This window comes from Trachypithecus francoisi, unplaced genomic scaffold, assembly GCF_009764315.1.
Source record: "Trachypithecus francoisi isolate TF-2019V2 unplaced genomic scaffold, Tfra_2.0 Lachesis_group3, whole genome shotgun sequence".
NCBI classification, from domain to species: domain Eukaryota; kingdom Metazoa; phylum Chordata; class Mammalia; order Primates; family Cercopithecidae; genus Trachypithecus; species Trachypithecus francoisi.
In genome coordinates, this window is record NW_022681468.1 from 138,052,775 (window position 1) to 138,123,545 (window position 70,771).

A 70,771-nucleotide genomic window follows, 5' to 3' on the forward strand; every position below is an offset into this window, starting at 1 on the left:
TTTTATTATGTGCCTTAAACAACTGTTTTTCCATCCCCTTCTCTCACTCCTTTCCCTTTATCTTCTTAATCTATTTTTTCTGTCTTTGCTTTCCTTCCTTATACTTCTCATTTTCAGTTTCTTTGATATCTTTTCTGCATATCATTTTTCTTATTCAGCTTCCTCCACTAACACCCACAGTACCCTCCGTACCTCGTCCTCCTTTCTTTGTTCCTTCTGATTCTTTCCTCCAGTAGTTGTTCCTGCTCTGGTGTTGAGTACGCTGACCTCATCCTGCCTGCTGCAAAGGTCTTTTCAGGACATAGCTCTCTGGTAACCCTCAAGCTTCAGGAAGGAGCCTCAAGTCTACCTATTCCAGGAAGCGGGTTCCTAAAACCAACCCTATATTTAAAAGGTTCCAAAAGGACAAACTTTGCTTCTGTCCTAAGAAAGAATTTCTGACTAATTACCTTTATTCTGTTCTTTCTTTCTCCACATAAGTCTGACTTTTCATAGGAAGCATACTGGAACCCTTTCCAAGCTTATATTTGCATGTCCAAACTCTCATTTCCATAGGGAGTAATTTACATACTAGTGCTTTGGAGATGACACTTGAATCTTAGAAAAGCAAGTTAGATTAATGGTGGTGGAGGAAAGAGGTTCGGGAAAGGGGTTTGCTGTCGTTTTAGAAAACAGCTTACATTGAATAATGGGAAGTATGTTTTCGGCCTTTTCCGGATACCCTGCAAATGCTTCCATGAGGTAATCAGCTCTAAATTCAAATAACTTTTTTGGCTGGGTGCAGTGGCTCATGCCTATAATCCCAACACTCTGGGAAGCTGAGGCGGGAGGATCACCTGAGATTAGGAGTTCAAGGCTAACCTGGCCAACATAGTGAAACCCCATCTCTACTAAAAAATATAAAAATTAGTTGGACATGGTGGTGTGTGCCTGTAATCCCAGGTACTTGGGAGGCTGAGGCAGGAGAGTCCCTTGAACCCAGGAGGTGGAGGTTGCAGTGAGCCAAGATCATGCCACTGCATTCCAGACTGGGCAACAGAGAGAGACTCTGTCTAAAAAAAATAGCTTTTGTAATTCCAACTGGGTAAATAGCTCCAAACACACAAAAAATACTTGAGGCAACTAATGTGATTCCCAGTTTATGATGTATTATGCATCCTAGATACCAAACTAATAGGAAAATTGTAGTTGAACAAAGGATATGCTACCTAAACAAAGGTTTTTTTTCCTGCTTATTCTAAAACAAATACATGTTCATTGTGGAAACTCTAGAAAATATTAAAATGAATAAAAAAATAAAATCTCGGCATCCAGAGTTAACTAAACACTACTGCCATTTCAGTATTCACATTTTCTTTCTTTTTTTTTTTAAGACGGAGTTTCATTCTTGTTGCCCAGGCTGGAGTGCAATGGAGAGGTCTTGGCTCACCGCAACATCTGCCTCCCAGGTTCAAGCGATTCTCCTGACTCAGCCTCCCAAGTAGCTGGGGTTACAGGTGCTTGCCACCACACCTGGCTAATTTTTGTATTTTTAGTAGAGATGGGGTTTCACTATGTTGGCCAGGTTAGCCTTGAACTCCTGACCTCAGGTGATCCACCCACCTCAGCCTCCCAAAGTGCTGGGATTACAGGTGTGAGCCACTGTACCCGGCCCTTCTACTTCTAATTTTAATTTTGAATATGCTCGTTTAGTACAAAATTAAAAAGGTACAGAGTGAAAAGTGATGTTTCTCTCCTTCCTCTCTCCTCCAGTTCCCTAGCTCCTTCTCTTGGAGGCTAGCGCTGGGTCTAGCTTCTGATGCAGTCTTCCAGAGATAGTCTCTTTGTTTACATGCTACACACACACACATATTCACATTGTTTTACTTTTTATTTTTTTGGAGACAGGGTCTCACTTTGTCACCCAGGCTGGAGCGCAGTGGTGCAATCTCTGCCTCACTACATTCTTGACCTCCTGGGCTCAAGTGATTCTCCTATCTCAGTCTCCCAAGTAGCTGGGACTACAGGCACACGTCACCACACCCAGTTAATTTTAGTATTTTTTGTAGTGATGGGGTTTTGCCCTGTTTCCCAAGTCGTTCTTAAACTCCTAAGCTCAAGTAATCCGCCCACCTTGGCCTCCCAAAGTGCTAGAATTACAGGCATGAGCCATCATGCCCAGCCTATATTTAAATTTTAATGGTAACTTTATATAAATATTATTCAGAATTTTTTTTCTCCTCCTTACCATGTGTCTTGGAAATAAAATATTCTTTACTAAAATCATTAGTGTGTGGTGTTACGTTTTAAAAGTCAAATAATCCTACTAAACTGAAAATATGTTTATGTCATTACGTCTGAGCAAGTCTTCTTAGCTGTGTAGCTTAGGGCAAAGCCTCTTAGCTTCTCTGTTCCTCCTTCTCTCCTCTTTTCTTTTCTTTCCTTCCTTCCTTCCTTCCTTCCTCCTTTCTTTCTTTCCTTCCTTCCTTCTTTCTTTCTTTTCTTCTCCTTCCTTCTTTCCTTTCTTCCTTCCTTCCTCTTTCTTCCTCCCTCCCTCCCTCCTTCCTTCCTTCTTTTTGTTTTCTTCCTTTTTCTTTCTTTCTTCTCCCTCCCTCCCTCCCTCCCTCCCTCCTCCTTCCTTCCTTCCTTCCTTCCTTCCTTCCTTCCTTCCTTCCTTCCCTCCCTCCCTCCCTTTCTTTCTCTCTCTCTCTCCCCTTTTTTTTGTTTTCAAGGTCTCACTCTGTCACCGAGGCTGGGGTGCAGTGGCATAATCATGGCTCACTGCAGCCTTGACTTCCCTCATGCTTCAGCCTCCCAAGTAGCTGGGACTACAGGGGTAAGCCACTATGCCTGGCTAATTTTTTTGTTTTTTTAGAGACCAGGTCTCACTATGATGCCCAGGCTGGTCTCGAACTCCTGGACTCAAACGATATGCCCACCTTTGCCTCCCAAAGTGTTGGGATTATGGGTGTGAGCCACCGTGGCTGACTCCTTCAAATTCTTGACATGTAAAATGGGAGGAATGTAATATAATCTATGTTATAGGGTTGTTGTGAAAATGGAATAAGTTAGTTCTAGTCCACAATCCCTTTTTCAAAATTCTGAAATCCAAAAAATCTCTGAAATTGTTTTCTTTAAAATTTTTTTTTCTTGTTTTCTTTTAATGGTGTTTTAAGGTATCCCCCCCAAAAAAATATCTGAAATTGAGCGTTCTTTCATAACTCATTTTGATGGCAAATGCTGACCCAAACTGATCTAAACCTATTTAAAGTTTGTTTAACACTCTTAGTTTGAATTGTCATACGTTTTACTACAGAAATCTCATTTTGATTATAGGATGCTGGTCAGCCCCTGCTGGGTGTGGTAATAGAGTTTAGATACTGTATTACTTTTTGAAATCTGAAAAAAAAATCTGAATTTTAAAATGCGTATTGCTCCAGGGGTTTTGGGTAAAGGGCTATGGACGTGTACATAAAAAACCTCCTAGGTTCAAGCCATTCTCCTGCCTTAGCCTCCCAAGTAGCTGGGACTACAGGCAAGTGCCACCATGCCTGGCTAATTTTTTTTGTTTGTTTAGTAAAGACAGGGTTTCGCCATGTTGGCCAGGCTAGTCTTGAACTCTTGACCTCAAGTGGTCTGCTTGCCTCGGCCTCTCAAAGACGGGAGACCCCGTCTCTACAAAAAATTAAAAAGTAAATTTGCCAGGAGTGATGATGCACGCCTACAGTTCCAGCTACTCGGGAAAGAAACCTTTGCTGACTAACCTCCATCTACATTGATCATTTTCTGGCTTTCAATTTTTAGCACCTCTTCATAGTTTATAATTAACTTCTAAAACTGAAATTGTTTAGATGTTTTAGAATATTTGTTTCATTTCCCCCAAACTCTTTTTTTATTATTATTATACTTTAAGTTCTAGGGTACATGTACACAATGTGCAGGTTTGTTATGTATGTATACATGTGCCATATTGGTGTGCTGCACCCGTTAACTCATCATTTACATTAGGTATATCTCCTAATGCTATCCCTCCCCCCGCCACCCCATAACAGGCCCCAATGTGTGATGTTCCCCACCCTGTGTCCAAGTGCTCTCATTGTTCAATTTCCACCTTTGAGTGAGAACATACAGTGTTTGGTTTTCTGTCCTTGCGATAGTTTGCTCTGAATGATGGTTTCAGCATCATTCATGTCCCTACAAAGGACATGAACTCATCCTTTTTTATGGCTGCATAGTATTCCGTGGTGTATATGTGCCACATTTTCTTAATCCAGTCTATCATTGATGGACCTTTGGGTTGGTTCCAATTCTTTGCTATTGTGAATAGTGCCACAATAAACATACATGTGCATGTGTCTTTATAATAGCATGATTTATAATCCTTTGGATATATACCCAGTAATGGGATGGCTGGGTCAAATGGTATTTCTAGTTCTTGATCCTTGAGGAATTGCCACACTGACTTCCACAATGGTTGAACTAGTTTACAGTCCCACCAACAGTGTAAAAATGTTCCCATTTCTCCATATCCTCTCCAGCATCTGTTGTTTCCTGACTTTTTAATGATCACCATTCTAACTGGTATGAGATGATATATCATTGTGGTTTTGATTTGCATGTCTCTGATGGCCAGTGATGATGAGCATTTTTTCATGTATCTGTTGGCTGCATCAATGTCTTCTTTTGAGAAGTGTCTGTTCATATCCTTCGCCCACTTTTTGATGCAGTTGTTTGTTTTTTTTCTTGTAAATTTGTTTAAGTTCTTTGTAGATTCTGGATATTAGCCCTTTGTCAGATGGGTAGATTGTACAAATTTTCTCCCATTCTGTAGGTTGCCTGTTCACTCTGCTGATAGTTTTGCTGGGCAGAAGCTCTTTAGTTTAATTAGATCCCATTTGTCTATTTTGGCATTTGTTGCCATTGCTTTTGGTGTTCCAGCCCATGCCTATGTCCTGAATGGTATTGCCTAGGTTTTCTTCTAGAGTTTTTATGGTTTTAGGTCTAACATTTAAGTCTTTAATCCATCTTGAATTAATTTTTGTATAAGGTATAAGAAAGGGATCCAGTTTCAGTTTTCTACACATGGCTAGCCAGTTTTCCCAGAACCATTTATTAAATAGGGAATCGTTTCCCAATTCTTGTTTTTGTGAGGTTTGTCAAAGATCAGATGGTTTTAGATGTGTGGAATTATTTCTGAGGGCTCTATTCTGTTCCATTGGTCTATATCTCTGTTTTGGTACCAGTACCATGCTGTTTTGGTTACTGTAGCCTTGTAGTATAGTTTGAAGTCAGGTAGCATGATGCCTCCAGCTTTGTTCTTTTGGTTTAGGATTGTCTTAGTGATGTAGGCTCTTTTTTGGTTCCATATGAACTTTAAAGTAGTTTTTTCCAATTCTGTGAAGAAAGTCATTGGTAGCTTGATGGGGATGGCATTGAATCTATAAATTACCTTGTCCCCCAAACTCTTTTATATGAAAATAGTGCCTGGGCCAGGTGCAGTGGCTCATGCCTATGATCCAGGCACCCTGGAAGGCCAAGGTGGGAGGATAACTTGAGCCCAGGAGTTTGAGACCAGCCTGGGCAACATAGAGAAATCTCATCTCTACAAATAATTTTTAAAAATGTGTTGGGCATGGTGACTCACGCCTGTAATCCCAGCACTTTGGGAGGCCGAGGTGGGCAGATCACCTGAGGTCAGGAGTTCGAGACCAGACTAACCAACATGGAGAAACCCATTCTCTACTAAAAAAAAAAAAAAACAAAATTAGCTGGGCGTGGTGGAACATGCCTGTAATCCCAGCTACTCGGGAGGCTGAAGCAGGAGAATTGCTTGAACCTGGGAGGCAGAGGTTGTGGTGAGCCAAGATCATGCCACTGCACTCCAGCCTGGACAATAAGAGTGAAACTCTGTCTGAAAAAAAAAAAATGGCCACGCGTGGTGGCATGCATCTGCGGTCCCAGCTACGTGGGCAGCTGAGGCAGGAGGGTTGCCTGAGCCTGAGATGTCAAGACTGCAGTGAGCTGTGATTGTGCACTCAAGCCTAGACAACAAAGTGAGACCCTGACTCAAAAAACAGCAACAACAACAACAACAACAATCTCACTGTGTCACCCAGGGTGGAGTGCAGTGGCATGATCTCGGCTCACTGCCACCACGCCAGGCTAATTTTTTGTATTTTTAGTAGAGATGTGGTTTCACCATGTTAGCCAGGATGGTCTCGATCTCCTGACCTCGTGATCTGCCTGCCTCAGCCTCCCAAAGTGCTGGGATTACAGGCGTGAGCCACCACGCCCAGCCTATAATTAACTTCTAAAACTGAAATTCTTCAGATGTTTTAGAATATTTGTTTCATTTCCCCCAAACTCTTTTTTTTTTTTTTGAGACAGAGTTTTCCTCTTGTTGCCCAGGCTGGAATGCAATGGCGTGATCTCAACTCAATCCAAAATCTGCCTCCCAGGTTCAAGCAATTCTCCTGCCTCAGTCTCCTGAGTAGCTGGGATTACAGGCATGTGCCACCACGCCTGGCTAATTTTGTACTTCTAGCAGAGACAAGGTTTCTCCATGTTGGTCAGGTTAGTCTCAAACTCCCGACCTCAGGTGATCCGCCCTCCTCAGCCTTCCAAAGTGCTGCGATTACAGGCGTTAACCACCGCGCCCAGCCCCCCCAAACTCTTTTAAATGAAGAAATATGTTTGTTATTATTTTTATATCCGTATAGCACCAATTGTGGGAACCTAATTCAGTAATTCAGTAAGAAATCCAGTAACGGCAGCCTGTTAGTGAATATCCTGTGTCTTCCAAGAAATGAGCTGAGTATTCACTTACTGCTATAGAGAGAAACTACAAGGTTCCTCTCTTGCTCTCTTTAATTCAGATCAGCCTGTTCCCTTCTAAAGGCCAACTCCTTCCACAAAGTACTCAGAAAAGCCACATGATCCTCCTGTGGAGTGGCAGTTTACCATAAATGGAGTGAATTTTCAGTGAATATATTCTGTTTAATCAATCTGTTGTTTTTCCTCTAAGTCTTTAAGGTGTTATACAAATTTAAAAACATATATTCCTTTTTGTGTGATTTGGTGTAAGTATATATTTTATACATCTTTTTTTTTTTTTTGACGGAGTCTTGCTCTGTCTCCAGTCTTGAGTGCAGCGACGCGATCTTGGCTCACTGCAACCTCCGCCTTCCGGGTTCAAATGAGTCTCCTGCCTCAGCCTCCTGAGTAGCTGGGATTACAGGCGCGTGCCACCACCCCCAGCTAATTTTTTCATTTTTACTAGAAACAGGGTTTCTCCATGTTGGTCAAGGTGGTCTCGAACTCCCAACTTCAGGTGATCTGCCTGCCTCGGCCTCCCAAAGTGCTGGGATTACAGGCGTGAGCCACCGCGCCTGGCCTCACCCAGACCTCTTTTAAAAATTAAAATATAATTGTGTTTTCCTTAAGGCACCTTCTTCTTTAACCTGTGCAAATCATTTCATTTTTTTGAGCCCCTTTAAAGCTTACCTAGCATTGACCATTTATGAAAACTCTATTACCATCTGACTTTATAATGTACAACTAACTGTAACAACATTTCCTAGCAAAATCAAGTTTTTTCTTGCAAAACCAGCCAATGGAACCCTCTGAATAATATTTTTCTAGCTGCAGGTTGCAATCCATTTGTAAGTAATGAAATCAAATTTAGTGAGTTGCACTGCCTGACAGCACTACAAAAAACTGAAATAGAATTAAATCGAATAGAAAATCTCAGAATGCATATTAGTAGAAAGGGAAATGATGCTTTGTGGAATACTTGCTTAAATTTTATATATAACGTATGTAAACATGAAGTGTTCATTAAGTGTGTTAGAATGTACCTTTTCTGCTGCTCTAACAGAATACCACAGACTGGGTAATTTATAAACAGTATGTTTATTTGGTTCATGGTTTTGGATACTGCAAAGTCCAAGAGCATGGCACTGGCATTTGGCAAGGGTCAGTCACTCCATAGCAGGAGACAGAAGTGAGATGAGAAAATGGGGACCAAACTTATTCTTTTATTAGGAGACCACTCCTGCAATAACTAACTCACTCCCGTGATAATGGCATTAATCCACACGGGAGGGCAGACCACTCACGACCTAATCACCTCTTTAAAGTCCCACCTCTTAACACCTTCACAATGGGAATTAAATTTCAACATGAGTTTTGGAGAGAACATTCAAACCAAACTAGGACGGAAAATCTGTGATGTTTGAGAATCACTGCTCCAAAGCTGTGGTTGGAGACGCTTTCAGGGGATCTCAGACAGCCCTGAGAGAGCCTCCCTTTTCCAATTACAAATGTATTTATGCAAGACCAGATTTTCTTCAGGTGCTTCAACTACATTTCTCAACAGATTGTAGAAACAGGTATGACAAATAAGACGTCTTCCTTAAAGCTAGGCATTAAAGATATTTTCAAAACTAAAACAATTCCACTCTTCTAAAATTTTTTTTTTTTTTTTTTTTTTAGATGGCGTTTCACTGTCTCTAGGCTGGAGTGCAATGGCACCATCTCAGCTCACTGCAACCTCCACCTCCCAGGTTTCAAGTGATTCTCCTGCCTCAGCCTCCCAAGTAGCTGGGATTACAGGCATGTGCCACTACGCCTGGCTAAATTTTGTATTTTTAGTAGAGACAGGGTTTCATCATGTTGGCCAGGCTGGTCTCGAACTCCTGACCTCAGACGATCTGCCCGCCTTGGTCTCCTAAAGAGCTGGGATTACAGGCGTGAGCCACCGCGCCTGGCTTAAATATTTTTTAGAAAATAATGGTCTTTTCATTTATTTATTTTATTTTTTGAGATGGAGTTTCGCTCAGTCGCCCAGGCTGGAGTGCAGTGGCACGATCTCGGCTCACAGCAACCTCCACCGTCCGGGTTCAAGCGATTCTCCTGCCTCAGCCTCCCAAGTAGCTGGGAGTACAGGCGCCCGCCACCACACCCGGCTAATTTTTTGTATTTTGGTAGAGACGGGGTTTCACCATGTTGCCCAGGCTGGTCGCAAACTCAGGAGCTCAGGCAATCCGCCCGCCTTGGCCTCCCAAAGTGCTGGGATTACAGGCGTGAGCCACCGCGCCCGGCCAAAATAATAGTCATTTAAAGCTTAAAAAAGCTATTTGTTAACATGGATATTATTTTTAAATGAATTAACTTAAAATTTTATTACCGTATTAGTAAGAATACAGTAAATATCAATAGCTGTACCCCACGTAAACAAAAGCTCTTTGGCGTCTTCAACAATTTTTAAGAGGGTAAAGGGGTTTGGGATGAAACAACTGGAGTATAGCTGCTCAGTAAGAAACAAACGGCTTCAGGCCTGACTCGCGCAGCCAGAGGCCCTTCCCCAGGGAGCCCCAGTCACCGCCCAACCCATCCGCACCAGCACCCACACCCGAACGCAGGACGCCCGCCCCCCGGTAAGAATCCTGGCAAATAACAGATATTGACGAAATGGCCTGGCTTGCATACCATGCACACCCGGGAGACGCTAGGTTCACTGGGCAAGCGAAAACTAGGTCACAGAAGGAAAAGAGTGTCTTCAGCGAATCTTTGCGACACTGTCGTGTTTCGGTGGTTCCGTGCCGTAAAGAGAGGCCGGGAGCTGCCCCTAGCCGAGGCAGCAGCGGACGTGAGCGACAATGGCGGATATGGAGGATCTCTTCGGGAGCGACGCCGACAGCGAAGCTGAGCGTAAAGGTGGGTTCACTGGGCTTCGGAGGATGGGTAGGTGGCAGGCCTTCCGCTGTAGGAGCCGGACAACCTTGGAGGCTCCGGCGCCGCGGGCAAGAGGTGGCGGTTCCTTCACTCCTGCCTCAGCGCCCCCTGCACTCCCGGAGGTGCCATCCTCCTCCGGCGGGCGGGATGGAGAGTCAGACACAGTCAGCGCCTCGAGGCTCTGGGTGTCGGTGGAGTTGATGGTGCCTGGGAGCTTGTAGAGCGAAGTGGGCGCAGGGCAGTGGTGGAGGTGCAGGCGAGCCTGCGCAGAGCGGGTAGGAACGTTGGAGTCCTGTTCCGCCTTGCCTTGCACAGGCCAGCGCAGAGTAAGGACTGTTTGTGAATGAATGGAAATGAATGCAGGAATATGGGATGGGGTAGGCGAATTTACAGAGGGCCTCAGAATGCCCTCTTGAATGAAACCAGAGCATGGTGTGATAGGGTGCTTGAGATGTCTGGATGAGGGGTCTGGGACGGATAATGGGATGGGGTTACAGATAGATGTTTCACATTGGAGAGTATATGTTCTCTAAGAGCTTGTACAGAAACTACAGAATTTCCGGAGTCTGTGATGTTAGATTGGGGAGTGCATGGGGTCTGTGTGCGGAGAGGAGGAATGAAGGATTTGTTGATGAAATGAATGAATTAGTGTATGTGCATGGTGCATGGAAGTATTTCTGGCACAGGATTGTGGGTGTTTTTTTTAAAGTTTACTTTTTTAGACAGGATCTCACTTTGTTGTTCAGGTTGGCCTTGAACTTCTGGGCTCAGGCCATCCTTCTGCCTCAGCCTTCAAGTAATTGAGACTACGGGCACTTGAAATATGAATAGGAGCTATTTGAAGTGAGAAAGAACCCAAGACCAAGTTCAGAATTCTTGCAACCCTCTAGGCTCCAAGTAGTGTATCTGTGTACCTTTTTTCCTTAGTAAAATGCATTGTTCGGTGGTTCTTTTTTTTCCTCCTCTGTTTTCTCCAACTCCAATTTATTCATCATTTCTAGAGTATAGTGAAGGCAGCACTAGGTGGAGGTACAGAGAACTAAATTCTAGTGTGAAGGCTTTACAGGGATGGGTATCCAGGAGATGCTAGTCAGAATAAATATGGAAATATAGAGCTCCGTATACTAACTCTTGTTCCACTACCTTTGCTCATGTTTTCATTTTTTCCTCATTTTTACTTGTGTATATCCCATTCACCCTTCAAGGTACAGTTCTATGTGAACTCTCCCATGGCTAATTTCCATGAAGTTATGAATTAATTTGATAAGTATTGATCCCCTATTGTGTTCCAGCTGTTTTGCTAGATTTTGAGGGCACAATGAAAAGATGATCCCCTTACCTCCCAGCTTACATCAGTGCTTAATACGTAATTGATTAACTGGATGAGTAGAAACAATAGTTTCATAAGGTGTACCCTGCAGTGCTGTCGCATTGCAAACTCGGTGTTTAGGGAGGTGAGGAGTGGAGCTGGTTACGTCTCTGGGCTTCATGTTTTACCTTCTTGTAAGTCCATTGAGACTTTCTTCCAGAATTTACTTCCAAATCTGGTATGCTATCCTTGAAGATTGCTGTTGGTCCTGAAGAATGTATGGATATGATTCCTTTTATGCCTAGCATATTTCATTATCTCCCTGGTCTGTGGGAGTTGTGGAAAATAACTACATCCGATAACTCTTGTTTTTTTAGATGTCGCCCAGACTGGGGTGCAGTGACCCGATCTTGGCTCACTGCAAGCTCCACTTCCTGGGTTCATGCCATTCTCCTGCCTCAGCCTCCTGAGTAGCTGGGACTACAGGCGCTGGCCACCACGCCTGGCTAATTTTTTTTTTTTTTTTTTGTATTTTTAGTAGACACAGGGTTTCACCATGGTAGCCAGGATGGTCTCGATCTGACCTTGTGATCCGCCTGCCTCGGCCTCCCAGAGTGCTGGGATTACAGGCGTGAGCCACTGTGCCCAGACTACGTCCGATAACTCTTATTTTAACAATGAGTAGAACTTCTACCTAGGCCTAGCATGCTGCTTCCATGTATAAATATGCCAGTTCTTAATTTCTTTCAACAATGTTTTATAGTTTTCATTGTGTAAGTCCTGCACTTCTTAGGTTAAATTTATTACTAAGTATTTTATTCTACTGGATACTATTGGAAGTGGAATGGTTTTCTTTTTCTTTTATTTTTTGAGGAGTTTCGCTTGTTGCCCAGGCTGGAGTGCAATGGTGCGATCTCGGCTTACTGCAACCTCTGCCTCCCAGGTTCAAGCAGTTCTCCTGCCTCAGCCTTCCGAGTAGCTGGGATTACAGGCACCCACTACCACGCTCAGCTAATTTTTGTATTTTTAGTAGAGACGGAGTTTCTCCATGTTGGCCAGGCTGGTCTCAAACTCTTGACCGCAGGTGATCAGCCTGCCTCAGCCTCCCAGAGTGCTGGGATTACAGGCGTGAGCCACCGCGCCCGGCTGCAAGTGGAATGGTTTTCTTAATTTCATTTTGAATTATTTAATGCTAGTGTATGGAAATACAACTGATTTTTGTATGTTGATCTTATATTCTGCAACCTTGCTGAATGTATGAGCTGTAATCTTCTTTTTTGTGTGTGTGCGTGTATTCTTTAGGATTTTCTATATATAAGATCATGTTGGCTGGGTGCAATGGCTCACACCTGTAATCCCAGCACTTTGGGAGGCCAGGACAGGAAGACCATTTGAACCAGGAGTTCAAGGCTGCAGTGAGCTATGATTGTACCAGTACATTCCTGCCTGAGCAACAGAGCAAGACCCTGTCTCTTAAAAAAAATCTTGGGAGGTGGAGGCGGGTGGATCACTTGAGGTCAGGAGTTTGAGACCATCCTGGCCAACATGGCAAAATCCCGTCTCTAATAAAAAGACAAAAGTTAGCAAGGTGTGGTGGCACACGCCTGTCATCCCAGCTACTTGGGAGGTTGAGGTACAAGAATCACTTTAACCGGGGAGGCAGAGGTTGCAGTGAGCTGAGATCACACGACTACACTCCAGTCTGGGTGACAGAGGAAGACCCTGTCTCAAAAAAAAAAAAAAACGTATCTATGAAAGAGACAGTTTTACTTCCTTTCCAATTGGTATGCTTTTAATTTCTTTTTCTTGCCTAATTGCCACAGCTAGAACTTTGTGTAAAATGTTGAATAGGAGTGGTGACAGTAGACATCATTGTGTGGTCTCTGATCTTAGGAAGAAACCATCTAGGGTTTCACCGTTACATATGATGTTATCTGTGGGATTTTTGTTGTAGATGCTTTTGATCAGGTTGAGGAAGTTCACTCCTGTTCCTAGTTTGTTGAATGGCATCAAGAGAAGGTGTTGGATATCAGATGCTTTTTCTGTGTTGATGATCACATGATTTTTTCTTTGTTCTTTATATGGTGTTTCGCTTTGATTCATGTTTAGATGTTGAACTACCCTTGTAATACTAGGATAAATCCCACTTGGTCATGATGTATATTCTGTTTTTTTTTTTTTGTCTCTTTTTTTTGAGACAGGCTCTTGCTCTGTTGCCCAGGCTGGAGTGCAGTGGTGCAACCTCAGCTCACTGCACCCTCTACCTCCAAGACTCAAGCCATCCTCACACCTCAGCCTCCTGAGTAACTGGGACTACAGGCACATGCCACCACACCTGGCTAATTTTTGTAATTTTAGTGGAGGTGGGATGTTGCTATTTTGGCCACACTGGTCTTGAACTTCTGGGCTCAAGTGGTCTGCCCACCTCAGCCTCCCAAAGTGCTGGGATTACAGGTGTGAGCCACTGTGCCTGGCCTCAGCTATTATTTATTTAACAATTTTTTTCTGCCCATTTCTCTTCTTCTGAGACTCCATTATGCATACAATGGTATAACTTAAGGTGTCCCATAAGGTTTTTTTAGGTTCTGTTCATTTCTCTTTATTCTTTTTTCTTTCTGTTTCTCAGACTGGACAGTCAAATTGACGTATCTTCAACTTTACCGATTCTTTCTTTTTCCTGCTCAAATCTTTGGTTGAGCCCCTCTAGTGACTCTTTGATTTTAGTTATTGTATTTTTCCTTTCCTTTTCTTTTTTTTTTTTTGAGACAGAGTCTCATTCTGTTGCCCAGGCTGTAGTACAGTGGCACGATCTCCACTCACTGCATCTTCCGCCTCCAGGTTTCAAGTGATTCTCCTGTCTCAGCCTCCCGAGTAGTTGGGATTACAGGCGTGCACAACCACGCCCGGCTAATTTTTGTATTTTTAGTAGAGATGAGGTTTTGCCATGTTTGTCAGGCTGGTCTCGAACTCCTGACCTCAGGTGATCTGCCCACCTCGGCCTCCCAAAGTGCTGCAATTACAGGCGTGAGCCACTGCACCCAGCCTTAGAGAATGTTAGTTCTAACAGTGTTTTGCCAGTTTCTTTATTGCTTTTATGTTGGGATGGACCTTGGGACTGCCTTACTCTGCCTTTTTTTGCTGATGTTATCCTATGTTTATATGATCCCATAGATTCTGATTCTGGATCTGACTCAGATTCTGATCAAGAGAATGCTGCCTCTGGCAGTAATGCCTCTGGAAGTGAAAGTGACCAGGATGAAAGAGGTGATTCAGGACAACCAAGTAATAAGGAACTGTTTGGAGATGACAGTGAGGACGAGGGAGCTTCACATCATAGTGGTAGTGATAATCACTCTGAAAGATCAGACAATAGATCAGAAGCGTCTGAGCGTTCCGACCACGAGGACAATGACCCCTCAGATGTAGATCAGCACAGTGGATCAGAAGCCCCTAATGATGATGAAGACGAAGGACACAGATCTGATGGAGGGAGCCATCACTCAGAAGCAGAAGGCTCTGAAAAAGCACATTCAGATGATGAAAAATGGGGCAGAGAAGATAAAAGTGACCAGTCAGATGATGAAAAGATACAAAATTCTGATGATGAGGAGAGGGCACAAGGATCTGATGAAGATAAGCTGCAGAATTCTGACGATGATGAGAAAATGCACAACACAGATGATGAGGAGAGGCCTCAGCTTTCCGATGATGACAGACAGCAGCTATCTGAGGAGGAAAAGGCTAATTCTGATGATGAACGGCCGGTCACTTCTGATAATGATGATGAGAAACAGAATTCTGATGATGAAGAACAACCACAGCTGTCTGATGAGGAGAAAATGCAAAATTCTGATGATGAAAGGCCACAGGCCTCAGATGAAGAACACAGGCATTCAGATGATGAAGAGGAACAGGACCATAAATCAGGTAATACATTTATGAGAACCAGAATGGCTCAGAAAGCAGCATTCAGCTACAGCAGGGACCCGTTTAGTCTTCTTTCATTCCCATCTTTGTTACCCTGTTTTTTCTCTTCTGTCCCTCCCTTTCAAACTTCTAACTCTAGAATACATTTTGCTTCTTTTAAATCTTTCTAATCTACTTATTCTTTCTTACTGCTTTCCCTTCCATTTGTTCATTGATGGGTCTGGGGAAAAACAATTTAAAGAGGACTTAAAATTGAGTCTTAGAGAGCGGGATATGGTGTAAGAAGAGCTACATAATGGGTTAAGTTGGTTCCATTTCTGTGGATAACTGAAGAGCATGCCTCATGTGAGAGAACAGATTAGCCTGGGGAAGAAACAATCCCATTGAAATGTCCCCACAGAGCAGCTGTACTGAGATGTGGGCACCATTGCTGCCGTTCAGCTTTTTGAGATCCAAAATTTGATCATCCAGAGATGGTCAAGCTGTAAGGAGTTTACTCAAACTAGTCAAATTTACAAGATATTAATATATAAAATCGAATTGCAAAATTGTTTCAAGAGGCTCAGTTATTTCTCCCTTATCATTATATGTTTCCCCAGGGGCAAATCTACAGTGGATACCACATTATAATAATCAGGAGGTTGCCTGGGGAGTATAATATGTAGAAAGTGCAAACATGGCTGGGTGATCTTAGTGGACAGTGTCACTGAGCCAGGACAGATTGACGTGCGTATCCTCACCCTGCAGAGACGAGCTAGGATTAGAGCACTCATTCCCTAAAGACTACAGGGGGCATACACCTGAACTTTGGTTCCTGGACCCTGCTTTTATCATTGCCATTTAGACTATTCTGCTCAAGTTAGCACATTCTTCATATAGAATGTATAAAAAATTAGAGATCATATTTCTTTGTATTATATAAAAGTTACCTTGAGTTGAAGTCTTCCTGAAGTGATACCTGGATTGCTTCATTTCCATAGGTGATTGATTATATTAATTATAATTTGGTCCTATCTTCTTAGCTTAAATAGCATCTAACACACACCTCACAGGACAGCATTCGGAAACCACATCTTGGTGTTATTAGAAGAGGAGGGCAGCATATTTCCAGAGATGAATATAGATCTGTGTAGACTATGGTACTGCAGTAAGTTTTGAATAACTAATTCAGAGTAGAGGCTTTTTTTTTTTTTTAAATTAAGTTCTAGGGTACATGTGCACAACGTGCAGGTTTGTTACATATGTATACATGTGCCATGTTGGTGTGCTGCACCCATTAACTCGTCATTTACATTAGGTACATCTCCTAATGCTATCCCTCCCCCAGCCCCCAACCCCCCGACAGGCCCTGGTGTGTGATGTTCCCCACCATGTGTCCAAGTGTTCTCATTGTTCAATTCCCACCTATGAGTGAGAACATATGGTGTTTAGTTTTCTGTCCTTGTGATAGTTTGCTCAGAATGATGGTTTCCAGCTTCATCCATGTCCCTCATGTCCCTGCAAAGGACATGAACTCATCCTTTTTTTTTTCCTTTGAGACGGAGTCTTGCTCTGTCGCCCAGCCTAGCCTGGAGTGCAGTGGCGCGATCTCGGCTCACTGCAAGCTCCGCCTCCCAGGTTCATGCCATTCTTCTGCCTCAGCCTCCAGAGTAGCTAGGACTACAGGCACCCACCACCATGCCCGGCTAATTTTTTGTGTTTTTAGTAGAGATGGGGTTTCACCATGTTAGCCGGGATGGTCTCGATCTCCTGACCTCATGGTCCACCTGCCTCGGCCTCTCACAGTGCTGGGATTACAGGCGTGAGCCACCACGCCCGGTCACTCATCCTTTTTTTTTTGAGACGGAGTCTCTGTCACCCAGGCTAGAGTGCAGTGGCACAATCTTAGCTCACTGCAACCTCCACCTCCTGGGTTCAAGCAATTCTTCTGCCTCAGCCTCCTGAGTAGCTGGGATTACAAGCATGTACCACCACACCCAGCTAATTTTTGTATTTGTAGTAGAGAGGAGGTTTCACCTCCTGATATTTTGATTCATCCAGTTGGTTACATGTATCAGTAGTTCATGTTGGTCTGGTTGGTCTCAAACTCCTGACCTCAGGTGATCTGCCCACCTTGGCCTCCCAAAGTGCTGGGATTACAGGCAAGAGCCACCATGCCCGGCCAAAAGTAGGGTGGTTTTTACTGTTATCAGAAAGAATCTTTAAGGCTCATGTATTACATCCCAAATACTAGCAGACTAAGTCAAGGGCAGGGTCATAGTAGAGAACCTTGTAGCTGGTCATCCTGCTTATCTCTTACTAGTTCAACAGTGGTTCCATTGATTTTTGTGAAGTTTTTACGTAAACAATTGGACTTTCTAGAAATAATGATATATATGTCAGTTACTTTCTAATATTTTTACCTTTTTTTCTCTGAAATTTGTCTTATGTAAATTTGATAATAAGTTTTAGTGCTACTTTTCTCATTTCTACCAAGTTTTTCTATTTGCAGAAGCCAGTATTTATTTATTTATTTATTTGAGACAGTCTCACTCTGTCGCACAGGCTGGAGTGCAGTGGTGAGATGTTGGCTCACTGCAACGTCCGTCTCCCACGTTCAAGCGATTCTCCTGCCTCAGCCTCCTGAGTAGCTGGGACTACAGATGCACGCCACCACACCCGGCTAATTTTTGTATTTGTAGTAGAGATGGGTTTCACCATGTTGGCCAGGCTGGTCTTGAATTCCTGACCTCAAGTGATCCACCCACCTCGGCTTCCCAAATTGTTGGGATTACAGGAGTGAGCCACCACGCCTGGCGCCAGTATTTATTTTAAGAATTCTATTTTTTAAATTAACACACACTAGAGTTGATTTTTTTTTTTGGCGGGGGGTTCTGCATGTACTGCTCTATTCATGTTAACATATCTATAGATTTGTATAACCACCATCACAATTAGGATACAGAATAGATATTACCCTGAAAAACTCCCTTATGCTATCTGTTTTGAGTCACATCTCTCTGCTATCCCTAAACCCTGGCACCTACTGGTGTCTTTGCTGTCACTATACTTTTGGCTTTTTGAAAATGTCATATAAATAGAGTCATACAGTAAATATGGAGTCTTTCAGATTGGCTTCTTTAACTTGGCATATAGCATTTTTGATTCATCCAGTTGGTTACATGTATCAGTAGTTCATTCCTGTTAATTGCTGAGTAGTAGTCCATTGTATGGGTGTATCACAATTTGTTTATCTCCAATATTGCTTTTAAAACACAAAATTCAACTAAGGCGACTGATTATGCAGAACTTCTAATTCTACCTTTAATAGAATCTGCAAGAGGCAGTGATAGTGAAGATGAAGTTTTACGAATGAAACGCAAGAATGCAATTGCATCTGATTCAGAAGCGGATAGCGACACTGAGGTGCCAAAAGGTACCCCTATTATTATTATTTTATATATATATATATGTATATTTCCATACCTTTCTGCATTTAACTGTAGTGCATTTTTTTTTTTTTTTTTTTTTTTTTTTTTGGAGACGGAGTCTCGCTCTGTCGCCCAGGCTGGAGTGCAGTGGCTGGATCTCAGCTCACTGCAAGCTCCACCTCCCGGGTTTACGCCATTCTCCTGCCTCAGTCTCCCGAGTAGCTGGGACTATAGGCGCCCGCCACATTGCCCGGCTAGTTTTTTGTATTTTTAGTAGAGATGGGGTTTCACCGTGTTAGCCAGGATGGTCTCGATCTCCTGACCTCGTGATCCGCCCGTCTCGGCCTCCCAAAGTGCTGGGATTACAGGCTTGAGCCACCGCGCCCGGCCACTGTAGTGCATTTCTAACCCTGAGTGTATTTATCCCAGATCGCAAGACCCACAGAAAAGAGTGTGGATACACTCAGTGTACTCAGAGAAGTTATATAGCTATGAGAAGCTGCTCATGCTTAATTAGTTGAATAAGAACCTGCTTCTTTGTAGTTTTGTTGTTTTTTTTTTTTTTCCGAGACAGGGTCTCGCTCTGTCACCCAAGCTGGAGTGCAGTGGCGCAAGCTCAGCTTATTGTAACTGCTGCCTCCTGGGTTCATGCAATTCTTCTCCCTCAGCCTCCTGAGTAGCTGGAATTACAGGAATGTACCACCATGCCTGGCTAAATTTTTTGTATTTTTAGTAGAGATGGGGTTTCACTATGTTGGCCAGGTTGGTCTCGAACTCCTGATCTCAAGTGTTCCGCCCACCTCAGCCTCCCAAAGTGCTGGGATTACAGGTGTGAATCACTGCGCCCAGTCCGTTTATAGTTAGAGTGAATTCATTATTAGGGGGCTGGCCTTCTTATTGGGGTGGAGGTTACAATGTCCATTCTTAAGTTTGAATAATGACAGTCTCAGTGTTTTGTTCCTAAGTTCTTAACAGATGAAGAAACTGATTCTTTGAGCTGTGAGTTAGATGAAGAGCTCATAAAAACCCAGTGTTGGCCAGGTACGGTGGCTCACGCCTATAATCCCAGCACTTTGGGAGGCCAAGGTGGGTGGATCACTTGAGGCCAGGAGTTCAAGACCAGCCTGGCCAAGATGGTGAAACCCTGTCTGTACTAAAAATACAGAACATTAGCGGGGCAAGGTGGTATGCATCTGTAGTCCCAGCTACTCGGGAGGCTGAGGCACGAGAATCGCTTGTACTTGAGAGGCGGAGGTTGCAGTGAGCCGAGGTCACACCACTATACTCCAGCCTGAGCAACAAGAGTGAGACTCTTGTCTCAAAACAACAGCAACAGCACCACCTACCACCACCACTACCACCACCACCACCTGGTATTATAAGTTGGAAGGATGAAAGTAGTTCTACCAGCCAGGTGTGGCAGCTTCCTTTTTCCTGCTTCAGCCTCCCAAGTAGCTGGGATTACAGGCACCCATCACCATGCCCAGCTAATTTTTGTATTTTTAGTAGAGACAGGGTTTCTTTTTTTTTTTTTTTTTTGAGACGGAGTCTCGCTCTGTCGCCCAGGCTGGAGTGCAGTGGCGCGATCTCGGCTCACTGCAAGCTCCGCCTCCCAGGTTCCCGCCATTCTCCCGCTTCAGCCTCCGAGTAGCTGGGACTACAGGCACCCGCCACCGCGCCCGGCTAGTTTTTTGTATTTTTAGTAGAGACGGGGTTTCACCGTGTTAGCCAGGAGGGTCTCAATCTCCTGACCTCGTGATCCGCCCGCCTCGGCCTCCCAAAGTGCTGGGATTACAGGCTTGAGCCACCGCGCCCGGCCTGAGACGGGGTTTCACCGTGTTGGTCAGGCTAGTCTCAAACTCCTGACCTCAAGTGATCCACCCGCCTTGGCCTCCCAAAGTGCTAGGATTACAGGTGTGAACCACTGTGCCTGGACTGTAATTTTGAATCTGGGATAGACGTATGGAAAATAGGTGTCTGTGGAGTGCTTCAGCCCCAACTTTGAGCATCTAGACTGTAGGAAACATTTGGGCTCCTGGGGAATAAAGGAAGGTGGGAGAACAAGGATGGTGAAAATGAAAGGAGAAATAAGTGCCTCCTGTGCAGCTTGCCTTTCACTAGATTTGCCCCCTTCCCTTTCCCCACACTGTCTGGTTGGGTCTTTTGAGAGCCAGGCTCAGCATTATGTTTTGGGTGGTTTTCTGATGGTGGTCCAGAAACCTTGGGAATGTGCTGAAATGATGAGCTGTGAAGAACCTTAGTTACAGAGAGTAACACTAATGCCTTTTTCCTTCTGCATTGAAGATAATGGTGGAACCATGGATCTATTTGGAGGTGCAGATGATATCTCTTCAGGGAGTGATGGAGAAGACAAACCACCTACTCCAGGACAGCCTATTGTAAGTCAATTACTAACATGAACTTATTCAAGGCCAAGTATAAAGTTTCAAAGGTGAAGAGTCTCCTTTATTCTAAGAAAGGAAGTTGATAACTGAATTCTAGTACAAAAATACAATGAACAGATGACTTTCTTCATTATGTAGGGAACTCCTGGTTATAAGGGGAATGGACATAATTGCCAAACGTGAGGTTGGTGTCATGCCTTAGGGGACTGAACTGTGAGGACTTCTGATTTGAGAACCATTGACTTGAATGTTTTTCTTGCTCATGCCAAGAAGTGTCTGCTGTGTTGATAATCTTCTCTGGTTTTAATTGATAGAGTGACTTCATATTAAAGTGTTAATTTCACACTTTTGTTGATGAGTATTTGGAAGATAGATTTATCATAAAGGAGATAGTTTCTTGAACTGAGGTATCCAAATTGATCTTGTTTCCCATTTTGTGTGTGGGTGGGTTCGGATGGGGACTGGGGGCTTCTTTAGTCCTAAAGTGATATCTAATTGTGTTTCTTGCACCCCAGAGTAATTAAAGTGTGGAGGTTGAAGGAAGCCATTTCTAAGGTCCCATCAAGCTCTAAACTTCTGATTCTTTCACTAGGATGAAAATGGATTGCCTCAGGATCAACAGGAAGAGGAGCCAATTCCTGAGACCAGAATAGAAGTAGAAATACCCAAAGTAAACACTGATTTAGGAAATGACTTATATTTTGTTAAATTGCCCAACTTTCTCAGTGTAGAGCCCAGGTAAGGAAATCAATTAAAATTTTTTCAGGATGTTGAATAGAAATACATAGAATGTTTATTTTTCTTATTTCGCATTGAGTTTACAAATCACAAAAATGGAAAATTGATCATGTATCTCTGAAAAAATTAGTCAAGCACATCCTGAGATAGAAAAAATATGTATTGGTAGGGGAGGCTTTTAATGCTATAACTGTTTTGAGCAGTTTGATACTTTCTTATGAATTAACAGACACCACAGGTCTTCAAGATATTTTTTTAAGTAGTACAACCTTGAAAAGGCTGAAATTGAAAGTGATGAAATTTGCTAGAGAAATGCCAGTGTTCATTGTAGCAACTAATGTTAGTCTAGAAAAGGTGATGATTTTGGACAATTAGACAGTGTTTGATGGGTATTATTTACTAAGTTTATTCAAACTCTTGTGCTTTAAAAATTTTTTTTTCCACAGGCACGATGATGTGGAAAACTAGAGCATATGTTGCCTATTCTTTGGCAGAATTACATAAGAAGAAGAAAGGATATTTTGAATATTTACCCTTACTTGTACTTTATTTCAAGCAATATGTATTAACAACAAGTTTTAAGAAGTAAAATTATTGGCTGGGCATGGTGATTCACGCCTGTAATCCCAGCACTTTGGGAGGCCAAGGTGGGTGGATCACCTGAGGTCGGGAGTTTGAGACCAGCCTGACCAACATGGAGAAACACCCTGTCTCTACTAAAAGTACAAAATTAGCCAGGCATGGTGGCACATTCCTGTAATCCCAGCTACTCGGGAGGCTGAGGCAGGAGAATCGCTTGAACCCGGGAGGTGGAGGTTGCAGTGAGCCGAGATCGTGCCATTGCACTCCAGCCTGGGCAACAAGAGCAAAACTCATCTCCAAAAAAAGAAAAAAGTAAAATTACTACTTCCTTGAAGTTAAGCATGAAGATATTGATCATTATGATTTTTTAAATTATATTATGATTTTTTGATATAATGGTGTTTATTAATAGAGATGTTATTACATAACAGTAATATTCTTTATAAAATATGATTAATAGTTTATTTGGAAAACAATTTGTAGACCTTTTGATCCTCAGTATTATGAAGATGAATTTGAAGATGAAGAAATGCTGGATGAAGAAGGTAGAACCAGGTTAAAATTAAAGGTACCATTTCATGCTTTTTCCTTTTATAAAGTAAAACCTGGAGAACTAACTTGAAACTTGAGCTTTTGAAAGTGATTTTTTTAGGCCGGGCACGGTGGCTCAAGCTTGTAATCCCAGCACTTTGGAAGGCCGAGGTGGGCGGATTACAAGGTCAGGAGATTGAGACCATCCTGGCTAACACGATGAAACCCCGTCTCTACTAAAAATCCAAAAGATTAGCCGGGCATGGTGGCGGGTGCCTGTGCTACTCGGGAGGCTGAGGCAGGAGAATGGTGTGAACCTGGGAGGCGGAGCTTCCAGTGAGCCGAAATCCAGCCACTGCATTCCACCCTGGGAGATAGCGAGACTCCGTCTCAAAAAAAAAAAAAAGAAAGTGATTTTTTCACCTAACACTTCACTATATGGCTGTGTTCTTTTGATTGCTTTTGTTGACTATTAGGAGAAAATTTTATTGTACTAAATTCCCATTAATGCTTCTCTTTGATACCTCATACCATCTGGTCACACTATCCAAGGAGGGCCTCTAATCTTTTAAGTAAGGAGGCTGTAGGTTGAGTAGAAGTTTCATCTTTTTATTTTGAGATACGGTCTTGCTCTGTCATTCAGGCTGGATTACAGCGGTACAAACACAGCCCTTGGCAGCCTCAGTGTCCTGGGTTCAAGTGATCTTCCCATCTCAGCCTCCTGAGTAGCTGGGACTACAGAAAACATGCCACCATGCCCAGCTTTTTTTTTTTTTTTTTTTCCCGTAGAGATGAGGTCTTAGCTGTGTTGCCCAGGTTTATCTTGAACTTCTGAGCTCAAGTGATCCTCCCGCCTTGACCTCCCAAATTGTTGGGATTACAGGTGTGATCGCTACTGCACTTGGCCAAGTAGACATTTTAGAATTGAGTTGTACAAGGGAACAAGGGGTGGTTGAATGCATGATACTGAAACCGGAATTATGCATTTTCAGTTCTTAAATCTGAAGGATTTTCCATAAATTTCTTATTTTCCAGTGGGTATATATATATTTTTTGAGATGGAGTCTCGCTCTGTCACCCAGGCTAGAGTGCAATGGCACAATCTCGGCTCACTGCAACCTCTGCCTCCTGGGTTCAAGTGATTCTCCTGCCTCAGCCTCCCAAGTAGCTGAGATTACAGGTGCGCACCACCATGCCCAGCTAATTTTTGTATTTTTAGTAGAGATGGGGTTTCACGATGTTGGCCAGGTTGGTCTTGAACTCCTGACCTCAGGTGATCCACCCACCTCGGCCTCCCAAAGTGCTGGGATTACAGGTGTGAGCCACCACACCTGGCCTTGGCACCTTAAATAGTATTAAATTGTTAGAAAGGGATAGTCTGGCATTTTTTAGGCGCTGAATTTTTATATTTTTAATAGTACCATCTCTTCAATGTGGTGGATTAACAACTACCTAAACAACCTTGGTATAAGATGGTTTCTATCCAAAAACTTTTCAGTAGACTTCACTACTCCTCTTAATAGAAATGCAAATCAAATAAAATTGAGATAAACAGATGCCAATAATTTGTTCAAGTTCACACAGTCAACAGATATAGTGCTTACACTGTTTTTTTGTTTTTCCTGTCCTCCCTCCACCACCCATCTACTCATCTCTGTTTATTAGCCCATCCGTTTATATGATTTCCTTGAGACATGTGGATGTATTGATTTAGGCTTGTATCAATATATCTATTATATTTTTAGACCATGTGATACCAGATGCTAGTATGGGTATCAAACTTCGTAAATAAGGTTGGACATGATGCCTCATACCTGTAATCCCAGTACCTTGGGAGGCCGAGGTGAGAAGACTGGCCCAGGAGTTTGAGACCAGCCTGAGCAACAGAGAAAGACCTTGTTTTTATTAAAAATTTAAAAAATTAGCCGGCAGAGATGGTGCGTGCCTGTAGTCACAGCTACTCCAGGAGGCTGAGGTGGGAGGATTGCTAGAGCCCAGGAGTTTGAGGCTGCAGTGAGCTGTGATTGTGCCATTGCACTCCAGCCTGTGTGGCACAGCAAGACCCTGTCTCCCAAAAAAAAAAAATTTATAAATATGTATTTCACCCTAAAATTTCAGTGCATCAGACTATAAAATGTTGATGTTTAACATAAACTATTGTCTTAAAACCTTGGTGTATGACAGAAAATAACCCTGGACCCTTATTTTCTTGAGTGATGTTTAAGACTAGGCTGACCAGTCTTAAAGCATGTTGTAGTTAATTCTTTAAGAACAAGGAACCATGGAACCAGATACAGCTTATGTACCTCTCTGAGGTTCCCCTGTCTTCAGAAATACTATTATGTGTCCTTCATCCCGATAGATTAGGACCTAGCAATGTGTCCTATTATAGAATAATTACTATTTGAATCACTTTATGTAGGAAGCATTTTTTTAGAATGGCTTCTCAATTAATAATGGCCTATTCGTTTTTTTGTTTTTGTTTTTGTTTTTGAGATGGAGTCTTGCTCTGTCGTTGCCCAGGCTGGAGTGCCGTGGCGCAATCTTGGCTCACTGCAACCTCCGCCCCCTGGGTTCAAGCGATTCTCCAGCCTCAGCCTCCCAAGTAGCTGGAATTACAGGCACGTGCCACCACACCCGGGTAATTTTTGTGTATTTTTAGCAGAGATGGGGTTTCACCATGTTGGCCAGGCAGGTCTTGAACTCCTGACTTCAGGTGAGCTGCCTGCCTCGGCCTCCCAAAGTGTTGGGATTACAGGTGTGAGCCCCCCGCCTGGCGTATTTGTGTATTTATATGTGGCCAACCTATTGTATGAGAGGGAAGACAGGAATAGTGACAGATTGTTTTGTTTACACTCCTTACTAAGGAGAATTTCAAACATACGCCAAGATATTAAGAACAGTATAATGAACCCTCTCATGTGCCCGAGACCCACTTCAACAGTCGCCAAGTTAACAATCTTTTGTCATCTCCATATTCCCCACCCCAGCTTCCCCAGACTATTCTGAAACAAATTTCAGGTATGACGTCATATGTAATTCATGAATATTACGGAGTTATTCAGTCAGCATACTTTATAGCTATTTGTGAGGAATAAATAGGGAAAGAAGAAAAACCGGAAGGGGGAATCATTAGGACCCAGTTGCACAGACATTTGCAACTAAGGGAGTGGAGATGCAGACGATCTCCTTGGGACTGGGAGCAGCTGTGTTTAGGATTGACACTGGGGGAACAGGCAGAGGGAAGCATGGTCTTGGCATTGGCAGTTTTCACACTGTTGGCATCTGTCTGTCTGTTGCCAGCTTCATTCTCATTCTTTCTATCTTGTCTGTCCTGTTTTTACTCTTCATCGTCATTTTAGTGGGTTTCCAGGAGGCAGCAGTGATAAACTGCATGCGTTTAGCATGTTGTGTTTTCCTGGAGGTCCCACTGACTTTAATTTCAGTAACAGTGGTTTTCACTTACCAGCTCTGTCTGGTGTTTCTCCACCATGCAGGTAAGATAGGCTCTAAAACTATTGAAATCTGGGGTTTTAATTTTCACAGGGCACTTATTTATCCTTGCTCATATATGGGAAGTTTTTCTCTTTGTGCCAATCGGCAGAGTTTTTGGTCTCATTTTTCTAGAGTTTTTAGCTCTGTGAGAGAACCTGCCTCATATAGGGGTTTCAGTTCAAAATTTCTGCCTCACATGGACTCAAGTTTTATCGCCTGTCCCTTGTAATTCTTACTGTGTCTTAACGTATCTCGGGGTTACTGTACATTTAGTATCTGCCATCTGCTCAAATGCTCTAAGCTTTCTGTGATTCTGATACTGGGAGTTCAGAAATTCACTTAAGCGTATTTTTGCCCAGTTTTAATTTATCCAGCATCTCTAGGTGATTAAGAGGGTTTCGGTGTTGTTCATTTTCCTGCCACACATACATCTGTCACCTCTGTATGCTTATTCTGTGATGATGTGCCTCTTGAGGAAAAAAAAGATGCATAGAATCATTTAAACTGTAATTTTCTAAAGTACTTGTGTTGTGAAACAGGTAGAAAATACTATAAGATGGAGGATACGCCGGGATGAAGAAGGAAATGAAATTAAAGAAAGCAATGCTCGGATAGTCAAGTGGTCAGATGGAAGGTGAGTACAAAATGCCTGAAGGGTATTGACATACCCAGAATGGGTCAGAGGGATCAAGTTTTGAAATACTTTTTATTTTTAAATTTATTATTATTAGTTTTAGAAATGGGGTCTCACTCTGTTGCCCATGTTGGAGTGCAGTGACATGGTAATAGCTCAGTAGAGCCTCAAACTCCTAGTCCTAAGTGATCTTTCCACCTCCCAAGTACCTGGGACTACCTGGTGTGTACCACCCTGCATGGATTATGGAAAAAAAAAAAAAAAAAGCCTGCGCACGGTGGCTCACGCCTGTAATCCCAGCACTTTGGGAGGCCCAGGCGGGTGGATCACGAGGTCAGGAGTTGAAGACCAGCCTGGTCAAGATGGTGAAACCCCGTCTCTACTAAAAATTAGCTGGGTTGGTGGCAGATGCCTATAATCCCAGGTACTCTCAGGAGGCTGAGGCAGAGAATTCCTTGAACCCAGGAGGCGGAGGTTGCAGTGAGCTGAGATCGCACCACTGCATTCCAGCCTGGGCAGTAGAGCAAGATGCCGTCTCACACACACACACACACAAAACCACTTCGTAGACACAGTTCTCCATAAGTTGCTTAGGCTGGTCTTGAACTCCTGGGCTCAAGTGATCCTCCACCTCCCAAAGTGCTGGGATTAAAGGCGTCAACCACCGTGCCTGGCCACAAATTGACATTTTAGAAAAATTGCCCTTCACTGGGACTGTAGTAGAGCCTGGTAAATGTCCCAGCATGTGTTACTTCTTTGTAGTCAGTCAGTTTTTCTCATTATGACTTATTTTCTTTCCTTCTGAATTCTATTTAAAGAGAGAGAGCAGCAGTTGAATCACCTGTTTTGTTTTGTTTTTTTTTCCCTTGAGATGGAGTTTTGTCTTATTGCCCAGGCTGGAGTGCAGTGGCACGATCTTGGCTTACTGCAACTCCACTTCCTGGGTTCAAGCAGTTCTCCTGCCTCAGCCTCCTGAGAGCTGAGACTACAAGTGTGTGCCACTACGCCCAGCTGATTTTTGTATTTTTAGTAGAGATGGGGTTTCACTATGTTGGCCAGCCTGGTCTCAAACTCTTGACCTTTTGATCACACCTGCCTCAGTCTCCGAAAGTGCTGGGATTACATGTTTGGGCCACCGTGCCCAGCCTGAATCACCTTTAAGTGAAGTAAGATGGTAGAGTGAAAGCTTTACGACTTTAGTATATGAAATGTTTCTTCTTTCCAGCATGTCCCTGCATTTAGGCAATGAAGTGTTTGATGTGTACAAAGCCCCACTGCAGGGCGACCACAATCATCTTTTTATAAGACAAGGTACTGGTCTACAGGGACAAGCAGTCTTTAAAACGAAACTCACCTTCAGGTAACTGTTATTATTATTATGTATTATTTTTTATGGTAAAAGCAGTGAAACATAGATGTTTCTGTAATGCGTGCCACCTGATTGATGTAACCCCACGGTATGATTCAGCAAGAACCAAGATCTTGTGCATAGTTCTGATGGTTCAAAAGTTATTTTGTCAAATACACTGGAAGTTGCTATTTCTTAGGGAACCAGGTCATGCTAACCAGACTTACAAGAGAATGTCAATGTATTTAATTCCAGTGACTGTTATAACTGCCTTGGGTAATGCTTATCTTTAGAGGGGGCACAATAATGTTGGTTATGATTTAGCTTTTTGAAATTGTAAAGGTAAACGTACAGGCTTTGGAATCAGTTAGGCTCATATTTGAATTCCGTTTCCACTTGTGTGACCTTGTGCCACTTTCTCAATCTCTTTTTGCCTCAGTTTCCTAAATCTATAAAATAGGATAGTTATATTAACAATATTAATATATTAATACTAATTAAAAGTAATGGCAAAAGCCATAATTACTTTTGCACCAACCTGTAGTATCTAATTAATGTTGCTTGAGCTTATCCATTTATTGCTAGAAGGTGATCATGCCATACAGTCTTTTTTACTCCAACCTTCTGTTTTTCATTTGTGGAATAAGAATGTCTCAGTGAGCCTAGAATGAAGAAAACTCACAATCTTCCACCTGGTATATTCAGTCGAGTGTCCCTGCCTGTTTTTTCAGGTGACTAGGAAATGGTCACTGGGCTCTTCTGTGACGTGGGTATCACTGGCCCACAAATATATTTGGTAAACAGTCAGACGCTCTTCGTTTATTTCCTGGCAGACCTCACTCTACGGACAGTGCCACACATAGAAAGATGACTCTGTCGCTTGCAGATAGGTGTTCAAAGACACAGAAGATTAGAATCTTGCCAATGGCTGGTCGTGATCCTGAATGCCAACGCACAGAAATGATTAAGGTATGTTTGCTAAGCCTTATCCTGGGATTCTTTGTTAATTAGGAAAGTATTTCCCAAAATGCTTGTTCTTCATCTCTTATTGGCCCACCTTTTCCTCTTCCAACCGACATGAATAGGGAGCTGGCTTCATTTCCTCAGCATTCGCCAAACAATGCGTGATGCGGCGATGATAGTAAAACAGACACAGGGCTCAAGTTCTCTCTTCACCAGGCCCTGAGAGTTCAGCAACAAACCAGTGATTGAAATATCTGAATTTTCATGTATAAGTTCAAAGATCATTAAGTCTTCCATGTGTGGTTTAGAATCCATGTCAGAAGTCAGTGGAGATAATAGAGAGTAGTATAAAATAGAGACTAGACCAGGAGTTTGAATGAGAGAGTGCCTAAAGGAGACTCTGGTAAAGAATAAGACGAGCTTATGAGTTTTTAAGGTCAGTCTGTAACATTCTACCTGGTATATTTTCAAATGTGACCCAACTGTTAATTAGGCACAAGTTTAATTTGGGGCGTTGTACCTAATCGATAGAGCATGCCCTCATATTGGCCATTGGCCTTTCCTGCAGCACTGGATTTGAGAAGCCAGATGCAATGGTACAGACTCATCATTTCTCCTCTCCATCTTCTCTAATCCCTGCTAGATTTTGGCCTTTGCCCAACCTGCCTTTGTGATTATGTTGTTTAGTGAAGCAGGGCATGGTGAGGCTAAGACAGGCAAGTTGCCTCAGGGCCTTTCTTACTAATCTTATGGTCAGGCTCTGCTGAAGGTTTGGCTCTGAGCCCTTACTCTTTCCTCCATCCTGTATTTGTTCATCGAGACAGATTAAACCAGATCTAATAGCAGTACCTAACCCAGTGGTATATAGGGGCATTTGCTTTGGAGCTGGGCTTATTCCATTTCCCCACCTTTTCTGTACAGGCTAAGGGAGCTGGAGGAACCTGCAGATTCCAGCCTCAGCATTACTGGAGGAGCTCTTGAACCACTTTAAGCATCCCCCTACACCCTCCTCCATGTCCCCAGCTCCTGTGAAAATGTAGACAAGGAGTCAGCTAGTTTGTTCTTAGTCCCTGTACTACTGACAGTGATTTTTACTCTAACCTCAGTACAGCCACATATTACTTAAAACAATCTGTTTCATAGAATTTCTAGCAATAGATGTGGAGTTGTGTATGATAATACAGAGCAATTGGATGAGGAAGACTTTCAAAGAAATCCCAGAATATCCCTGAAACCTACCCTACCCCCAGCCTGGTTTCACATCAAGATGCAGAATGCCAGGCAGTGCAAAAGAAATGAAAGCTGTACCTTGTGGCTTTAGGACGCTCCCCAGCCTGTCATCAGGAGCCGTGAGGAGCTGTCTGGGTTGAGGGGCTGAGGGGCTGGGACCAGAATATCTGGAACTATGGGGGTTTGGTAGAGCTGAGGCAGATCAGGTGTCTGTGGTTCAGGTATGAACAGAAATAGCCACTGCTGCTCCAGGGAGTCAGTTTAAGTGTCTGCTGGGCATGGATGGGGTTTCTCAGGCGGGTCGCTTCTCTCTGGGTTAAGTGGCAGCACAGGACACCAGCACGGCTCCCAAGGACACACCTATGCCAATGCCAGTTGGGCCAGTTAGTGTCAGGGCTCCCTTCTGCTGCTTTACCCTTGTGTTGCCTTCGCTCCTGCAAACCAAACCAGAGGGTCCATGTGGAGCCACCGAGGTGTGATGGGGAACACACACGGGACAGCTGTTATCTTGACCAGACATTACATGCTAGTTGTGATAAAAGTGGGTTCAAGTGGGCACGAAAGTAGCTCCTTTTTAGGTTAAAGAGGTTATTTGCTTCTTTACAGAAAGAAGAAGAACGTTTGAGGGCTTCCATACGTAGGGAATCTCAGCAGCGCCGAATGAGAGAGAAACAGCACCAGCGGGGGCTGAGCGCCAGTTACCTGGAACCTGATCGATATGATGAGGAGGAGGAAGGCGAGGAGTCCATCAGCTTGGCTGCCATTAAAAACCGATATAAAGGGGGCATTCGAGGTGAGTCATGTGTGGAAATTACATTTCATCATTTCGGGATTCTGGACTTCATCCTGGCATTGGATGTAATCTGACTGCCAAGTCAATGGACCTTTTTTTTTTTTTTTGAGACAGAGTCTCGCTCTGTCATTCAGGCTGTAGTGCGGTGGCGTGATCTCAGCTCACTACATCCTCTGCCTTCCGGGTTCAAGTGATTTTTCTGCCTCAGCCTCCCGAGTAGCTGGGATTACAGGTGTGCACCACCACACCCGGCCAAGTTTTGTATTTTCAGTAGAGACGGGGTTTCACCATTGGCCAGGCTGGTCTCAAACTCCTGACCTCAAATGATCTGCCCGCCTTGGCCTCCCAAAGTGCTGGGATTACAGGCGTGAGCCACTGTGCCTGGCCAGGACATTTTTAAAGAACTGGTTGTCATGAGTGATCTTAGTTCATTCAGGTGAGCATGAAAGGTAGAAACTGCTGGTGTTCCCACTTTGGGTTTTATCCCTTGAGCTTCTGCTTTCTGACTTGAGAATCTATCAATTATATTGGAATTTCTGTCAACTTTTTTTTATTACCTAATTGGGAATCAAGAAATTAAAGTATTCTGAAATTATGTGATATTTTCTTTCATTCTTCTTCTACATTTCTCTTAGATTTTCTTTTGTATATTTCCTCCTTTTGCAAGTATCAGTGATTTCCGATGGTTACCGTTTTTTCCACACATACTGAATTTTAGGCAGATGCTCAACACTTGACATGCATCCTATTTGATCCTCATAACAACATTATGATCTAGTTGCTCTTATTTTCTTGTTCTTATTGCAGAAACTGAGACTTTGAGAGGCTGAATAACTTGCCCAAAGGCACGCAGTTGCTAAGTGGTCAGTTCTTAAACGAAGGTCATCTGACTTTGAGACATCTGTCCCACCTGGTTCTTACCCAGGGGTTCCCCCAAGCCAGTAGCAAGAAGACGTGCTGAAAAGCGAACTAAGAAGACCTGGCTGGCCTCCTGACCCTGCCCACTCTCATCTCAGTCTTGCCACTTTTTAGTTGTATAACTTCTGAAGAGTTACATAGTCTCCCTTAACTTCTGTTGCCTCATCATGACAAAAACAACCTATTAATAATGGTAGTTAGAACATAAGGTTATTTTGAGGATTACATGATATAATACATTTAAAGTACTTAGCCCAGAGCCTGGCATATAACAAGTAAATTTTTAAAACACCCAAATTTATTTTTCTCTGACTCTCCCATGAAACTCATTTCTCCTTTTCTTGTAGTGACTGCATTTGGTCTGGTGACCAAATTATTACCTACCTATTATTTATTTGGGGGCCACAGTACAGAGACCCTTTCTTTTTTGTCAATGCTGATTTCCTATAGAAAAAGATTCAATTGTGTGGAAATAAACCACACAAAAATTAAATAAAAATTTTAAAAATCCAAGGATGCTTTAAGGGAGAGAAGTATGTAACATTCAGGTCACCAGAGATTAAAAATCTAGCACATGAGTCTAGTAGTGCTCAGATCCATATAGTAATCAGATAGACAAGGAGTGGGGACAAAGGCAAGGCTTTGGGTTTTGAGGAGAGGGGCTTGGTCTAAAGTCCTCAGCTCTTATTCCACCCAGAGGTTCACCTGGGCTTGGGCGGTGGAGCAGATGGGTGCCCCTCTGCATCTCTCTTTGAAAGGTCTGCCTGGCAACAAACGGTCTTTACAGGAAACACTTTCTTACCAGGAAAACACTTTCTTGCTTTACCTTCAAAGCTCATTTTGGAATTAACTGTTACCGGTGGAAGAATGTCTCAGGCTTTAATAGTTGACTTCGGAAGAGTAGGGTATCTGCCTCTTTAGACACCTTGCACACAAGCCTTTTTGATCTTTAAAAGTGGTCAGGTTTTTGTATTTTGAGAGGGTAAGTCTGCTTCATTTCAACATATCTAAAATTTATATCTATCTTTAAATCAAAAACTTTAAAATTATTTGGTTCCCCTGGGAGGAAATATACAGAGAGAACTAAAGATATTTATGAGAAGAAAACATTTAAGAATGAATAGGTCACTGTCTTTGAAAGTCACACACAGTTGGGCACAGTGGCTCATGCCTATAATCCTAGCACTTTAGGAGGCTGAAGAAGGAGGATTGCTTGATTCTAAGAGTTCAAGACCAGCCTGTACAACATGGCAAGACCTCATCTCCACTAAAAGGAAAAAAATATTAGCTGGGCATGGGTAGGTAGTGCACACCTGTGGTCCCACCTACTTGGGAGGCTGAGGCAGGAGGATCACCTGAGCCCAGGAGGTCAAGGCTGCATTGAGCCATGATTGTGCCACTTCTCTCCAGCCTGGGCCTCAAAGCAAGACCCTGTCTCAGGGAAAAAGAAAAAAGAAAGGTCACTCACAATCTATACTTTTGCTTTCAGAGGAACGAGCCAGAATCTATTCATCAGACAGTGATGAGGGATCAGAAGAAGATAAGGCTCAAAGATTACTCAAAGCAAAGAAACTTACCAGTGATGAGGTAAGACCAAATTTATTCAATTCTAGGGGTTTATCCTATACTCAGGAGCCAACTGATTTGAATGAAGAGCTTACAGATCAGGCAGGCACAAATTAGTTGTCTACACACTTCACTGAAATCCAGCGAGATAAATGCAGTAACAAGACAGAGTGCTCCAGAGGAGGGTCTGATACCAGTATTTAGAGAGGTCTTAGAAGGCTGCATGGAGGATGAGACTTCTTGCTGGGTGTTGAAGAGTGATCAGAAACTTGCTGGGCAAACTGTCCTATCTCTGGTAGGTCACTCTGGATAGATGGAAAGGCCTGGAAGAAAAGGTGCAGGTCCCTGACATACCAAGGCTCATCCAAGAGAAAGTGATGGATCATTCAGTGTAGTAGACCAGAGGGTGTATGTCCTTTTTGTAAAAATTCTCAGTATTTTTTTTTATTAGGAAAATAATTCATTCTTGTTTAGAGGTGGTGGCTTATGCCTGTAATCCCAGTATTTTGGGAGGCCTAGGCAGGCAGATCGCTTGAGCTTAGGAGTTTGAGACTAGACTGGGCAACATAGGGAGACCCCATCTCTCCAAAAAAGTACAAAAATTAGCTGGGGGTAGTGGTGTGTGCCTGTAGTCTCAGCTACCAGAGTCTTGAGGTGGGAGGATTGTTGGGGTGGGAGGACTGTTGGGGTGGGAGGACTGTTGGGGTGCGAGGGCTGTTGGGGCGGGAGGATTGTTGGGGTGGGAGGACTGTTGGGGTGGGAGGGTTGTTGGGATGGGAGGATTGTGGAGGCTGCAGTGAGACATGATTGCACCATTGCACTCCAGCTTGGGCAACAGAATGAGACCCTGTCTCAAAAAAAAAAAAAAAAGAATTCATTCTTATGTTGGGAAAACGTATTTTCTTTTTATTTAGATGAAATAGTATTTGGCCGGGCACGGTGGTTCACGGCTGTAATCCCAGCACTTTGGGAGGCTGAGGCAGGCGGATCACCTGAGGTTGGGAGTTCGAGACTAGCCTGACCAACATGGAGAAACCTTGTCTCCACTAAAAATACAAATTAGCAGGACATGGTGGCACATGCCTGTAATCCCAGCTACTCACAGCCTCAGGAGACTGAGGCAGGAGAATCGCCTGAACCCGGGAGGCAGAGGTTGCAGTGAGCTGAGATCGCACCATTGCACTCCAGCCTGGGCAACAGGAGTGAAACTCCATCTCAAACAAAAAAAAAAAAAAGAAAGAAAGTATTTGAAATTGTATTGAGTAATAAATTGAAATAAGTTTTCATTTATTATTGATATAATAAATTATTTTAAACAGTATTCTTTTCATATTTTTTTTTTTTTTTGAGACGGAGTCTCGCTGTGTCGCCCAGGCTGGAGTGCAGTGGTGCGATCTCGGCTCACTGCAAGCTCCGCCTCCCGGGTTCCTGCCATTCTCCCGCCTCAGCCTCCGAGTAGCTGGGACTACAGGCGCCCGCCACCGCGCCCGGCTAGTTTTTTGTATTTTTAGTAGAGACGGGGTTTCACCGTGTTAGCCAGGAGGGTCTCGATCTCCTGACCTCGTGATCCGCCCGCCTCGGCCTCCCAAAGTGCTGGGATTACAGGCTTGAGCCACCGCGCCCGGCCTCTTTTCATATTATAAGAGAATAGGCCCTGAGAATTTTTCTTTTTCTTTCTTTTTTTTTTTTTTTTTTTGAGATGAAGTCTGGCTCTGTCGCTCAGGCTGGAGTACAGTGGCTGGATCTCAGCTCACTGCAAGCTCCGCCTCCCGGGTTCACGCCATTCTCCTGCCTCAGCCTCCCAAGTAGCTGGGACTACAGGCGCCCGCCACCATGCCCGGCTAATTTTTTGTATTTTTAGTAGAGACGGGGTTTCACTGTGTTGGCCAGGATGGTCTCGATCTCCTGACCTTGTGATCCGCCCGTCACAGCCTCCCAAAGTGCTGGGATTACAGGCTTGAGCCACCACGCCCGGCCCTCTTTTTCTTTCTTTTTAAGACAGAGTCTCGCTCTGTCGCCCAGGCTGGAGTGCAGTGGCGTGACCTCGGCTCACTGCAAGCTCTGCCTCCCAGGTTCACGCCATTCTGCCTCAGCCTCCCGAGTAGCTGGGACTACAGGCGCCCGCCACCACGCCTGGCTAATTTTTTATATTTTTAGTAGAGATGGGGTTTCACCGTGTTAGACAGGATGGTCTCGAATTCCTGATCTCGTGATCCGCCCGCCTCGGCCTCCCAAAGTGTTGGGATTGCAGGCGTGAGCTACCACGCCCAGCCTCTTTTTCTTTTTCTTAATACCCCAGTGAGTATTTAACACCCCACTGGGTGATGTGGAGATACTGAGAAATTTAAAGTCTTTATTATACCAGTGAAATACTATATAAAGTGAAATACTATAAAGTAAAATACTATATATGGTAGAGCAGTTGGTGAAAAGTGATAAGGAGACAAATTATGCAGGAAAGGGATATAGAGAATGTTCTGGGGGGTCTTGGGAGTTGGGATGTTGTACTTTTAGAAATACTGTTAGGGAAACTCTCACTGGAATGGTGATCTTTGAGTAAACATCTGAAGGTAGTGACAGTGAGCTGTTCAGCTCTCTGGAGAGTGTTGCATGCAGAATTAGGAAGTGCAAAGGCCCTGAGGTGGGCACCTGCCTGGCATGTGTGAAGAAAGCACAGAGGCCGAAGCTGGAGCCTTGTGACGGAGAGGGCAGAAATATGATGGGGCCAGATCACCTAAGGCCTCACACCATTTGTAAAGCCTTTTTTTTGTTTTTGTATTTTTTGTAGAGACACAGGGTTTCAGCATATTGCCCAGGCTGGTCCCGAATTCCTGGACTCAAGCAATGTGCTTGCCTCAGCTTCCCAAAGTGCCGGGATTATGGGCATAAGCCACCGCGACAGACTGATTTTTTTTTTTGGTTTTTTATTCTGAGAGGTTTTCGTTGGAGGTTTTCAGCAGAGGAGAGAAGATATGATTTAACTCCTAGTAGGATCACTGACTGCTTTGTTGAGAGTATGTTGATTGTGCCTGTGAAATAATGGCCTTACCTGTTTCCCAGGTATCTATAGATCAAGGTAGCATAGCAGAGCTAAGAGAGTAGAGGCTTTGGAGTCTTAAAAGACTACCTAGGTTTGAATCCTGCTTCTACCACTGAAATCTTTTATCTTAAATATCTGGTTTTTCTGAACCTCATTTTTCTCTAAGCATTGCTGTAAAATTAAAATTTTATATCATATGATGTGTATAAATTAATATAAAGTTTTATTACACATAGTATATATAAAAGTATATAAATGCATATTTATATTATGAAGATATTACTATTTCAAAGTGTGATGAAATTGGAATTTTTAAAAGGCACATGGAAACAGATTGTTGACCATTTCAGTTTGTTCTCTGACAAGTACGCCTAAACTCTCTGAGGTAAGGACTTCCCTTAAGTATCATTTAGGAGTAAATCAGTAATGTACCAGACAGCATGATTATTAGCAATTAAAAATTATAACTAATTTTTAAAAAATTCTTATTTCTATCCTTTACCCTAACTGGTACCTTTGTAAAGCTATGTAGCTGAAATTCCTATTTTCTTCATTGGTATCTTTATCTGAAATATATTTTACCCTCTTGAAACATTTTCAGTGGTTTTGCAATTTTAGAGCAATTTTCTTTCAGGAGATTTTTGGCTTCCATTATTATTATTGAAAAATGAGCTTCCTAATGGTGATTTCTTTTGGCACTTTGAATATGCCATCCTCTGCCTAATGCCCTCCGTTGTTCTGATGAGAAGCCAGCTCTTTATCGTCTTGAGATTCCCTTGTATGTGACCAATCATTTTTCTCTAGCTGTTTTCAGAAATTTTTCTTTCAGCATTTTTACTGTGATGTATCTGCATGTGGTTCTCTTTGCATTTATTCTACTTGCAATTAATTGAGCTTCTTGGATGTGTAGGTTAATGTTTTTCAACCTGGGAAGTTTTCAGTCATTGTTTCATTTAATATTTTTTCTGCTGTTTTCCCTCCTCTCCTGCTGTTCCTATTAGGTGTATGTTGGTGTGTTTAGTGGTGTCTTGCATTTCTCTGGGGCTCTATTCATTTTTCTTCATTCTGTTTTCTCTGTTATTCACACTGCATAATCTCTTTGTTCCATCATCAAGTCTGCTGATCCTAGTTCAAATCCACTATTGTGCCCCTCTGGTCACATTTCATTTCAGTTACCCTTTCAGTGTAAGGATTCCCATTTGATCCTTTTTTTTTTTAAATCATTTCTATCACTTTATTGATATTCTCTCTTGATAATACATTGTTATCATGCCTTTCTCTTCTTTTTTTTTTTTTCCTTTGAGACAGGGTCTCACTCTGTTGCCCAGGCTGGGTTGCAGTGGCGCGATCTCGGCTCACTGCAACCTCCACCTCCCAGGTTTAAGCGATTCTCTTTGCCTCAGCCTCCCAAGTAGCTGGGATTACAGGTGTGTGCCACCACGCCTGGCTAATTTTTGTATTTTTAGTAGAGACAGGGTTTCACTGTGTTGGCCAGGTTGGTCTCGAACTCCTGACCTTGTGATTCACCTGCCTTGGCCTCCCAAAGTGCTGGGATTAAAGGCACGAGCCACCGTGCCCGGCCTCTTTTTAAATTTATTTAATTTAATTAATGTATTTATTTTTGAGACAGATTTTCACACTGTTGCCCAGGCTGGAGTGCAGTGGCGCGATCTTGGCTTACTTCAACCTCCGCCTCCCGGGTTCAAGCGATTCTCCTGCCTCAGCCTCCTGAGTAGCTGGGATTACAGGTGCCCACCACCACACCTGGCTAATTTTTTTGTATTTTTAGTAGACATGGGGTTTCACTATGTTGGCCAGGCTGGTCTCGACCTCCTGACCTGGTGATCTGCCTGCCTTGGTCTCCCAAAGTGCTGGGATTACAGGTGTGAGCCACCGCGCCTGGCCTATTTTTTATACACAGAGGGTCTCACTTTGTTGCCCAAGCTGGTCTCAAACTTCTGAACTCGAGGGATCCTCCGACCTCGACCACCCGAAGTGCTGGGATTACAGGCATGAGCCACTGTGCTCGGCACCAGACAAAATTTGTTTGTTGGTTTTTTTTTTTTTTGGAGACCAAGTCTCATTCTGTTGCCCAAGCTGGATTGCAGTGGTGCCATCTTGGCTCACTGCAACCTTCACCTTCTGGGTTCAAGCAATTCTCCTGCCTCAGCCTTCCTAGTAGTTGGGATTATAGGCACCCACCACCATGCCCAGCTAATTTTTGTATTTTTAGTAGAGACGGGGTTTTGCCATGTTGGTCAGGCTGGTCTCAAACTCCTGACATCAGGCGATCCACCTGCCTTGGCCTCCCAAAGTGCTGGGATTACAGGCGTGAGCCACTGCGCCTGGCCAAAATTCGTTTCATTGTTCTGCAACATACTTGTTTTAAATTAGATGAGGCAACATCTTAATGATACATTTATAGTGCTGAACTGTTGGCAAACGTGAGTCCTCATCTAAGCAGATGCTATTTTTTTCTTGGCAAATAGAAACTGTGAATGAAAATTGAGAAGTGTCATGGGACTTCTGTCTATTCCTAGTATTCTCAGAAATGAGTTTTTTTTTGTTTTTTGTTTTTAGTGATCCATCAGATAGCCTTCTTCTAGGCTGGTCAGTTGCAAACCTATACTGCCTGACTTAAAAATGCCTCTTGGGAATGGCCACCTAGCTGTTACAGGAACCACCCTCTACCTCCCTTATCCAAATACTCTCTTTCAGGTCTTCCTGCACTCTTCCCTTTCCTGCCCTGACAACAAAGATTTTACTTCCGCCTGGACCTCTCAACCCCTGCCACTGCCTCTTCATGTTACCCTAGTGTGAGTCCTGGTCATGCATTACAATGGAAGAAGGAATGGGAGCATTCCTGTTCTAAGTCCCTCTCTGTGCTTTGCACATTAAAGCCCACCCAAACATCAGGAGCCTGGGTATGCCTCTGATATTAAGGGGAGTTTTCAGACCCCAGGTCCACAGCCCAGAGAACACCATTATCATCATAGCATGCCTTGAAATGGGGGTAAGGGCCAGTCTATAGTACAGTGAACTGCATCGATTCTGGTGCTACCCTTTCCCACTTGTATGGCCTTGGGCCAGTCATCTCATATTTCTGAGTCTATTTCCTCATCTGATCAATGGAGTTTATGCTCCCCGTCTTGTAAAAATATTGCATTACAGTACTAATAAACAACAGATTTGAAAGTAACACAATATGTAGTAGCGGAACAAGAAATACTATTTTCCCTTTTCCAACAGAGTCTAAGTTACCAAAAAGAAGAAAAATGTAAAGGAGAGCTTTTTATTCTCCCTCATTTTTTTAAGTAGTTAAAACTTTACAAAATCTCAATTACCTCAAAGATCTAGATAAATAGGTAGGGGAGAAACTGTGCGCTGGTATGGTACTCTTTTCTCCAGGAGTCTGGGAAAAGGGAAAGACCCAAACTGAAAGAAACATGCAGACACTGGAAAGGAGAGGTATCAAGGCCAACCTTCGGCTTTCTTAGACAAAAGAGGTACCTGCTGGGAAGGATTAGTTAGAATGTGGTGCCAGGCAGCCTTCTCTCTGTGTCTCTTTCTCCAGCTCTCCCTCTTGAGACTCCATTTCCCTTTGACAACCCTGCCTTATCTTCATAACTGTGGACTGTTTCTGTACCTACAGGGACCTGCATTCAAGACTGTATTAGCAAGCTTTCTTTTAGACTTAATAAACATATTTTTGTCATTTACTGCATTTATATATGACACTGGGATCCATTCCAGTTATGTTCAGTAAGGCAGCATCCCACATGTGTAATTTCACGAAATGAAGTCATCCTGAAGGATTCTGTCACCTTTCTAAGTCCTGGGAGTCTGAGAAACTATACACCTTTGCTCTGTGTGATGGCTGACTGGCTGGCTTGCTTATTTATTTGTTTGCTTGTTTGAGATGGAGTCTTGCTCTGTTGCCCAGGCTGGAGTGCAGCACCGCAATCTTGGCTCACTGCAAACTCTGCCTCCTGGGTTCAAGTAATTCTCCTGCCTCAGCCTCCAAATCCATGCCCAGCTAATTTTTGTATTTTTTAGTAGAGACAGGGTTTCACCATGTTGGCCAGGCTGGTCTCTAACTCCTGACCTCAAGTAATCTGCCTTCCTCAGCCTCTCAAAGTGCTAGGATTATAGGCACGAGCCACCACACGTGGCCTTATTATTTATTAAACATTTTTTTGGTAGCAATTATTATTATTATTATTTTTTTGGTGAAGACAGATGTCTTACCTTGTTGCCCTGGTTGGTCTCACTCAAACTCCTGGCCTCAAGTGATTCTCCCGCTTTGGCTTCCCAAAGCCCTGGGATTACAGGCATGAGCCACTGCGCCCATTCCCTTTGTTGTGTTTTTCTGTGCTTATGTGTAGCTGCCAGAGAAGTCAGACCTTGGCAGGCCTTTTTTTTTTTTTTTTTTTTTTTTTGAGACGGAGTCCTGATCTGTCGCACAGGCTAGAGTGCAGCGGCATGGTCTTGGCTCACTGCAACCTCCGCTTCCCGGGTTCAAGCAATTCCTCTGCCTCAGCCTCCCAAGTAGCTGGGATTACAGGTGCCTGCTACCATGCCCGGCTAATTTTTTTGTAGTTTTAGTAGAGATGGGGTTTCACCATGTTGGCCGGGCTGGTCTTGAACTCCTGAGCTCGTAGTCTGCCTGCCTTGGCCCCCCAAAGTGCTGGGATTACAGGCATGAGCCACCACACCCAGACTTTTTTTTTTTTTTTTTTGAGACGGAGTCTCGCTCTGTTGCCCAGGCTGGAGAGCAGTGGCATGATTTCTGCCCACTGCAACCTCCACCTCCCAGGTTCAAGTGATTCTCCTGCCTCAGCCTCCTGAGTAGCTGGGACTACAGGCATGTGCCACCACATCTGGCTAATTTTTTGTATTTTTCATACAGACGGGGTTTCACCATCTTGGTCAGGCTGCTTTCAAACTCCTGACCTCGTGATCCGCCAGTCTCAGCCTCCCAAAGTGCTGGGATTACAGGCGTGAGCCATCGCGCCCAGCCAGTCCTTGGCAGGCGTTCTAAAGCAGAATTTCACAGCTTCTCACTCCAGAGGATGGATTAGGACTGGTGCCAGTGAGACTTATTTGGGAGAGACCTGGCCATCTCCTGGCTGCTGCTGTCCAGGGACCTTTAGGACAGGCTGGACCGTCTTTTAGAATTACTATGCTAGTTCTTTTAGTGATTCAAATTTCATCTCATTAAAGGATTTTAGAGCTGAAAAGACAAACACACCAAGGCTCATTTTTGGAAGGTTACCAAAAAATAGTGATTGCATGTAAAATGTTTAAGATTTTTCCTTTGAAAATTAAAAGACAAGTAGTGTGATTGAATGTGCTCTTTGCCTGTGGGGCTGGGAGAGAAGTATTTGGGTTTGCTGTAGCCTGTAGAGTAGAGAGCAGGGACTCCTGTTCCTTCTTGGGGGCAGGATCTATCTTTCAGTGTTGCTGTTTAGGTAATTTCCCTGCTGCCAGCTGGGAAGTAAATGGAGGAGGACTTCTCTAAATCCCTTACTGTGGATTCATAACGTCCCCCCTTTGAATTCTCCTATGGCCTTTCAGGTCTGTGGGAATGTATTCGGGATAACAAGGCAGAAAACAAGTGTGAGATGCTATCTTGTCTGTCAGAGGGCCAGCCATGAGAACCATCAGAAAAAAGTGGGCATACCAGGTTGCATTCTACATCTAGCAGCCTGTGGTCATAGCAGCAAGATGTCTGGCTTTCCCTAACTTCAACCTTCAAACCATTTGTTCATCCCATTTAATTTTTAATTTTTATTTATTTATTTATTTATTTTTTTGAGACGGAGTCTCGCTCTGTCGCCCGGGCTGGAGTGCAGTGGCCGGATCTCAGCTCACTGCAAGCTCCGCCTCCCGGGTTTAGGCCATTCTCCTGCCTCAGCCTCCCGAGTAGCTGGGACTACAGGCGCCCGCCACCTCGCCCGGCTAGATTTTTGTATTTTTTTTAGTAGAGATGGAGTTTCACCGTGTTAGCCAGGATGGTCTCGATCTCCTGACCTCGTGATCCGCCCGTCTCGGCCTCCCAAAGTGCTGGGATTACAGGCTTGAGCCACCGCGCCCGGCCATTTTTATTTATTTTTGAGACAGAGTCTTGCTTGCTCTGTTGCCCAGGCTGGAGTATATTGGCGCGATCTCAGCTTGCTGCAGCCATTATCTCCTGGGTTTAAGCGATTTTCCTGCCTCAGTCTCTTGAGTAGCTGGGATTACAGGCACGTGCCACCACACCTGGCTAATTTTTGTATTTTTAGTAGAAATGGAGTTTTGCCATGTTGGCCAGGCTGGTCTCAAACTCCTGACCTCAGGTGATCCACCCCCTTTGGCCTCCCGAAGTGCTAGGATTACAGGCATGAGCCATTGTGCCCGGCCCATCCCATTTAGTGTCAGTTTATTTTAATCAGTATTTGATACTTAGATACTGACATGTTCAAATTCTATCTGTAAACAATGTTTTTTAGATAACTTCCTAAATTATTTGTTTCTGTTAGAACATTTGTACAGAATGATTTTAAACAGAGGAAACTTGTGTATAGATGCCCTTTAATGTCATTAAATATTTTCTTAAAAACCTTTATGATGTTTTTAATGCATTGAAACAAATTGTTCCAAAAAAAACCAAATCAACAGTCTTTAAAATACTGAATTTTAGATAATGAAAAGAAGTGAAATGCTGAGGAGGCAGAGAAAAAAAGTTTGAGAAATTACCTGATCATGGTAAAAATATCCCGACAGGACCAGTGGTTAGACAGGCAGAACTTTTGGGAGAGCCTCGCCCCTTCTGTGGCACATCCTGTCTCCAGTTTCCTGCACATCCTGCTCTGTGTTCAAAGGTTTCCCTATAAGAGATTAGCTCACAGTTGCAAACACCTCACAATCTCCCTCACAATCTGCAGGAACAGTTACTTTGAGTTGTCAGAGGGTCATTCAGCTCATAGCTACTTTTGATAAACCATCCTAAAAATGTTCTTTATTGACTTGTAGATTTGTAAAAATTGTATCTGTTTAGGAGGGTGAACCTTCTGGAAAGAGAAAAGCAGAAGATGATGATAAAGCAAATAAAAAACATAAGAAGTACGTGATCAGTGATGAAGAAGAAGAAGAAGATGATTGAAGTATGAAATATGAAAACATTTTATATATTTTATTGTACAGTTATAAATATGTAAACATGAGTTATTTTGATTGAAACAAATTGATTTGCTTTTGTGTAATTTTAATTGTAATAAAACAATTTAAAAGCAAGTCTCTGTGTTCAAGAAATCTACTTTTCCAGCCATGTGTGGTGGCTCATGCCTGTAATCCCAGCACTTTGGAAGGCCAAGGCGGGTGGATCACAAGCTCATGGTGGCATGCGCCTGTAGTCCCAGCTACTCGGGAGGCTGAGGTGGGAATTGCTTGAACCTGGGAGGCAGAGGTTGCAGTTAGCCGAGATCGTGCCACTGCACTCCAGCCTGGCGATACAGCAAGACTGTATCTCAAAAAAAAAAAAGAAAAAAGAAAAAAAAAAATCTACTTTTCCCAAAGCAAACTGATTTTGTTAATGCTTTACACAAAGTCTTAGGTTTCAGTGAATTCCTGCTGCTCTCTCAACCCCCTTACCTCTCATTCCCCACAAAGAAGCCTTCTGGCCAGGCTGAGATTCTCTCACAATTCTGGAGACTTGGAGTCTAAAATCAAGCTGTGGGAGGGCCATGCTGCCTCTGAAGATTCTTGGCAGGGATCCTTCCTTGCCTCTCAGTTTCTGGTAGTTCCTGGCAATCTGTGGCTTTTGACAGTATGACTTCAGTCTCTGCCTCTGTCTTCACATGACCTTCCTTGTGTCTCTGTTCCGGGTCTCAGTATCTCCAGATCTCTCTCTGTTCATAAGGACATCATTCATTGGATTTAGGGCCAACTCTAATCTGGTGTGATATCATCTTAACGAATTACATGTGCAAAATTCTCTATTTCCAAATAAGGTCACATACTGAAGTTGTGGGTAGACATGGATTCAGTGGGGTGTGGGGGGTGGGTCACTATTCAATCCACAATGATAACCATGACAAATATTGTTGTAATGTAATTTTAAAAATTGTATTCAAAATTAATGTCAAAAAAATCCATGATGAACAAAATGTCAAAATTTTAAATAAAGACGGGATCTGGGCTGGGCGCGGTGGCTATCCGGTAATCCTAGCACTTTGGGATGCCGAGGTAGGCATCACCTGAGGTCAGGATATTGAGACCATCCTGGCTAACACGGTGAAACCCCTTCTCTACTAAAAATACAAAATTAGCTGGGCATGGTGGCACATGGCTGTAATCCTAGCTACTTGGGAGGCTGACGCAGGAGAATTGTTTGAACCCAGGAGGCAGAGGTTGCAGTGAGCCGAGATCCTGCCAGTGCACTCCAGCCTGGGTGACAGAGTGAGACTCTGTCTTAAAAAACAAAAAATACAAAGGGAGGGGAATTTGATTCCTCTTGATTGGAAGAATGGCAGAGAATCTGCAGGTATGTTTGAAATCCACCACACACATATTTGCCTTCTCTGTGGAGCTCTTCTACATACACTAATCTTGTCCTTACTGATAGCCTCTCCTTTTACTCATCTTTCTTCCTGGTGCTATTAGTCCAAACTGGGAGTGGCAGTTGTGGGAGGCTTACCCTGAAGCCTGGTTATAGAGAAAGAAAAGTGACATAAGAGAGGGGAGGCCTAAGTCATCATCATGTCACTTTCCTAACTCAGAAATCTTCAGTGCCAGCTATTTCCTGGCTTATCAAATGGAAACCCCTCTACCTGGTTTTTAAGAGCCTTCATTCTGACTCCACTCTCTCCAAGGCAACACAATTTTGTGTGTTTGTTTTAAACATGTTACCAGTAGACACCTGTGTCAGTTGCTAAGCTCTTGTCTCTTCTCCAAACCTACTCTTCTGTACCTGGCACGGAGGTGCTGGGGCCAGGAGTCCACAAACCAGAGTTGAGCTTTGCCAGCTGCCCCCTGTTAGGGGGCGCCAAAGAAAGACTGGAAGCCTGGAGAACTAAGAAGGGATTGCTCCTTCCTGTTTGCTTATGGAACTTTCTGGGGGCTTCCTGTTGACCTGCATTTTCTGAGAGGATCCACCAACACTTCTTCACCTGAGCAGAGGCAGAGCCTTTCTGCAGCTGTGGAATCCAGTTTGCAGTTTTGCCAGCACTTGCAGAGCCAGCTTCATCTTCCCCCCTGAGAGACATCAGGACCAGCTGGGCAGCAGCTTTTCCTCAGGTATGAGTTAAGCTCCAGGGGGCCCTTTATGTAAGTGTTTTAAGTTTTTATAGTCCCCCCTTTTCCCTATCAGCTCCACAGGTGGAAGCTGTTGTTTGCATCTGCTACCTCTGTGAACCCTTAGAGTTCCTCTTTTTATACTTTCAGTAACCTAGTCCAGAACTTTAAACCCAATTGCAACTTTAAAATATTAAATTATGTCTGTACAGCTGTGCAGACAACTGGTGTGTTTTGTTCCCTGACTAGAACCTGACTAGGTGGTCAAGGCAACAAATCCTCAAAGATGGAGTTTAGGGGTTGGTTTGGGTTTGAGTGCAGTTCTGAGCTCCCCACCAATGAGAAGGGGGATGGTAGTAGCCCATGGTGTCCATTGGTATCATGATGAGTCAGATTATCTCCTTTACTAGAGTAGACTACAAACTGGGGAAAGGAAATACCCAGAGTTGGAGGATTACTAGATACTGGCTCAGTTGATGCTCACTCCTAGAACCTCAAATACTACACTAAATACCAAGTGGAGACTGACAGTGGTCAGGTGATAGATGGAGTTTTAGCCCAAGTTCAACTCACAGTATGCCCTCCAGATTTACTGACCCACCTTGTGGTTTCCCCAGTTCTTAAATATATGATTGGAATAGGTATATTTTGTCAACTGAGAAATTCCCCACATTGTCTTCTGATCCATGAAACACCATTCAAAAGTAGAAAGGACCAAGTGGAAGCCCCTGGAACTTATTTTTCTCACCAGGATAATAAACCAAAAACAACACTGCATGCTTGGGGGAATTGCAAAGATGAATGATACCATCAAACACTTGAAAGAAGCAGAGGTGATGATACCTCTTACATCCCCCATTTATTTATTCATTAATTTATATTATTTATTTATGAGACAGAGTCTCGCTCTTTGTTTGTTTTTGAGACAGAGTCTTGCTGCATCGCCTAGGCTGGAGTGCAGTGGTGCGATCTCAGTCCACTGCAACCTCCGCCTCCCAGGTTTAAGTGATTCTCCTGGCTCAGCTTCCTGAATAGCTGGGATTACAGACACACGCCACCAAGCCTGGCTAGTTTTTTTATATTTTTAGTACAGATAGGGTTTCACCATGTTGGTCGAGCTGCTCTAGAACTCCTGACCTCAGGTGATTTGCCTGCCTCCGCCTCCCAAAGTGCTGGGATTACAGGCATGAGTCACCGCACCCGGCCACATCCCTCATTTATCTCACCTATATGGCCTATTGGCAGATTGATCTTGGAAATGACTGGTTATCTTACACCAAATCAAATAATGACTATATTAGCAGCTGCTATTTCATATATATTTCTTTGAGACAGTCTCACTCTGTCACCCAGGCTGGGTCACAAGGATTGTGAGAAATATATTATTAAGCAGAGGAGGACATGTATCCTTCAAAAGCTGTAGGCACGGCCAGGTGTGGTGGCTCACACCTATAATCTGAGCACTTTGGAAGGCCAAGGTGGGTGGATCACCTGAGGTCAGGAGTTCGAGACCAGCCTGGGCAAATGCTTTTTTCCCCTTCATATTAATATGTAAGGACAAACAGAAACAGTTTGCTTTTCCTTTTTAGACCAATGGCACCCCTCATTAGACCAATGGTACCCCTTACTAGACCAATGAAACCCTTTGGTCTGAGGCAACAATCTTGCCTCACAGCTACATGGACTTACCTATATATTTTGCCATATGGAGTCTGCAAAAATCCTGACCATCTTGATGTTCCACATGTCACACTGGTCCACTGCAGGGATGACATTATGCTGATGGTGTCTGATCTGGTGAGTAGGAAATAAATGTACTTTAGATGCCTTAGTAATCAGCCCTCAGCATGCAAACCAGAGAGGGGGAGATAATCCCCATCAAAATTTAGGGGCATGCCACCTCAGTGGAGTTTCTGGGGGACTAATGGTCTGGAGCATGTCTGGATAGCCCCTCCAAAATGAAGGATATGGTGCTGTACCTTAAACCACCTACCAGTGCAAAATAATGCTTGGTGGATCTTTCTGGATTTAGGAGCCAACGTACACTTTATTTCATTGTGCTACTTTGACCTTTTGCCAAGTAAGGCAGAGATGCTACCTGTTTTAAGTGAGGACCAGAATAAGAGACTGTTCTGCAATAATTCCAGGTTATAGGGCAAACTGCTCTTCCACTTCGGCCTAATAACCCAGCATATCTGATAATGCTTAGTGTGTCTGTGGCAAATATCACTGCTGTCTGAACCCTGTGGTTAGAATCAGCAAGAGAACTGAGTACAGGTCTCTAGGGATTTGAAACATATCCACGTCCTTTTCTGTAGACAGTCTTTCTTTTTTTTTTTTTTTGAGACGGAGTCTTGATCTCCTGACCTCATGATCCGCCTGTCTCGGCCTCCCAAAGTGCTGGGATTACAGACGTGAGGCACCACACCCGGCCTAGACAGTCCCTTTTAACACTTAATCATGGAACATCAAGTAACCACACAGGCTGAGCTTCTCAGAATGAACTGGGCATTTTCTGTCCCAGGAAGCTGTAAGATTGGGCATATGTATGGCAGTCTTTTACCAATCTATCATCTGGGCTCAATGAGGTCTAGAAGGCATGAGAAGATTTCTTGTATAGGTGGCTCAGCCTCCCTTAATACAGACTCTTGCTGAATTGTCTCTTCTGTCCCCTTCTCCAAAAGCAAAAAGCCTGGTTTCAAATATCCTCAATTTATTTACTCATTTGTTCAGTCCCCAATATGCAAATAATAAAATGACTATGGCTGTCTGCTCAGCTCTGGGCCATACACAGTGGCCATGCAGGTCAAGTTCCCATTTAATTTATGGCTCAGAAAGTTCTACTCATATTGAGAATTAAAAAGATTCCAGTACCCAGAGTTTAAGAAGGGGGCAGCAACTGCAAATATCTTGAAGAAAACACCCAAGAAACTCCAACTGAATGAAATACTATGTGCTCATGTGTACTTTGCCAAATGATTTAAGATTTGACACAAGATTTGACACAAATTAGGCTGGGTGTAGTGGCTCACATCTGTAATCCCAGCACTTTGGGAGGCCGAGGAAGGTGGATTACTTGAGGCCAGCAGTTCAGGACCAGCCTGGCCAACATGGTGAAATACTGTCTCTACTAAAAATACAAAAATTAGCTGGGTGTGGTGGCGCACGCTGGTAATCCCAGCTGCTCTGGAGGCTGAGGCTGGAGAATTGCTTGAACCTAGGAAGCGGAGCTTGCAGTGAGCCGAGATCGTACCACTGTACTCCAGCCTGGGCAACAGAGTGAGACTCTTATCTCAAGAAAAAAAAAAAAAAGATTTGACACAAATGTGGGTAAACGTGGACAAAATAGCCTTCTATGAACATTCTTGCACAGTGCAGAGACATTCAGTGTTGGGCTGGTCTTGAGCAGCACTGTTGTCAAATGCTGTTAAGCACTCTTTCTGTTTTGGTTCAGAATTTTGCTACCTTGTTGCTACACATTTCAGCCAGGAGCCCTGGCAGGTGTTGGTTAACAGATGTCTTTGTTAGAGAGTCACAATCATAATCAAAGCTACCATCAAATACTTTGTGACAGCTTGGGGGATTAAAACAAGGGAAAAGAGTCAGCATAACTCCATTGCAAATGTCTTTCTTAAACTTTATAAAATTGTACAAATTATGCATCTAGCTATTCACTACTCCTGGTACATTAAACTTACTGAGTCGTGGTGTTTTTTTTTTTGTTGTTGTTGTTGTTTTGAGACGGAGTCTGGCTCTGTCGCCCAGGCTGGAGTGCAGTGACATGATCTTGACTCACTGCAACCTCCACCTCCTGGGTTCAAGCAATTCTCGTGCCTCAGCCTCCCAAGTAGCTGTGATTACAGGCGTGTGCCACTACGCCTGCCTAATTTTCGTAAGTTTGGTAGAGATGGGGTTTTGCCATGTTGACTAGCCTGGTCTTGACTCCTGACCTCAGGTGATCCACCCGCCTCAGCCTCCCAGAGTGCTGGGATTACAGGCATGAGCCACCACATCTGGTCATGACTCAGACATGGTAACTAGGAAGATAGCCCTAAGCAATGGTGCTTTTCATGTTCTAGTAATGCACACATTTTGGCCCTGGCTCCTGATACCACAACTTTCTTTTTTTTTTTTTTATTATACTTTAAGTTCTAGGGTACATGTGCATAATGTGCAGGTTTGTTACATATGTATACTTGTGCCATGTTGGTGTGCTGCACCCATCAACTCGTCAGCACCCATCAATTCGTCATTTATATCAGGTATAACTCCCAATGCAATCCCTCCCCCCTCCCCCCTCTCCATGATAGGCCCCGATGTGTGATGTTCCCCTTCCCGAGTCCAAGTGATCTCATTGTTCAGTTCCCACCTATGAGTGAGAACATGCGGTGTTTGGTTTTTTCTTCTTGTGATAGTTTGCTGAGAATGATGGTTTCCAGCTGTATCCATGTCCCTACAAAGAATGCAAACTCATCCTTTTTTATGGCTGCATAATATTCCATGGTGTGTATGTGCCACATTTTCTTAATCCAGTCTGTCACAGATGGACATTTGGGTTGATTCCAAGTCTTTGCTATTGTGAATAGTGCCGCAATAAACATACATGTGCATGTGTCTTTATAGCAGCATGATTTATAATCCTTTGGGTATATACCCAGTAATGAGATGGCTGGGTCATATGGTACATCTAGTTCTAGATCCTTGAGGAATCGCCATACTGTTTTCCATAATGGTTGAACTAGTTTACAATCCCACCAACAGTGTAAAAGTGTTCCTATTTCTCCACATCCTCTCCAGCACCTGTTGTTTCCTGACTTTTTAATGATTGCCATTCTAACTGGTGTGAGATGGTATCTCATTGTGGTTTTGATTTGCATTTCTCTGATGGCCAGTGATGATGAGCATTTTTTCATGTGTCTGTTGGCTGTATGAATCACAAGTTTCTTTTATGTACTTAGGCTCTCTTACGGATGCATCACTTTTAAAAGCCAGGAATTTAGGAAAGGTTCATAACATTTTTATAGAACCTTAAGCTTTTTAAAGGGTAAACACTAGTAAAACTTCTGTAAAGAACTGGTCGGGTGCAGTGGCTCAAACCTGTAATCCCAGCACTTTGGGAGGCCATGGCGGGTGGATCACTTGAAGTCAGTAGTTTGAGATCAGCCTGACCAACATGGTGAAACCCTGTCTCTACTAAAAATACAAAAGTTAGCCAGGCATGGTGGTGTGTGCCTGTAGTCCCAGCTACTCGGGAGGCTGAGACAGAAGAATCGCTTGAACTCGGGAGGTGGAGGTTGCAGTGAGCCAAGGTCGCATCATTGCACTCTAGCTTGCTTGAGAGAGTGAGACTGTCTCAAAAAAAAAAAAAAAAAAAAAAACTGAAAACAAATCACTCTCAAACTCAGCACTTAACAACAACAAGCATTTACTATTATCATGCTGATTCTGAGGAGTAGGAATTCAGGAATGGCTTACCTTTCACCCACCAACTCTGCCTCCTCCTTTCTCCAAAGACACTCTAGTTAGTTAAGCTTCTGAGAACCTGGCTTAGGGAGCCAGTTTGAGGTTGGTTTAATGGAGATTTGTTTTATGAAGTTTGGGACTATGTTGAAGTGGTGGACCAAGAACTGTGTAAAGAACTTTAGTTGGAAAAATTAATACTGTGCATTTCCCCCCAACACCAAAGATCCTAGTGGGACCATGGATCTGTTTGGAGATATAGACGACATTTCTTCTGAGAGTGATGAGGGCAATCAACCACCTACTCCAGGACAGCTGGTTGTAAGTACAATCACCAATATCAACCAATCCCATTATTCAAAGCTAAAAAAAGAAAGCTTCAGAGGCTGATGAGTCTGTCTCTCTCATGTTGAGAGAGGACGTGGATAGCCGAACATCTGATGAATAGGTGACTTTCTTAGCTATATTGGGAATTTCTGGATATAAGAAGGCACAGAAGGAACTGCTCAGAATAAGGCTGATGCCAAACTTTAGGGGCTAGACTAATATAAAACAATATAAAAATATAATATAAAAACCTTTGATTTAAAGGTTTTTCTTATTCAAGCCTATGGCAAGAAGCATGAGCGATGCTGATATTCTCTGATTTTAATAGTTGTCTAGTATTGATGGGGTGAATAATTTCATACTTCTGTTGCTGAATATGTTATGCAAAATACGTCAATAAAATAGATACTTTTTTCTACTAATGTTGGCTAACGGATCCTGTTTTCCCGTGTTTTTTTTCTGTTTTGTTTTGTCTTGCTTTTTTTTTTTTGAGACGAAGTTTCAAAGATTACAGGCATGAGCCACCATGCCCAGCCTGTTTTGCTTTTTGTAGGCATGAGGTGAGGTTTTAGGGAGAAGCTTGGAAGAATTGCTGACTGTTTTGTCCCTAAAGTGGAGTGTAAATTTACTTCCCAGCCAGGCGCGCTAGCTCACGCCTATAATCCCAGCACTTTGGGAGGCTAAGGCGGGCAGATCACCTGAGGTCAGGAGTTTGAGACCAGCCTGACCAACATGGTGAAACCCCGTCTCTACTAAAAATACAAAAATTAGCCAGGCATAGTGGTGCAGGCCTGTAATTCCAGCTACTCAGGAGGCTGAGGCAGGAGAATCGTTTGAACCGGGGAGGTGGAGGGTGCAGTGAGCCGAGATCACGCCACTGCACTCCAGCCTAGGTGACGGAGTGAAGACTCTATAAAAAAAAATAAAACAAACAAACAAAACATTACTTCCTGTCAAACCTGCATCTGCCTAGTGCACGACGAGTAAAGCTAGCACATTTCTAATGTCTTCAAGCTCTCACATTATGATTCCTTTCTTAGGATGAACATGGAGTGCCTCAGGACCAGCAGGAGGAAGAGCCAATTTCTGAAACCATAATAGAAGAAGAAATTCCCAGTATCAACTCTGATTTAGGAAATGAATTGTATTTTGTTAAATTACCCAAGTTTCTCAGTATAGAACCCAAGTAAGAGGACTGATTAAAATTTTCAAGATATTAAAAAAATGTGTAGCCAGGCGTGGTGGCTCAAGCCTGTAATCCCAGCACTTTGGGAGGCCGAGACGGGCGGATCACGAGGTCAGGAGATCGAGACCATCCTGCCTAACATGGTGAAACCCCGTCTCTACTAAAAACTACAAAAAAAAAAAAACAAACTAGCCGGGTGAGGTGGCGGTGCCTGTAGTCCCAGCTACCCGGGAGGCTGAGGCAGGAGAATGGCATGAACCCGGGAGGCGGAGCTTGCAGTGAGCTGAAGATCCGGCCACAGCACTCCAGCCTGGGTGACAGAGCGAGACTCCGTCTCAAAAAAAAAAAAAAAAAAAAGTAGAATAAATATTTTTTTCTTATTTATCATGAGTTCGCTAATCACAAAGATGGGAGATTTCTCATATAACTTTGAAAAAAATAAATCTAGGATGTGCTGTGGTTGAAAAATGAATCACTATTGAGAGAGAATTTTAATGCTAATAATTTTTCTAGCATTTTGGCACTTTCTTTTACATAAACAGATCACAATGGATGAAGGTGTTTCTCCCTAGTATAAAGCTGACAAATCAGAAAATAAGAGTGACAAAGTCTGCTAGAGAAATCACAAATGTTGTGGCCGGGTGCGGCGGCTCATGCCTGTAATCCCACCACTTTGGGAGGCCGAGGCGGGCAGGCACTTGAGGTCAGAAGTTTAAGACCAGCCTGGGCAAAATGGTGAAACCCTGTCTCTACTAAAAATACAAAAATTAGCTGGGCGTGGTGGCTCACGTCTGTAATCCCAGCTACTTGGGAGGCTGAGGCGTGAGAATCTCTTAAATCCAGGAGATGGAGGTTGCAGTGAGCCGAGATTGTGCCACTGCACTCCAGCCTGGGTAACAGAGTGAGTGAGACTCTGCCTAAAAAAAAAAAAAAAAAAGTCACAAATGTTCAATGCAAAAGCCATTGTGAATCTAGAAAAGACAATTATTTTGTACTACAAAATAGTGTCAGTGGGTATGATTCACTAAGGTACATGCATGCAAGCTCTTGTGCTTAACACATTTTCTTTAAAAAATATGGGAAGACCATGTGTTACCTATACTTTGGAAGACATATTTCATCAAATAACATTTTGAATTGTTAGTTGCATTTGAATTTTATTTCAGGCAATATGTTTTAGAAACAAATTTCAAGAAAGCATGGTAATATGCATACTTCTTTGAAGGTTTACATGAAGTTATCTGTCTACTGTGATTTTTGGAAACACATGGGGACACATTGTAGGGATGATTAAATATAATATTAATCATATTCCTTACTAAATATGGCTAACATGATGTTAAAAACACAATTTGTAGGCCTTTTGATCCTCAGTTTTATGAAGATGAATTTGAAGATGAGAAAGTGCTTGACGAGGAAGATAGAATCAGGTTAAAATTAAAGGTACCATCCCACACTTTATTCCTTTTAAGTTTTTCCTTTTATAAAGTAAAGCAGGGATGACAACGTGAGACTTGAGCTTGGGAAATCCTCTTATGTTTCTTGTTCAATAGCTCTTTAGACCTAGGAATTAAAACACCTTTTCAGAATATTTTTACAGGAGGAGGTATGTGCCCTTTTTTTATCCCTGTAGAATTGTCACTTTCTTCTTTTGGTTGCAGTTATGCTTTTTTTGACATAAGTAAACATTTTTGAAAATTGTTAGCTACTTCCTTCAGGATAAATAATAATAAGTCATATGGAGCTGACTCCACATTTTACAGTGGGTAGATCTTGGTGATTTCCCACAATAGAAATGTCTCAAATCTTCATGGATATTCAAACTATGCACAAAAGAGACCTTGTCATTAGGTGGTTCCTCTCTTGAAGGCCTGGGACTGCAAAGCACTACCAACTGCTTTCACAGGCATGTTGTTCTTCCTTAAGGGGGTTTCCTTTAAAACAATTTTTTTTTTAAATTTAAAACTTTTGTGTTGGTTGTTTTTTTTTTTTTTGAGATGGGCCTTGCTGTTTTTCCCAGAGTGGTCTCAAACTCCTGGGCTCAAGCGATCTTCCCACCTCAGCCTCCCGAGTAGCTGGGTACAGGTGCACACCACCACACCTGGCAACAGGATTGCCTATGAGTTTCTACCGGGGCCCCAGTGGTAGCACTGGGCAGGGGAAATTGTTGTTGTTGTTGTTACTTTCCACCATATGGGTAGAATAAATTTAGACTCAAAAACAGGGCAAAGCACTGATCTCATGTTTTAATTTTTTGTTAATTCGTTGTTTATTCTTTTTTAAAAATTGTAATTTCATGCCCAGAGCTTCCCTGTCTCACTAGGTGAATGGGGCACTTTTTCGCCCGTCTTTCATTGGGTTCATCTTCAAGTGGCCCTGCCATAGGCAGAGGTCTCATTTTAACTCTCTACCTCATGTGGACCCAAAGCCTCATGCTGTCTCCTTTGGAGTTCTTCATGTGTCTTGTTTGATAACACCTCCGGCCTGCATGCTACTTAGCTCCTGCTTCCACTGATACGAACTGGAGCTCAGAAAAGATTTGAAGAAAATGTCTGGCTAGTTTAACCAACATCTCTAGGTATATGTAGCAGGTAGATTTCAGTTGTGCTGAATCAGTTAGTTTTTGTAAGCTCACTCTATCATTACCTATCAAGTCTTTACACGTGATTATATATCACTTGAAGAAAGAAGAACATTTAGTTAAACTGGTTTAACTAACCAATGCCTTTGGGTTTTTAACCAGGTAGAAAATACTATAAGATGGAGGATACGCCGGGATGAAGAAGGAAATAAAATTAAAGAAAGCAATGCTCGGATGGTCAAGTGGTCAGACAGAAGGTGAGCATAAAATGCCTGAAAAATACTGACATGCCAAGAGGGAGGCCTGGGATGAGTGAGGTTTTCTTTGTAGAAACTTCTTTTGGGGTCATTTTCTTTTCTTTTTTGAGATAGACTCTTGCTCTGTCAGGCTAGAGTGCAGTGGCGTGATCTTGGCTCACTGCAACCTCTGTCTCCTGGGCTCACGTAATTATTCTGCCTCAGCCTCCTGAGTAGCTGGGATTACAGGCATGTGCCACCACGCCCGGTTAATTTTTGTATTTTTAGTAGAGACGGGGTTTCACTGTGTTGGCTACGCTGGTCTCGAACTCCTGACCTCAGGTGATCCGCCTGCCTCGGCCTCCCAGAGTGGTGGGATTACAGGCATAAGCCACTGCGCCTGGCCTGGGGTCATTTTCACTAAAGGATTTACAAAAATCTAGGTCTCTGGAATTACCTAGGAAACCTGAGAGAAGTAAATAGGGTAGAGGTCTTATAGCTGTGCTGGTGGAGACTTTGGAAATGAACTGAAGATGTGACAAAAGCCATTGTATCTACCTTACTGAAGTGAAAGACTAAAGGTAGCTCCCATTGGTGAGATATCAGACATGACAAATTGATACTTTTGAAAACTTGTTTCTGCTTTGCTAATGAAGTGGTAGAGATTTGTAAAATTACAAAACAATTAAGAGGATAGATTTTTACCACTTTTTACTTTGGAAGGAGACAGGTTATTTACAGCATCTTTTCTGCTTTTCCTATGAATTCAGTATGAGGACAGGATCTAGCAGTTCCACACTATTTTAAGCAAAGCTCACATGGCAGAATGGAAGCCGTAGGACTCATTAAATATCCACCCTAATATTTGAACTGTTTCTCATTTCCAGCATGTCCCTGCATTTAGGCAATGAAGTGTTTGATGTGTACAAAGCCCCGCTGCTGGGCAATTACATCCATCTGTTTATAAGAGAAGACACTGGTCTACAAGGACAAGCCATCTTTAAATCCAAACTTACCTTTAGGTAACTATTCACACCGACACATGATTACCTGCAGTTAAGGAGCAACAAAGTAGAAATAGTACAACCCAACCCTGGACCACAGTCTAGTTCTCATACACCTTTTAAGTTTACTCCAAGCTGAACTGCTCAGGGAGCCAGTTCATCCTATCAGAATTCCCAGGAGAGTGATTATAACCCAGGATGTAGGTATGTTAATCCACACTGATCAGTCCACTTGGTAAGAAGCCTGGAGGATTTGTTCTGGCAGCTCTGCTGCTCAGCAGGTCCTTTCCCTGGAGTGAAATTGACCTGGGAAGCTAGGCCATCATCAGAATGGTGGTGGTGTGTGCCGGCAACAGACCCGACAGGCTGGGCTCTCCCCTTGCCTGAGGCTGCTGCAGCCTGTGCCTAAGCAGTCAGATGCCGTGGCCAGCTAAGCTTACTGTTGTGGCCCCTTCTCCATGCCTTCCCTCTGAAGGACACAGTACTGTTGATTAGGAGCAGGCTTTCCTCCAGAGGTGGAGTACTTAAATGACAAGCGCTCTTTTGGGGGACATGGAAGTTTTCTAAAATCAGATAGGGGTCATGGTTGTAAAACTGTTTAATTGTATACTTAAGTGAATGGATGTCATAGTATGTAAAACATATTCAGTATATCTGTTGGTCTTTTTAGAGACTATAAATAGGGACAGCTCTGAGGTTATGTAATCTTGAGGAAGGGTTGCAGTCTCACTGGTTTCCAGCTTCCTTATCTATAAAATGGCAATAAACTGGTTTCCAGCTTCCTTATCTATAAAATGGCAATAACAACATCTACTGCACAGGGATGTTGTATCAATGAAGTCAAATAACACATAGAACATCACACAGAGACCTGGCACAAGTGCTGAGTGGTGCTCAATCCAGTCTCTTAATCATCTCTCCTAGAATAGCATCCTAAAAGACGTGTGATTCTGAGCTTGCTTTTTTTCACTGTCCCCCGTGCTCCACACTGGGATATTTGACTGCCTGGCATCATCGCATTCTGGACGTCCCATCTCTCTGTAGCCATGCTCTCTCTTCCAGAGACTCTCCCCTAAGGATCATTCTCCTCCCCTCTGATACACATAATTAAAAGCTGCCTTCCTGTAGTCAGGAAGACATTTCTTTCCACCTAGGACTCCTGGTCTAGCTGTATTATCCCCCTGGGCTGTTATAAGGCCCCTGCTACTACTGTGACCTATCTCCTTGCTTTGACTTCCAATTTTTTCCAGACGGAGAGACTCATTGTTAGTTCTCTAAATGTCCCTTCTGGCATCTGCACCTCCCTCTGGGAACTGAAATTTCATATTCGGTCTCTTCTCCTCTCTCTGACTGCAGTCGGGGATATTCTTTGTAAAATACTTTGACCTTGCCACCTGCCTCTCCTCACTTCTGCTGCACTCCCACTTTAGCCCAGTCAGCTTTCCCCAGGAGGTGGGGCAGAGGGAGGAGTTTCTCAGGAGGCTGGAGAAGGAAGAACTGTGATCCTGCCTCCTCTGTCTGCTGAGTACGAGGTCCTCGTCCCCAGGTGTTTTTGCTATCGGTATGATTGCCTCCAAATGTTCATAGTGACCAGTGAGACATTTTTGTCCACTTCCTGGCAGACCTCACTCTAGAGACAGTGCCACATACAGAAAGATGACCCTGCCACTTGCTAATAGAAGTTCAAAGACACAGAAAATTAGAATCTTACCAATGGCAGGTCGTGATCCTGAAGGCCAACACACAGAAGTGATGAAGGTATGTTTGGTAAACTTTATCCTGGGACATTTGTAGTAGTAAGACCTATGTTTTCCAGAACATTAATTCACCCTTTTTTTTTTTTTTTTTTTTTTTGAGACAGAGTCTCGCTCTGTCGCCCAAGCTGGAGTGCAGTGGCCGGATCTCAGCTCACTGCAAGCTCCGCCTCCCGGGTTCACGCCATTCTACTGCCTCAGCCTCCTGAGTAGCTGGGACTACAGGCGCCCGCCACCTCGCCCGGCTAGTTTTTTGTATTTTTTTTAGTAGAGACGGGGTTTCACCATATTAGCCAGGATGGTCTCGATCTCCTGACCTTGTGATCCACCCGTCTCGGCCTCCCAAAGTGCTGGGATTACAGGCTTGAGCCACCGCGCCCGGCCTAATTCACCATTTCTTTTTTTTTTTTTTTTTTTTTTTTTTTTTTGAGAGGGAGTCTCGCTATGTCGCCCAGGCTGGAGTGCAGTGGCCGGATCTCAGCTCACTGCAAGCTCCGCCTCCCGGTTTACGCCATTCTCCTGCCTCAGCCTCCAAGTAGCTGGGACTACAGGCGCCCGCCACCTCGCCCGGCTAGTTTTTTGTATTTTTTAGTAGAGACGGGGTTTCACCGTATTAGCCAGGATGGTCTCGATCTCCTGACCTCGTGATCCACCCGTCTCGGCCTCCCAAAGTGCTGGGATTACAGGCTTGAGCCACCGCGCCCGGCCTAATTCACCATTTCTTATTGCCACTGCTGTTTTATTTCTTGCAGTCATCAGGGAACCAGCTTAACCTTCTAAGTGTATAATTAACCACAGTAATGTCAATGGCTGCTGGTGAGACTACCAAACAAAGGACTCTGAAATCTAGAAAACTGATGATGTAAAAAAATGTAACCCTTCACAAACATACATTGTGAACCTCAATGTGTGAAATGCCAGGCAGATTTTAAAAAATGGAGTCTACCTTGTGGCTCAAGAACTGTCCCCTAGTAAGGCCTCTCCATTCTGTCACTGGAGCTATGGGGAGCTCTGGGTTGAGGGATCAGGACAGGAATATCTGGGAGCCATGGGAGTTTGGTGGAGTCTGGGCAGGTCAGGTGGTTGTGGCTCAGGGATGAACAGAAACAGCCTCTCCTGCTCCAGGTGGTCAGTTCGGGTGGGTTGCTTCTCTCTGGGCCGAGTGGCAGCACAGAACAGTAGCACGGCTCCGGAGGACAGGCCTGTGCCAATGCCAATCAAGCCGGTTAGTGTCAGGGCACCTTTCTGCCTCTTTTTTTTGAGATGGCGTCTCGCTCTGTCGGCCAGGCTGGACTACAGTGGCATGATCCTGGCTCACAGAAACCTCTGCCTCCCAAGTTCAAGTGATTCTCCTTCTTTAGCCGCCTGAGTAGCTGAGGACTACAGCTACAGGCGTGTGTCACCACCCCCATCTAATTTTTGCATTTTTTGGTGGAGATGGGGTTTTGCCATGTTTCCCAGGCTGGTCTCGAACTCCTGACCTCAAGTGATCTGCCCGCCTTGGCCTACCAGATTGCTGGGATTACAGATGTGAGCCACTGCACCTGGCCCCTTCTGCCTCTTCACCCTTGCATTGCCTTCACACCTGCAAACCAAAGGATCCACGTGGAGTAACAGAGGTGTGGGAATATGGTACCCCAAAGACACATGGGACAGCTGTTACCCTGGACTAGGCATTATGTGTTCTTTATGGTAAAAGTAGATACAAGAGGGCACAAGTTTTTGTTTTAGGCTGAAGAGGTTATTTGCTTCTTTACAGAAAGAAGAACGCTTGAGGGCTTCCACTCAGCGGGAGTCTCGGGTAATCCATCTGCAGGAGAAGCGCTACCAGCAGGGGCCAAGTGTCTCCTACCAGGACCCTGGCAGTGACGGTGTGGAGGCAGAAGGCAAGGACACCTTCAGCCTGGCTGCTATTAAAAACTATTATCAAGGTGAATTCCAAGGTGAGTCAGGTATGGAGGTCACATTTCATCATTTCAGGGTGGCAGTGCCTGCTTTTGCTCTGGCGAGCTGTCACTCCTTGTCCTACTATTTATTGAGGACAAAAGTACAAAAGCCTTTTTGTTTTCTCTCCCACAGAAAAGATTAGCTGTGAAAATATGGCATCTGGCTGGGCGCAGTGGCTCACGCCTATAATCCCAGCACTTTGGGAAGCTGAGGCAGGCGGATGACCTGAGGTCAGGAGCTCAAGACCAGACTGGCCAACATGGTGAAACCCCGTCTCTACTAAAAATAGAAAAATTAGCCAGGTGTGGTGGCGGATGCCTGTAATCCCAGCTACTCAGGAGGGTGAGACAGGAGAATTGCTTGTACCTGGGAGATGGAGGTTGCAGTGGGCCAAGAGTGCATCACTGCAGTCCAACCTGGGCACCTGGGCAACAAGAGCAAACTCTGTCTCAAAAAAAAAAATAAAAATAAAAATAAAGAAAAAGAAAAAAACCATGGCATCCTCCAAATAAAATCAATTAAACAATTTATGTCCTTGTGGAAGGAAATGTATATAAGCCAGTTCCTCTGCTTGTATAATTAAAGACCCAATATTTAAGCTTCACAGTTCTTAAAACTGATGTGTATGTATTTAAAAGTGATCAAATAACCTGAGAACAAAACCTCTCAAATCTAGTCATTTCAGCATGTCTGAAAGTTCTATTTACCTTCCCACTGAAACTTTTAAAAAAAGTTGACTCCTTCAGGAAAAATGTACAGTGGGAAGCAACGATATTTGGCAGAAGAAACACTGAGGAATAAACCATCTTTGAAGGTGAATCCCATGTCTAAAATTCCTTTGCTTTCAGAGGAACAAGCCAGATCTATTCCTCAGACAGTGATCAGGGGTCAGAAGATAAGACTCAAAGACTAGTGAGAGCAAAGAAACTCAGTAATGATGAAGTAAGACCAAATGTAGTCAATTCTCAGAGTTTACCCTGTACTCAGGAGCCAACTGCTGGGAACAGAGCTCACAGACCAGGCATGCACAAATTAGCTGTCTACACACTTGACTGAAATCCAGTGAGATAAATGCAGTAGTAGGACTAGGAGTGACCCAAAGGTCTGATACCTGTGCTCGGGTGGGTCTTGGAAGGCTGCATGGAGGAGGAAGTCTCTGCTGGGTATTGAAGAATGAGCAGAAGCTTGTAAGCACACAGGCCAGGTTAGGCACTCTAGGAACATGGAGAGGCCTGTAAAGAAAAGTGCAGGGCCTGAGATACCAAGTCTCAGCTACAGAACTACAAATTGCTTCATGTGGGTAGAGCAAGGGTGGTCTACCATGTTCATTGTGGGACACTGGGTGTCTTTTAAAATTTATTTATTTTTTTTGAGATGGAGTCTCACTCTGTCACCCAGGGTGGAGTGCAGTGTCACAATCTCGGCTCGCTGCAACAGCCTGCCTCAGTCTCCCAAGTAGCTGGGATTACAGGCATGAGATACCAATACCACCACACCTGGCCTTTATTTTATTTTATTTTTAAGACAGGGTCTTGCTCTGTTGCCCAGGTTGGAATGCAGTGGTATGATCATGGCTCACTATAGCCTCAATCTCCTGGGTTGAAGTGATCCTCCTGCCAAAGCCTTCTGAGTAGCTGTAATGACAGGCGTGTACCACCATGCCTGGCTAATATTTAAAATGGTTTGTAGAGATGGGGTCTCAATATGTTGCTCAGGCTAGTCTCGAACTCCTGGCCTTTAGCAATCCTTCCACCTTGGCCTCCCAAAGTGCTGGGATTACAGGCATGAGCTATGGTACCTGGCTTAAAACTGGGTGTCCTTATTGTTTCAATGTAATAGTAGTTGAGGAGTTATCTCATTTGTTATAAAAATATTTTCCTTTGTTTTCTTTTCCTTTTTTTTTTTTTTTTTTTTCTTTGAGACGGAGTCTCGCTCTGTCGCCCAGGCTGGAGTGCAGTGGCCGGATCTTGGCTCACTGCAAGCTCCGTCTTCCGGGTTAACGCCATTCTCCTGCCTCAGCCTCCCCAGTACAGGTGCCCGCCATCTCGCCCGGCTAGTTTTTTTGTATTTTTTAGTAGAGACGGGGTTTCACCGGGTTAGCCAGGATGGTCTCGATCTCCTGACCTCGTGATCCGCCCGTCTCGGCCTCCCAAAGTGCTGGGATTACAGGCTTGAGCCACCACGCCCGGCCTTCTTTTCCTTTTATAAGATCACAGGTACAAATAAATTTTAAGTCATTTATTTATTTATTTATTTTTTATTTTGAGACAGTCTTGCTATGTTGCCTAGGCTAGAGTCAGTGGCACAGTCTTGGCTCACTGCAACCTCCGCCTCCCAGGTTCAAGCAATTCTTGTGCCTCAACCACTTGAGTAACTGAAATTACAGGCATGCACCGCCATGCCTGGCTAATATATGTGTGTGTGTGTGTGTGTGTGTGTGTGTGGTGTGTGTGTGTGTATGTATGTCTTTAATAGAGATAGGATTTTGCCATGTTGGCCAGGCTGGTCTTGAACTCTTGGGCCTCAAGTGATCTGCCTGTCTCGGCCTCCAAAAGTGTGGGAATTACAGGCATGAGCCACTGTGCCTGACCTTAAGTATGAATTATATAAGAGAATCACTATGGTATTGCCCATTGGCCATATTAATTCACTGAATGTTTTCTGAACACATGCTCTGTTCTAGGTTCTGGAGATACAGACAGGAAAAACACTGCAGTGACAACATTGGTCACTGTGTGTTCATTTATTTTTTCCTCTCTCTACACAACACACAGTTGTCCCTCAGTATTCATGGTGGATTGGTTCCAGGATTCAGAGGATACCAAAATCACAAGTGCTCAAGTTGCTTATATAAGATAGTTTAGCATTTGCATATAAGCTATGCACATCCCCCTGTATGCTTTAAATCATTTGTAGGCTGGGTGCTTTGGGAGCCCAGCATTTTGGGAGGCTGAGGTGGGTGGATCATTTGAGCCCAGCCTGAGACCAAGATGAGACCCCCATCTCTACAAAAAAAAAAAAAATTAAAAATTAGCTGAGCACAGGTAGTCCCAGCTACTCAGGAAGCTTAGGCAGGAGGATCAATTGAACCCAGGAGGTTGAGGCTGCAGTGAGCCGTAATCGTGCCACTGCACTCCAGCATAGGCAACAGAGCAAGATCCTGTCTCAAAACAAAAAATTATCTCTAGATTACTTATAATACAATATAAATGCTATGTAGGCCGGGTGCGGTGGGTCATGCCTGTAATCCCAGCACTTTGGGAGGCTGAGGCGGGCGTATTACCTGAGGTCAGGAGTTCGAGACCAGCCTGGCCAACATGGTGAAAACCCATCTCTACTAAAAATACAAAAATTAGCCGGGCATGGTGGTGAATGCCTGGAATCCCAGCTATTTGGGAGGCTGAGGCAGAAGAATTGCTCGAACCTGGGATGTAGAGGTTGCAGTGAGCTGAGATCACGCCACTGCACTCCAGTGTGGGAAACGAGCAAAACTCCGTCTCAAAAAAAAAAAAAAAAAAAAAAGTAAGGTGTCTCTTCAGCCTTGACCACTGCCTAGGGGAAACCTATTCAGTTGCCTGATGTAGACAGTGTCTGAGCTCTAGCGTGAAGGGCTGGCTCCCTCACTGTCAGAACCATTTTAGATAAAATTTCCAAAAACAATTTATTCTGAATTTTATGTCTTACCTCTCATATTTATTCAGGCAAATCTTCCAGAAAGAGGAAAGCAGAGCATGAAGAGGAAGAAGATGACATAAAGCCCTAAAATGTGCATTCATTGTATTTAACAGTTTTTTTTTTTTTTTTTTTTTTTTTTTTTTGAGACGGAGTCTCGCTCTGTTGCCCAGGCTGGAGTGCAGTGGCCGGATCTCAGCTCACTGCAAGCTCCACCTCCTGGGTTTACGCCATTCTCCTGCCTCAGCCTCCTGAGTAGCTGGGACTACAGGCGGCCCACCACCTCGCCTGGCTAGTTTTTTTTTTTGTATTTTTTAGTAGAGACGGGGTTTCACCGTGTTAGCCAGGATCTTGATCTCCTGACCTCGTGATCCGCCTGTCTCGGCCTCCCAAAGTGCTGGGATTACAGGCTTGAGCCACTGTGCCTGGCCTCAACAGTTTGTTTTAAAACAATTATGAAATGACTTGTTTTAATTGAAATTGAGTTGCTTTTGCATAATCCTAGTTGTGAATAAAAAGTTTTCAAAAGCAAGTCCATGACGTTAGAAAATTCATTTTTTCCCAAAGAGGAGGATTTTGTTCACTGTTTACTGTGGGTGGATCTTAGGTTTTAGTGCATTCCTGCTGTTAAGTTTGGCTCAGTTGTGGCCTCCTCCAGGATGTCCTCCCTGGCCTGCCTAGCTGAGTTTGGGGCCTTTCTGTGCTCTGTAGTCCCCTTAGTATGGCATTAATTCCATTTCCCATATGGCACTGTGCTCTTGGAAGAGCAGGTACAGCAGGGAGAGCTCACTGGATACCTGGTACTTAACCAGAGCTGTGTGGGCTTGACCACTTCTAATCCTTAGGGCAGGTGCTGTTATACCCCTTTTATAGATGTGGAAGCTGAGGTTTAAAGAGCTTAAGACCTTTGTACAAAGCTTTTACTTAAGTAAACAAGTAAGCTTTGGCCGGGCGCGGTGGCTCAAGCCTGTAATCCCAGCACTTTGGGAGGCCGAGATGGGCGGATCACGAGGTCAGGAGATCGAGACCATCCTGGCTAACACGGTGAAACCCTGTCTCTACTAAAAAAAAACAAAAAAACAAAAAACTAGCCGGGCGAGGTGGCGGGCGCCTATAGTCCCAGCTACTCGGGAGGCTGAGGCAGGAGAATGGCGGGAACCCAGGAGGCGGAGCTTGCAGTGAGCTGAGATCCAGCCACTGCACTCCAGCCTGGGCGACAGAGCGAGACTCCGTCTCAAAAAAAAAAAAAAAAAACAAGTAAGCTTTTCTGAGAAAAGGGTTAGAATCTTCCATGTATAGTGATCACAATGCTGGGCTAATACTTTAGTGACCTTATGAAGATATCCAAAATATCTACCCAAGATAAACAGGCACCATTAGGTTTAGGGAAAAGTGCAATGGGAAACAAAATACCAGATTTGATTTCTAGTTTTGTGATTGCTACAATAGCTGGAACATAATAGAACCTAAAAACTACTGAATGAACCAACAAATGCTGTTATGTTGGGAAGTCCCTTCTCTGACATCAGTTTCTTGAACTAGAGGGGCTTTGGATTTGACCACATAAATCCTTCAATTCAATGTTTATATTTCTCTACCTCTGAGAATACTAGATATATATTTTAAAATGTTTTGTTAAATAGAAATGATCAAAGGGAAAAAAAATAGCCCATTTCACCATGCCAAAAATCCCATTTTACAATTCTATTTCCTTCCCTTTTATACTTTTACAGCATAATTTTGTGCTTGTATATTAAACACATTTACAATTAGCATTAGCTTCTAAAGAAGAATTGAGAGACTCATTCAGAACAATGAAGGGTACTAGCACAACTTAATTTTAACATCAGGTTTCTTTCTAAGGGGCTGGCCTTGAAGATCTGCTATGTCTGTGAACAGGACAGGGGCTGGGGGACTGGGTTGGGATCTACAAGCCCTCGACCTTTGCAGACCATGCAGGAAAGCTTAACAGTTGAAGGAAAAAAATGTTTGGCAATTTTAGACTCACAAGTGGTCAAGCCACTCCCACTATTTGGTACCTATAAGAGCAGTGGTAGCACCAGGCTGAGCATTTTTAGTTGGACTGCTTTGGAGGACATGGTGAGGGCACTGTTGCCTCACAGCCAGTCCCTGGCACTCAAGTCCTCTTGAACTCAGGGGAGCAGCTCACAACTCAAGCACCCGAGTCTCCCTGACTCACCAAAGGGAATATGCATCGAGGCTTCCTGTACATGAATATGAAGCTCAAAAGCCATTCTCAGAAGGCAGAATGACATTAAAGATTCCAGGTCAATTTCTTTATTCCCCTAAGTTAGGAAAACTCTGAAAACTTTAAATTATTTAACTTTTATCCTTAAGTTTCTTCAAACCTATTACATGTTTCCCTGGTTTTTTTTTTTTTTGAGACGGAGTCTCACCCTGTCACTGAGGCTGGAGTACAGTGGCACGATCTCAGCTCACTGCAACCTGTCTCCTGGGCTCAAGCGATTCTCCTGTCTCAGCCTCCTGAGCAGCTGGGATTATGGGCACTCGCCACTGCACCTAGCTGATTTTTGTATTTTTAGTAGAGCGGGGGTTTCGCCATGTTGGCCAGGCCGTTCTTGAACTCCTGACCTCAGGTGATCAGCCCACCTTAGCCTCCCAAAGTGTTGGGATTACAGGTGTAAGCCTCTATGCCCAGCCTTTTTTTTTTTTTTTTTTTTTTTTTTGAGAAGGAGTCTTGCTCTGTTGCCCAGACTGGAGTGCAGTGGTGCGATTTCGGCTCACTGCAACCTTCACCTCCTGGGTTCAAGCTCTTCTCCTGCCTCAACCTCTTGAATAGCTGGGACTACAGGCATGCACCACCATGCCTGGCTAATTTTTGTATTTTTAGTAGAGATGGGGTTTCACCATATTGGCCAGGCTGGTCTTGAACTCCTCACCTCAGGTGATCCGCCTGCCTCGGCCTCCCAAAGTACTGGGATTACAGGCGTGAGCCACTGCACTTGTCTGACCCTGCTCTTTCATATTTGTCAACTCAATTCAATTTTATGAACAGACAGGGCCTAGTACTGATGATATTAGGTTGAACCTTATGAAATTACTATTTTTATGAGTAAAAGTGTTCAACTATTATAACTAATTTTACATGATTCATAGACTGGGTGGCTTAAATAACAGAAATTTATTGCTCACGTTCCTAGAGGCTGGGAAGTCCAAGATCATGGTTTGGTTCCTGATGAGGGTTCCCTTCCTGGCTTGCAGGCAGCTGCTGTTTTGGTGTATCTTCACGTGATGGAGAGAGTCTCCTGTCTCTTTGTATAAGAACACAAATGCCATCATAAGGGGACCAACCTTGTGACCCTATCTAGCCTTAATTACCTTCCAAAGGCCCCATCTCCAAATACCTTCACATTGGGGGTTAGGGCTTCAACATGTGAATCTGGGGTGAGGGGAAGGTGTGGATACAAATATTCAGTTCATAACAGGTAGGACTGAATAACTCAGGGAAATTGATAAACTTGTTCTTGAAGAAGGATATAAGGAATGAATTTTAGAACTTAGGAATGAAAGGGATTACATGCTTTTTCAAAAAGTCCAAGTTTACAGAATATTTGATAAACTTTATTGAAACGATTTATCCCAGTATATATTGGTAAGTTCTAAATGCTTCTAGTACATAGTCTTCAAAAGAAACTTCACTGTGCTGTTATGAATTTGGATAATATTTTGTATTACTTAAATATCAGTGTTAAAATTCATTGCTTTTATACTTATAAAAATGGAAAAATAAGGCAATTACAATGTTGGATATTTTAGCATTAGAAAAAAATGTAAATACCTGATTTCATGTGACAATGAATGATACTCAAATGATTGTTACAAAGGTAATTTTCAAGCTTTTAAATGTAACTAAAACTAAATATAATAATTCATCCAAAAAACTGAAAAAAACACATTTGAAATTACAAAAATTTTTGTTATACGTTTATATACATTTGAAAAAACAATTCTTAAATGGATTGATCTAAAAATTTGAAACCACTGAATCAAAAGCTTATCTTTCTGAGTACAGGTGAAATTTAAACTTCTAAAAACTGCTATATACACCCATCAAGAAGCACCAATAATTCATTCTTAAACCTTACTCTCTGAATGTATAGACTATAATATTTGAAACATTTTAGGCCAATTAATTGCTTTGCATCAACTAAGACATACTGAGTGTAGAAAAGGGAGTAAAACTTCATATATGTAGACTTTAAGAGGTGTCTGATTGTCTTAAGAATGTAATAACTTGGGCTGGGCATGGTGGCTCACACCTGTAATCCCAGCACTTTGGGAGGCTGAGGCGGGTGGATTAAGAGGTCAGGAGTTCGAGACCAGCCTGGCCACGATGGCGAAACTCCATCTCTACTGAAAATACAAAAATTAGCCGGGCATGGTGGTGGGCGCCTGTAGTCCCAGCTACCCAGGAGGCTGAGGCAGGAGAATCACTTGAACCAAGGAAGCGGAGGTTGCAGTGATCCGAGATTGCGCCATTGCAGTCCAGCCTGGGCGACGAGTAAAACTCTAACTTAAAAAAAAAAAAAAAAGAATGTAATAACTTGTTACAGCTATATTAACAAAACACTGCTGGTGGTGTTTCTTAATACATATATTTTTTGGAGATGGAGTCTCACTCTGTCACCCAGGCTGGAGTGCAATGGTGCGATCTTGGCTCACTGCAACCTCCGCCTCCCGGGTTCAAGCGATTCTTCTGCCTCAGGCTCCCTAGTAGCTGGAAATACAGGTGCACACCACCATGCCCAGCTAATTTTTTGCATTTTTAGTAGAGATGGGGTTTCGCCACGTTGGCCAGGCTGGTCTTGAACTCCTGACCTCAAGTGATTCTGCCACCTCGGCCTCCAAAGTGCTGGGATTACAGGTGTGAGCGACTGCACCCGGCCATTACTATCTATTTTTATATAGCCTTTAGAGCAGGTGTCCTAAGTGAAAGACAAAAACAACAACAAAACTGCTAGTTTTTTTTTTTTTTTTTTGGGGAGACAGAGTCTCACTCTATTACCCAGGCTGGAATGCAGTCACATGATCAAAGCTCACTGCAGCTTCAATCTCCCAGGCTCAAGCAATTCTCCCACTTTAGACTCCTAAGTAGCTGGCAGTACAGGTGTCTGGCTAATTTTTAAATTTTTTTTAAAGATGGGGTCTTGCTATGTTGTCCAGGATGGTTTCAAACTCCTGGGCTCAAGTAATCCTCCCTGCTTAGTCTCCCAAAGTACTAGGAGTACAGCTCTTTTTTTTTTTTTTTTTTCTTGAGATAGAGTTTCACTCTCATTGCCCAGGCTGGAGTGCAGTGGCATGATCTCATCTTACTGCAACCTCCACTTCCCAGGCTCAAGCACTTCTGCTGCCTCAGTCTTCTAAGTAGATGTGACTACAGGCATGCACCACCACACCCAGATAATTTTTGTACTTTTTGTAGAGATGGGGTTTTGCCATGTTACCCAGGTTGGTCTCAAACGCCTGAGCTCAAGTGAACCGTCGGCCTCGGCTTTCCAAAGTGAGGATTACAGGCATAAGACACAGACAGTGCTTGGCCAAAATTCTTCATGTGTTAATGAAGGCTTTCCAAAATACTTAGTTATAGCTTACAATAGTTTACTTAGCCATGTCTTTTTTTCTAGGTTGACCTTTCTGAACAATTAGACTGCAAGATAGGGTTTAAAATTAATAAAATATATGTTTTATTATAAAATTTCTAATTCATTTATTTTTTATAGGGAAGAACTTATAGAACTGAATTATAGTGGAGAAAAATCAATACAGGTTGAGTATCCCTTATCCAAAATGCTGGGACCATAAGTGTTTCAGATTTCAAATTATTTTGGATTTTGAAATACAGGGCATTATACCAGTTCAGCATCCCTAATCTGAAAATCTGAAATTCTAAATGCTCCAATAAGCATTTCCTTTGAGCACTATGTTAGTACTCAAAGTTTTCAATTAGGGATGTTCAATCTGTAGATCTAAGAAAGTATGACCAAATTAAATTATAAGAATAAAGGCTGGGCACGTGGCTCAAGCCTGTAATCCCAGCACTTTGGGAGGCCGAGACGGGCGGATCACGAGGTCAGGAGATCGAGACCATCCTGGCTAACACGGTGAAACCCCGTCTCTACAAAAAAATACAAAAAAAAACTAGCCGGGCGAGGTGGCGGGTGCCTGTAGTCCCAGCTGCTCGGGAGGCTGAGGCAGGAGAATGGCGTGAACCCGGGAGGCGGAGCTTGCAGTGAGCTGAGATCCGGCCTCTGCACTCCAGCCTGGGCGACAGAGCGAGACTCCGTCTCAGAAAAAAAAAAAAAAAAAGAATAAGGCTGGGTGTGGTGGCTCAAGCCTGTAATCCCAGCACTTTGGGAGGCTGAGGTGGGTGGATAACCTGAGGTCAGTTTGAGACCAGCCCCACCAACATGGTGAAACCCCGTCTCTACTAAAAATACAAAAAATTATCCAGGCGTGGTGATGGACGCCTGTAATCCCAGCTACTTGGGAGGCTGAGACAGGAGAATCACTTGAACCTAGGAGGTGGAAGTTGCAGTGAGCTGAGATCACACCACTGCACTCCAGCCTGGGCAACAGAGTGACACTCAGTCTCAAAAAAGAATATAGAAGTCTTTGCCTCTGAATACTATTTTCTCAATTTAAAAATAATTAGTGAAGAGTTTCTTTGATTTGTTGGTAAGCAAGTC

General features: G+C 43.5%; 2 protein-coding genes and 1 long non-coding RNA gene across 5 annotated transcripts; 2 read left to right on the top strand and 1 right to left on the bottom strand.

Annotated features, from left to right (window-relative positions):
* The first annotated feature begins 9,526 nt into the window (after window positions 1-9,526).
* Window positions 9,527-43,878, top strand: LEO1 (LEO1 homolog, Paf1/RNA polymerase II complex component). 3 transcript variants are annotated; one of them, XM_033190102.1, is made up of 12 exons: window positions 9,527-9,696; window positions 14,195-14,950; window positions 18,261-18,365; window positions 20,665-20,759; window positions 21,358-21,503; window positions 22,569-22,653; window positions 26,651-26,745; window positions 27,971-28,105; window positions 28,927-29,062; window positions 30,893-31,079; window positions 33,487-33,584; window positions 43,643-43,878. In XM_033190102.1, exons 1-12 carry the CDS (start codon window positions 9,639-9,641, stop codon window positions 43,745-43,747), a joined length of 2,001 nt encoding a protein of 666 aa, XP_033045993.1. In that variant the 5' UTR covers window positions 9,527-9,638; the 3' UTR covers window positions 43,748-43,878. The 3 variants fall into 3 exon arrangements, with proteins under 3 accessions (XP_033045993.1, XP_033045995.1, XP_033045994.1); XM_033190104.1 differs by having other exon boundaries at window positions 9,583-9,696; window positions 43,618-43,878; XM_033190103.1 differs by lacking the exon at window positions 43,643-43,878 and adding an exon at window positions 39,322-40,549 and having other exon boundaries at window positions 9,583-9,696.
* Window positions 43,879-44,231: 353 nt separating this feature from the next.
* Window positions 44,232-48,985, bottom strand: LOC117070650. Its single transcript, XR_004431993.1, has 2 exons — window positions 47,566-48,985; window positions 44,232-44,492 (listed from the first exon to the last, which is right to left on the bottom strand). It is a non-coding gene; the product is annotated as an uncharacterized LOC117070650 (long non-coding RNA).
* Window positions 48,986-49,906: 921 nt separating this feature from the next.
* On the top strand, window positions 49,907-60,611 carry LOC117071113 (RNA polymerase-associated protein LEO1-like). Its single transcript, XM_033190872.1, has 8 exons — window positions 49,907-49,937; window positions 51,563-51,657; window positions 52,704-52,849; window positions 54,208-54,292; window positions 55,593-55,687; window positions 56,554-56,688; window positions 58,293-58,428; window positions 60,184-60,611. Exons 1-8 carry the CDS (start codon window positions 49,907-49,909, stop codon window positions 60,511-60,513), a joined length of 1,053 nt encoding a protein of 350 aa, XP_033046763.1. The 3' UTR covers window positions 60,514-60,611.
* The last annotated feature ends 10,160 nt before the right edge of the window (window positions 60,612-70,771 follow it).

Excerpts from the sequence above, each read along its gene's own strand:
- LEO1 (XM_033190102.1), top strand. The coding sequence starts at position 9,639 with ATGGCGGATATGGAGGATCTCTTCGGGAGCGACGCCGACAGCGAAGCT. Across the intron at positions 14,951-18,260 it reads GGAACAGGACCATAAATCAG|AATCTGCAAGAGGCAGTGAT; the intron begins GTAATACATTTA and ends TACCTTTAATAG. Across the intron at positions 20,760-21,357 it reads CTACTCCAGGACAGCCTATT|GATGAAAATGGATTGCCTCA; the intron begins GTAAGTCAATTA and ends TTCTTTCACTAG.
- LOC117071113 (XM_033190872.1), top strand. The coding sequence starts at position 49,907 with ATGGTAACTAGGAAGATAGCCCTAAGCAATG. Across the intron at positions 49,938-51,562 it reads GAAGATAGCCCTAAGCAATG|ATCCTAGTGGGACCATGGAT; the intron begins GTGCTTTTCATG and ends CCAACACCAAAG. Across the intron at positions 51,658-52,703 it reads CTACTCCAGGACAGCTGGTT|GATGAACATGGAGTGCCTCA; the intron begins GTAAGTACAATC and ends TTCCTTTCTTAG.